This window comes from Cucurbita pepo, chromosome 10, assembly GCF_057944985.1.
Source record: "Cucurbita pepo subsp. pepo isolate OVF chromosome 10, ASM5794498v1, whole genome shotgun sequence".
NCBI classification, from domain to species: Eukaryota; Viridiplantae; Streptophyta; class Magnoliopsida; order Cucurbitales; family Cucurbitaceae; genus Cucurbita; species Cucurbita pepo.
In genome coordinates, this window is record NC_141807.1 from 18,484,677 (window position 1) to 18,555,581 (window position 70,905).

General features: G+C 37.6%; 5 protein-coding genes across 8 annotated transcripts; 1 reads left to right on the forward strand and 4 right to left on the reverse strand.

Annotated features, from left to right (window-relative positions):
- The first annotated feature begins 8,902 nt into the window (after positions 1–8,902).
- Positions 8,903–14,123, forward strand: LOC111803773 (serine/threonine-protein kinase AGC1-7-like). Its single transcript, XM_087127393.1, has 4 exons — positions 8,903–9,123; positions 9,455–9,502; positions 9,584–10,194; positions 13,104–14,123. Exons 3-4 carry the CDS (start codon positions 9,584–9,586, stop codon positions 13,999–14,001), a joined length of 1,509 nt encoding a protein of 502 aa, XP_086983519.1. The 5' UTR covers positions 8,903–9,123; positions 9,455–9,502; the 3' UTR covers positions 14,002–14,123.
- Positions 14,124–16,515: 2,392 nt separating this feature from the next.
- On the reverse strand, positions 16,516–22,010 carry LOC111803395 (gamma-tubulin complex component 3). 2 transcript variants are annotated; one of them, XR_015422667.1, is made up of 3 exons: positions 19,628–22,010; positions 19,123–19,536; positions 16,516–16,703 (listed from the first exon to the last, which is right to left on the reverse strand). XR_015422667.1 is itself a non-coding variant. In XM_023687770.2 (2 exons), exons 1-2 carry the CDS (start codon positions 21,871–21,873, stop codon positions 19,245–19,247), a joined length of 2,538 nt encoding a protein of 845 aa, XP_023543538.2. In that variant the 5' UTR covers positions 21,874–22,010; the 3' UTR covers positions 18,984–19,244. The 2 variants fall into 2 exon arrangements, 1 of the variants encoding a protein (XP_023543538.2); XM_023687770.2 differs by lacking the exon at positions 16,516–16,703 and having other exon boundaries at positions 18,984–19,536.
- Positions 22,011–22,732: 722 nt separating this feature from the next.
- On the reverse strand, positions 22,733–26,782 carry LOC111803422 (E3 ubiquitin-protein ligase SINAT2). 3 transcript variants are annotated; one of them, XM_023687817.2, is made up of 4 exons: positions 26,528–26,782; positions 24,215–24,517; positions 23,502–23,888; positions 22,733–23,242 (listed from the first exon to the last, which is right to left on the reverse strand). In XM_023687817.2, exons 2-4 carry the CDS (start codon positions 24,434–24,436, stop codon positions 22,922–22,924), a joined length of 930 nt encoding a protein of 309 aa, XP_023543585.2. In that variant the 5' UTR covers positions 24,437–24,517; positions 26,528–26,782; the 3' UTR covers positions 22,733–22,921. The 3 variants fall into 3 exon arrangements, with proteins under 3 accessions (XP_023543585.2, XP_023543586.2, XP_023543587.2); XM_023687818.2 differs by lacking the exon at positions 26,528–26,782 and adding an exon at positions 26,344–26,502; XM_023687819.2 differs by lacking the exon at positions 26,528–26,782 and adding an exon at positions 25,632–25,656.
- Positions 26,783–28,099: 1,317 nt separating this feature from the next.
- LOC111803428 (Rhodanese/Cell cycle control phosphatase superfamily protein) lies at positions 28,100–32,130 on the reverse strand. Its single transcript, XM_023687826.2, has 6 exons — positions 31,976–32,130; positions 30,838–31,091; positions 30,604–30,754; positions 29,219–29,304; positions 28,866–28,970; positions 28,100–28,245 (listed from the first exon to the last, which is right to left on the reverse strand). Exons 1-6 carry the CDS (start codon positions 32,107–32,109, stop codon positions 28,175–28,177), a joined length of 801 nt encoding a protein of 266 aa, XP_023543594.2. The 5' UTR covers positions 32,110–32,130; the 3' UTR covers positions 28,100–28,174.
- A 1,810-nt stretch (positions 32,131–33,940) lies between these two features.
- On the reverse strand, positions 33,941–49,347 carry LOC111803390 (uncharacterized). The gene is made up of 8 exons (XM_087127642.1): positions 48,811–49,347; positions 47,973–48,341; positions 47,628–47,887; positions 44,402–44,543; positions 43,855–44,226; positions 43,499–43,630; positions 36,463–36,591; positions 33,941–36,371 (listed from the first exon to the last, which is right to left on the reverse strand). The coding sequence occupies exons 1-8, from the start codon at positions 48,931–48,933 to the stop codon at positions 34,083–34,085; spliced, it is 3,816 nt and encodes a 1,271-aa protein (XP_086983768.1). The 5' UTR covers positions 48,934–49,347; the 3' UTR covers positions 33,941–34,082.
- Positions 49,348–70,905: the final 21,558 nt, after the last annotated feature.

Sequence of the window (70,905 nt, forward strand, 5' to 3'; positions counted from 1 at the left end):
AGTCCACGGCTTCATTAAAATTAAATGTATAAGTCCACGGCTTCATTTGAAAGGTTTTATTAAAATTTCTACATATATTAATAAAGGCATTCATGCATGTAGTGACGTCTCTGATCTAGGTAAGAAAATTAGGGGCGTTATATCAGTTGTTTACTGACAAAAGGATGAAAATACACTTCGATCTGAGAATGTTTTCTACCATCTATAGCAGTCTCGGTTCTTTTGTCACCTTTTCTATTACTCTTTCACGTAAGGTGCGAGACCTCGAGTTGGAGGTGGTTTGATTAGCTACGTAATTGTAACTTCAATTGACAATTCCCTTGTACTTTGTTGATTCCACTATGTAAAAAGTTGGTATTTCTAACACGAAAATCCAACAATAGCGAAAGAAATCATCCTAATGAACATCAACAATATTTTAAATTTATTCTTTGTTCAAACAAATTAAAATTGGGTTATGTCATTTCAACAACCAATAAGAGATTAGCTTTTGATCTTCATCCATTGGGTGATAATGTTTTATTCAAAGGGAAAATGATTTAGATGTATATGATTGCTTGTAGGGCTACAAATTGAGAGGCTAAGATTGCACGAAGAGGTAGGATTAGGATTCTTATATTGATTTGCAAGCACTCTTAGTGGTTGGTGGTGTGAGCATGATGATGACTCAATTCCTATTTGATTTTTGTTGTCCCAAACCAAAGGAATTGTCATGTTTGCTTTTAAGTGCAAGAAAAAGCTATTTGGTCAAATCAATCACCAAGTTAGGCCGAGTTAGACATTTGAGATAAACTTTAGTAGATATTGTCTGTTTTGGCTCGTTACGCATGACCGTCAATCTCACGATTTTGAAACGCGTCTGGTAGGGACAGATTTCCACACTATTATAAACATTGCTTCATTCTTTTCTCCAACCGATGTGAGATCTCACAATCTACCCCTTGGGACTAGGGTCCTCGTTGGCACACTTCTTAGTGATTAGCTCTGATACCAATTGTAACAATCCAAACCCACCGCTAGGAGATACATTTCGCTTTGCTCATTATGTATTGTCGTCAGCTTCACAGTTTTAAAACGCGTCTACTAGAGTGAGGTTTCCACACCCTTATAAGGAATGTTTCGTTCCCCTCTCCAAACGATGTGAGATCTTATAATCCACCTCTCATGGGGATCCAACGTCCTCATTGACACACCACACCACCCAATGTGTGGCTCTGGTACCATTTGTAACAGCCCAAGCCCACTATATTTTCTACTTTGACTCGTTACTTATCATCATCAACCTCATATTTTAAAACACGCCTAGTAGGGAGAGGTTTTACACCCTTATACAAAATATTTCGTTCTGCTCTTCAACCGACGTGGGATCTCACAATTTTAATCTTAATAAGTTGAAGTATAACAACTCGTCTTTTAAAAAGATAATGAAATAGTGGTCGTGATTGGGTAAAAAAACTTTACACGGAAGGCAAACCATTGTTTAAAAAAATATTAATATTTAGTTTTGATGATCAACTCAAAATATTGTCATAGTTAATGGTTTTAGATTCTATTCAAAAAATTAAAAACTATCCATGTAGTTTAGGAAAGATCAACCTTCAAAACATTCATAAAACTATTCATATGAAAGACAAATGAAAAAGGTGGGAACATAGACTACTCGATGTAGCGGAATGCCACAACCAAAATGTTCTGATACCTAATTGTTTTAACGAAAGTGGAAGCAAAATCGATCGCGCTCACACAAACATATATTAAACAAAGAGACACAAAAATTTATGTAGCTCAGAGAGAAAAAAATTCTCTACATCTACAGGTACAGGTGGTATCCAATCACTATAACAAAAGTATTTACAAATGTATCTCTCACACTCTCACACTATAAAATCTCTCCACAAAAGTTCCTCCCAATTACCTGTTTAGGCAAATACAAAATAACAATGACTTCACTTGACTCCACACCTCAAAATAATGCTAGAGAAGTCTTTATTTAGTTAAAGAAATACTAATTCTCATAAATGATAATATTAATCAAAATGGTTATCAACTAAAGAGGACATAATGTTATCAAAATGGTTATAACTAAATAAAATTTAATAACCAAAATAAATGAAATTATGATCATTCATCTTCATGACAATTTACAATATTCCGTTCACTTAACGTGCGCTAGAGTATAGTAAAAAAGAGTAAAAAATCATATTCAAGCCAGCGACCAACACATTCCAACGATTGCAACTAAGGTATTCAATTATGGAAGAGGCATTTCAAAGCCATTTACTAGGCTTTCACATTCTCGATCCTTTATATAACTTTTATGATTAAAAATTGATTTTTTTCCCACATTTTTTTCAATAGGATAGGGATACCATATGGTGGGTACATTTACTTTAGTCCCACAACCGTACCTGCAGGCTGCGTCGTTTTGCACATTTGATAATGTGGCTTATATCTACAACAACATGCCACAAAGATATGTACGGCCACCGCCCACCATGCCACTAAATCAAGGGCCAATATCGCCCCGCCGGCGCCGACCCACTATTTCTACCATCTTATCTCCTCTTTTTGCCTCCATTCCTTTTCTATATTAATAATGGGCTAAAATATGATAATGATATTCATTTGAATGTTATTCACTTACCCATCATGTACTTAAGTTTGAATTGGAATCATAAATCTATTGATCTACTACTAAATGTAGTAGTAAAATTATTGAAAACATTCATAAACGTACATAATCAATGAAAAGTAATAATAGCGTAGTTGAAAACTGGGAAAATATCGCCTCCCATCAAAGTTTCGAAATAAAATGTTCTTGTTCTACTCCAACATTGAGTTTACAACTTAAACGTGGAATCAAATCTGGGTTCTCTAGCCTCCTGAGCTGACATCGTCATCAGTATATTGGACCTTTTTCTTTATTTGAAGTGACTACACTGTTAGGGTTGAAAAATGCAATCGCATGGAATATGATTCATGGTGAGATTTATTTTTTGTGACTAATCATTGGATTTTACTCTTTTTTTTTTTTTTTTTTTTCTTTTTGCTAGTTAGGGTTAGATTCATGGTACTTCTATGCATATGGTTAATGCACCATGAACCCACTAGGGGGCTCGTATACGTGTCCCTAAGCCTGACTATGAGCTAGCGTCTACTCAAGCTACTGGAAACCAAAGGAAAGAAAAGTGTGTGTGTCATATCATGGTGTATCCATCCATATAAAAAAGTATTGGAGAAGTATCTCATGCTCGTGACAACCACTACATGCATGACATGACTATTATGAGCGGAAGAATTGTTAAAGCATTTCAAAAAGATGTCATGGACTTATACGTTCATTTAAACTAACATTACTAACAATATAGCAACAAATGATTAACATGATTTCAAAAGCAAAGCATACAACCCTTAACTACCTGCAGACTACTCAAGTAAAATAAGGAATGCTACTATCCTAACTTCGCTATCATAGTGGTCGCAACAACGTTATCATTCATGCGTAGGGGTCATGCTAATCTTCTATGTATCTTCCATGTAATTTGTAATTGGACTGATATGGTTCACTTCGATTCAATATCTAGCACTTTTTAAATATGTTTTGCTTCACGTTTGATTTTAATTTTAAGTATGATTTTAGGGCTTTGATTGTTGCTTTCATAAATTATAAAGGAAAGAAACATGATATTTCCACATTCTGAAGTTTCTTTTAAGGTAAGTAGTTAATTGAAGAAGTTTATAAGCCATAATCTATCAGATTATGAAAGAGAATGAAATGCTATACCATGACACATGAATTACTATGTATGGTATTAAATCCTAGTCTATATGTTGTTTATGCATGAACAAAAGCATGACACAAGAAACTTAGTTGGCTTTACATTGTTCTAGCTTGTACATCTAGACCAATTAAGTTTAAGAAATATGAATTTTATGTTTCATAAGTATGTAGTTCAGGGCTAGTAAGTGTTGAGTAACAAAAGCTCATTGTAACAACTCTAAATTTTCTACTTAACCTAGGGTCGCTATTGTATACATATCATGAGCATAGATCACTAATGAAATTCACAAATTGTGAGATCCCCACATTGATTGGAGAGGGGAATGAAGCATTCTTTATAAGGGTGTGGAAACCTCCCCTAGTTGATGCATTTTAAAAACCTTGAGGAGAAGCTCGAAAGGGAAAGCCTAAAGAGCACAATATCTGCTAGCGGTGAGCTTGGGCTGTTACAAATGGTATTAGAGCTAGATACTGAATGGTGTGCCAGCGAGGACACTGAGTTTCGAAAGGGGTGGACATCAAGCGGTGTGCCAACGAGGGCGCTGAGCCCCAATAGGGGGTGGATTGTGAGATCCCACATCGATTAGAGAGATGAACGAGTGCCAACAAGAACGCTGGCCCCGAAGGCGGGTGAATTGTGAGATCTCACATCGATTGGAGAGAGGGAAAGCCCGAAAGTGAAAGCCTAAAATCGTATTCTTGGGGTTAAGAAATGCAAACACATGCAACATGAATGAGACCTATCATTTAAAATCGTATTCTCTTGAGGGGTCTCCCAATCTAGGCAAGTTCGATGTGCAATGTTTCTCTACACACGACCCACACGTACGAGCATGGGCCCACCTAGCGAGCTCGCATACCCCCTCTGCCTGCTGATTGAGCTAGCTTCTCTAGGTTGTTGTCAGACACCTGAACGAAATAACAACAGTTGTAGCATCATGATAAACATGATGAACATTTCAAGTCTCATAGTATACGCGTGCGTACTCATCATAAAGGGGGGAGTATTCCAATGCACGTGAACATGCAATTATGCATGAGGTCCCGATATTTTCTATGGTAATAAATCATGCAAGACAAACTCCATTATTTCCTTACAAATTACACTCGATAATATGCATTCATAAACTTTCATAAATCATTTCATTTGTAGCATAACTTTTAAATCATAATTTAGGGGTTGTGCATCGTAAAAAATTCGTCATTTCAATACATATCGTAGCATGTCATAATGTGTCATGGCCAAGCATATTCATATCGTAGTACATTATGGCATCTCATAATATAACATAATTTGGCATTTCATTTATAACACAATGTTATTTGGCATATCTTGGCATATCGCAAAACAACACATATCACACATACGACATGTATAGGGCCATTGGACATGTGTCATCATACATAAAAAAATTCTTTTGTGACGACCCTAAATTTTCTACTTAACCTAATTTTGCTACTGTATACATATCATGCATATTTAATGCAGAAATACTTTATTGATAACTTTATAATAAAACCTAACCTTGTTCTTACGTGTTGTGGCTTTTAAAATAAAACAATGCATATTGAAATAACAGGAGATAACCTAAAGCAAAAATGTGTTATACTAACTAATATGCTACTAAATGAAAATACAACTAACCTATACTAACCTATAGTCTAATAATTAAAATTACAAAATTTCTATAAGTATGTGCCACGATTTCTTAGTTGCAATGTCACTGTTAGTCGAATAGGTGAGTCTTGCCTTTACTTGAAAAGTAAGAGTAGCACATAACTTAAGTATTTTAAGAAATATTCATTAAGAGACCCCCTATCGAGGTTAAATGACACATATACAATTTCATGAATGAGACCTATCATAACAATCTATTTTCCTACCACTCCTATCCTAAATGCGCAATTAGATGTGTACTTAATTTCCCTACACACGGTTCACATGTACAAGTATAGACCCACTAGTCAATTCGCACACCTCCTCGATACCTTTCTGGTCAGGCGAGCATTCTCAAGTAGCTGTTGATGTTGGACAACCATTAGAAATAGCAACCGTCACAACAACGTTATGGTAAAAAAAATGATCGTTTCTTTGCCTCGTAGCCAACACGTTTGTACTATCGTGAAGGAGAAAGGGTATCGCCCGATGCATGAGAACACAATAATGCATGAAGTCCCGACATTTTTCTATTTTCATTATCATATAATACAACCCGCTATCATGTTACTTCATATCATATCATTTTGTTATATCATTATCACATCATTGATCATATCATTTATCATATCTTCCATGCGTGTGTCGGGGTTGTATTTCATGCTAGTTCATCGTTTTGCATGTCAATCATATCATATCATTCATGTCACACAATATCATATCATAACGTTTTTATGCTTTTAGACATAATAATCCACATCATGCACATATCATATCATATCGTAACAGTCATATAACATATCCCGAGCATGTCTTCAACTTATTATATCCTAACATATCATATCATAATCATATCAATTCATCAAATACAACAAAACATGCACATAATATTTCAAAACAATTTGCATATACCGGCATATGGCACGTACGGAGCCACAAGCACGTGTCATCATACAATACACAATTATAACCAAACGATGGTAGGGTCACTTACTTGGTTGGCCTTAGTCGACGTTTTTCTTAATTCGAGTACGTAGGCTCTCCTTCCTCGAAATTGCTCCAAATTATCGTTGGTTGTCATTTTCTATTAGAATATCCATCTCATTTCATTAGTAATCTAATAATTCTGAACTCAATTGGACTTAAATGGAGAAATTGAACCTCATATTAACCTTATTTGCCTTAAACGAGGTCAAATTCAGCTTCGAGGTGGTCAGAACAATTAAAATTGGTTATTTTCTCTTTATCGAGTCGAAGGAGTGAGTTTTGAGCTGCGGATCTGAGCTAAACATTTAAGCGAGATCCAGGTCCGTCAGATCTTAATGTCTAGTAATTTCTCTCTCTTCTGGAATGGCACTCTCATGACCATTTCTCATGGCCTTTCCTTCTATATGTCTCGGTTGACCCTTTTTCTTTTGGAGTCTTAGTCATTGTGGGACTTTCATTCAACACCTCCCTCGAACAAAGTACGCTTCCCATTAATGAGGCTTACAATACTTTTGTTCAACATTTGAGGATTCTATTGACATGGCTAAGTTTAAGGTATGGGTTTGATACCATGTTAGATGAACACGACTTGGTATGATATAGTCCACTTTGAGCATAAGCTCTCATGTCTTTGCTTTGGTTTCGCCAGGAGGCCTCACACTACTGGAGATAGTATTCGATTATAAACATCTTTCCCTAAATTAGCCCAAACTTTCATCCAACCGTTACATCTTCCCACCATCTAATAGTAGAACCACTTACCTGTTGACCTATGCCATGGTTACTAATTATTCTTTGTACTCACCTAAATTTTCTCCTCAAGTTCTCATTCAACCTCTCATTCATCATCTCAATGATATCAATTAAAACAAAATGACAATAAAGATCATTCATCTTGTAGTCCAATTATTGAGCTTAAAGAAATATTTCGACATATATACTCTATCTTTTTTTTCTTTTCTTTTCTTTTTCTTTTTCTTTTCCAAATCAATTGTTTTGTATTTAAAATTTTTTAAATTAAAAATAATGTAAAGTTCATAATTATTGATTATTCTAGAAAACTAAGTTCATAATTCATTTAAGTATTTAATAATTTTTAATCTTTCAATTGATTTGGTTGAAATATAAATATGTTTAATAAATATAATGTCTGCTGACATATTATTAGATACTAAAATTTCATAATATATTTGAGAATTACTCGTCATGTATTGTTATAATCTTATCTAGACAATTTAATACCTACCGTATCTTCTTTTTTTTTCATCGTATTTATCCTTACACATCTTTCCTTTTCTTTTATCTCTATGTTTAAGTGGTTTCCAAATTATTTTTGGTCAATTTTAATCGATTCTTAACATTTTTGTTTTAAATGGACGTCTATGGTGACTTGATTCTAAACTCAGAATATTTTTGGCATTTAATTTCGAAATCAAAGCTAAATAATTGCAACAAAATTAATATCACGATAAAGAAAAGAAAAATGAAGAAGTAAAATATGACTTATTATGAGACCTCTTCTGATATAAACCAAAAGACATCAATCATATCATATACTTCAATGAAGTTATGAAGAAAATATTGTTGAAATTATCAAAAGATATTCAATTCATGCCACATTGGAGAAGAATGAAGTTTCATGTTATAAATTTTGGGTGGCTTACAATTTAGAGTAATTTAGAGTTAAATATGAATGTTACAACTCTTGTAATGCTTTGATTTTGAGGCTATATAAAGCAGTATGTTGTATTTCTAAGTAGACTTGGAAAATGTAGTAAAAGAAGCATTTGTGCTTTTCTTTATCGAATGACTAAGTTTCTTTGCAATTCTATGTAGTTTAGGTTGCATGTAGAATCATTCAAGCTTGACATGATCGATCTTGCTTGTGGAGTGATTCAAATCTCAAACAATGTTCTTGCCTTGAGATATTCGGTCAACAAGGTAATCCAAATCTTACTCCCTTTGTAGTGATTTCCACATATCATCTTCGAATGACATCATTATTTCTGAGTAGAACTAGATTTGCGTAAATTTGAGGGTTTTTTTTTTTTTTTTTTTTTTTTTTTTTTTTTTTTTACAATGAGTGTGAGATCCCACATCGGTTGGAGAGAAGAACGAAACATTATTTATAAGGGTATGAAAACCTCTATGTAGCAGGCACATTTTAAAAACCCGAAAGAGAATCCAAGAAGAAAAAACCTAAATAGAACTAAATTTGCATTTTAAACCATATGTATCAATATTTTTATTGATATTTTTATACCATTGATACGTGGAGATTAACAATTTGATCCCAAATTAAGAGTACCCATCATAACCTAATGGCTATTTTTTGCGTAGAAATATTGTTAAATCAACTATTTTGATCGATATTTGGGTATAGCGTTTTTATGGTCAAATCATTTCTTAAACTTTCTCGATCGAGACCTAATTTGAAAGCGAGCGGTGAGGCTCTTGTCAAACTCTAAATTCCACAAACAAAAGAAAGGCTAAACCATTCACCAACATTTTTACTATTCTTTTAAACCACACAATTTCTCGTTAAACAAAGTTCTTCGTGTTTTCTCTTCTCTTCCCATTCTCATCAACATCAACATCAACATTTTCACCTCGTTCGTCCTCCCCCACCCGAAAAGCCATGAAGTTTACATAAAAAGACTCGATTGTCGTTCATTCGTATTCCAATCAAGAAACCCTGGTTCGTTTCTATTTGCATTACGATTACGTTCAATGATTTAAATACACCCAACCCATTGAACTTAAACTTCTAGAACGTCTCGAGGGACATTCGAGATTCGAACATTCAAACCCATTTCATGTTCGAGTTAGGTTAATAGAATCTTGGTTATATATATATATCATGATTTTATTTGAATTTGAGTTTGGTTCAAACTTCCATTATATTAGGTAAAAAAGCTTGAAGATTATGATCTTCTTATATTTATATTTCAAATCAAAAACATGTTGCCCATTAACAATCCCTTTTTATTCCTCGCCGGAATCTGATCGGAGATCGTGATTTCTTGCAGCCATTGTTTATCCGGTCAAATTCCGATCATAAATCCGACGGATCTGAGGTAATTGCATTGTAAATTCAATCAATATTCTGATTTTTTGTTTTTTTTTTTTTTTTTTTAATTTGATTTGACGATTTTCAGATGTTTAATAACTCATCAAAAGGGGAAATCGATTCACACGGCGGAGGAATGAACGTAAACGCATCAAATTTCGTAAAACACCCACCGGATTACCTGAGAAGAATCGATCAAATAGCAAAAACCGCCGCGAATTCCGGCAACCAGACGGCGACAGCAAACTCCGAGGGTTATTCAAAAACCCACTTCCGGTGCGACAGTTTGGAGGCGCCGGGAATGGTGATTAAGCCGCACACCGGCGGCGATGTGCGGTGGGACGCCATTAATATGGTGTCGAAAGGGGCGGCGTTGAATTTGAGCCATTTTCAGCTGTTGAAGAGGCTTGGTTATGGGGATATTGGGAGTGTTTATTTGGTGGAATTGAGAGGAACTGATACGTTCTTTGCTATGAAAGTGATGGATAAGGTGTCTTTGGCTAGCCGGAATAAGGTGTTGAGGGCGCAAACGGAGAGGGAGATTTTGGGGCTTTTGGATCATCCTTTTTTGCCCACACTTTATTCTTATTTTGAAACTGATAAGTTTTATTGTTTGGTTATGGAGTTTTGTAGCGGTGGGAATCTTCATTCTCTTCGTCAAAAGCAACCTTACAAGTATTTTACTGAAGAAGCTGCCAGGTTATTGTTCTCTTTGCCTCTCTCGCTTTTCGTTTCGGTTTTCTTCTCTCTACTTCTTCGTTCGCCTTTCGTTAAATCTAATTCTCTCTATGGCTTGGAACCGTCTTTTTTATTAACCTGGTCTTTCCAGTTAGTTGGGTTCGTGATTTCAGTAACTCGAACAACCTAAATAGGGTTCACAACCTAACCTTTCCTAACCCTCTTGTTTTTTTTTTTTTTTTTTTTTTTTTTTGGCCCGAGTAACCCGAATAGAGTTTGCAACCTAACCTTACATGACCCTGTTGTTTTTTGTGACCCGAGCAACATGAATAGAGTTTGCAACCTAATCTTACATAACCCTCTTGTTTTTTTTTTTTTTTTTGTGACCTGATCAACTTGAATAGCATTTGCAATCTAACCTTACATAACCCACTTGTTTTCTTTTGTAAATCGAATAGAGTTTGCAACCTAACCTTACTTAACCCTTTTATTTTCTGTGCCTCGAGCAATCCGAATAGAGTTTGCAACCTAACCTTACATGACCCTGTTGTTTTTTGTGACCCGAGCAACATGAATAGAGTTTGCAACCTAATCTTACATAACCCTCTTGTTTTTTTTTTTTTTGTGACCTGATCAACTTGAATAGCATTTGCAACCTAACCTTACATAACCCACTTGTTTTCTTTTGTAAATCGAATAGAGTTTGCAACCTAACCTTACTTAACCCTTTTATTTTCTGTGCCTCGAGCAATCCGAATAGAGTTTGCAACCTAACCTTACATGACCCTGTTGTTTTTTGTGACCCGAGCAACATGAATAGAGTTTGCAACCTAATCTTACATAACCCTCTTGTTTTTTTTTTTTTTTTTTGTGACCTGATGAACTTGAATAGCATTTGCAACCTAACCTTACATAACCCACTTGTTTTCTTTTGTAAATCGAATAGAGTTTGCAACCTAACCTTACTTAACCCTTTTATTTTCTGTGCCTCGAGCAATCCGAATAGAGTTTGCAACCTAACCTTACATGACCCTGTTGTTTTTTGTGACCCGAGCAACATGAATAGAGTTTGCAACCTAATCTTACATAACCCTCTTGTTTTTTTTTTTTTTGTGACCTGATCAACTTGAATAGCATTTGCAATCTAACCTTACATAACCCACTTGTTTTCTTTTGTAAATCGAATAGAGTTTGCAACCTAACCTTACTTAACCCTTTTATTTTCTGTGCCTCGAGCAATCCGAATAGAGTTTGCAACCTAACCTTACATGACCCTGTTGTTTTTTGTGACCCGAGCAACATGAATAGAGTTTGCAACCTAATCTTACATAACCCTCTTGTTTTTTTTTTTTTTTGTGACCTGATCAACTTGAATAGCATTTGCAATCTAACCTTACATAACCCACTTGTTTTCTTTTGTAAATCGAATAGAGTTTGCAACCTAACCTTACTTAACCCTTTTATTTTCTGTGCCTCGAGCAATCCGAATAGAGTTTGCAACCTAACCTTACCTAACCCTGTTGTTTTTTGTGACCCAAGCAAACCGAATAGACTTCGCAATCTAACCTTACCTAACCCTCTTGTTTTTTGTGACGGGAGAAATCCGAATAGAGTTCGCAATCTAACATTACCTAACCCTTTTGTTTTATTGTGACTTGAGTAACCTGAATAGAGTTCACAACCTAACCTTACCTAACCATCTTATTTTTTTGTGACTCGAGCAACTCGAATAGAGTTCACAACCTAACCTTATATAACCCTCTCTTCTTCTTTTTTTGTGACAAGCAACCTGAATAGAGTTCACATCCTAACGTTCCCTAACCCTCTTATTTTTTGTGACTTGAGCAACCCGAATAGAGTTTAAAACCTAACCCTCTCGTTTCTTCTGACCTGAGCAACCCGAATAGAGTTCACAACCTAACCTTATCTAACCCCCTTGTTTTTTGTGACCCGAGCAACCCGAATAGAGCTCACAACCTAACCTTACTTAACCCTCTTGTTTTTTGTAACCCGAGCAACTCGAATAGAGTTCACAACCTAACCTTACCTTACCTAACCCTCTTGTTTTTTTGTGTTTGGTTGATTTGAGTTTCTTTTTTTTTTTTTTTAATTATTTTTACAAATTACATTAATAACTAAAATTTCATAAAATTCAAATATCAAACATTCACAAGTCACAACATATTACTAACATAGGTTACAAACATCAAATGTTATTAATTTTCATAATAGTCTTTAAATTTGGATAGTGTAGGGTTGAAACCCGGTAAAAATGTCAGCCCACAAACATATTTGAATTTTTGGATTTCTAAGATTTCAACCCAACCTAAACCGGAAAAAAGAAAATCTAACCTAAACTAACGTTTATGGTTTGAGTTAGATAGTTTGGATTAGTTGGATTCTCGTTGTTTACCTTCACATAGAATAATAATAATAAATAATAAACTAAATATATATATATAATAATACAACAAGACTAGGGTTTTGATTATTTTATTTATCATTTATTCTCCTCCCCACTCTTGAAAATTAAACTGCAATTTCTCGAGTTGAGTTGCATTCGTTATTTAATAAGAATTGTTTGGGTTGAATGTCTTTACCTGATCCATGAATACCCTAGTAAACACTTAATTTGATCCACGAATGCTCTAATGAACACTTAACTTGATCCACGAACACCCTAATGAACATTTAACCTAATCCACGAACACCCTAATAAACACTTAACCTCCCTAATGAACACTTAACCTAATCCTCGAACACCTTAATGAACCCTTAACTTGATCCTCGAACACCCCATAACGAACACGATTTCAAGCTATATAAGAATATTAGTGTTAAGATTGTTTTTTTATATTTCTTTGCATTAACATGTCCCATAATCAGTTGAATTTGCTGTGTGTATGTGTTTTTGAATATGATATCCACAGGTTCTATGCATCAGAGGTTCTATTAGCATTGGAATACCTTCACATGTTAGGCATAGTCTACAGAGATTTGAAACCCGAAAACCTCCTAATCCGAGACGAAGGCCACATCATGCTCTCCGATTTCGACCTCTCCCTCCGCTGCTCCGTCAGCCCGACCCTCGTCAAATCCTCCTCCGTCAACGTCAACGGCAGCTCCAACACCGGCAGCAACGGCAGCAATGGCGGAGGCAGCGGTGGCATTCTCGACGACGAATCCGCTGTCCATGGCTGCATGCAACCTTCCAATTTCCTCCCACGCATTCTCCCTTCCAAGAAGAATCGAAAGTCGAAATCCGACTTCGGCCTCTTCGTCGGCGGCTCCCTCCCCGAACTCATGGCCGAACCAACCAACGTTCGGTCCATGTCCTTCGTCGGTACACACGAGTATCTCGCACCGGAGATCATACAAGGGGAAGGTCACGGCAGCGCCGTCGACTGGTGGACCTTTGGGATCTTCCTCTACGAGCTTCTTCATGGGACCACACCCTTCAAAGGGTCTGGAAATAGGGCCACGCTTTTCAACGTGGTGGAGCAGCCGCTTAGGTTCCCGGAGGCGCCGCAGGCCAGCCTAGCCGCTAGGGATCTCATCAGAGGGCTTCTGGTCAAGGAGCCGCAAAAGAGGATCGCTTATAGAAGAGGCGCCACTGAGATCAAGCAGCATCCCTTCTTTGATGGAGTGAATTGGGCGTTGGTGAGAAGCGCAATGCCGCCGCACGTGCCGGAGCCGGTGGATTTCAGCCAGTTTGCCAGAAAGAAGGGCGGCGGCGGAGTGCAGGAAGAGAAGAAGCCGGTGGCTGCTGGGAATTCTTCGCCGTCTACTGGTGGCGATCCCAATTATGTGGATTTTGAGTACTTCTAATTAATTTTTCCCTATTTTTTTCAGAATTGAAGAGAGGTTTGGTTGTGTATGATTCCCTCTAATCCATTCTTTGTGTAATTATTTTCATCAATTATATATATTAAAACATACCATTCGTCAAATTTCACGAGCGTTTAACGTTATGTCTTGATATGATCTCGTGGGGAAATATAGGTTAAAGTGAACGATAAGGAGCACCTCGAATCAGCTTTAGGATTATTGAGTGACTTCCGCTCATGCCAACCAAGTAAGTGACTCTAGTTTGGTTGGAAGAGTTGTCTTATGTATGATAACGTGTGCCCCATGACCTCTGCATGTGTCATATGCTTGAATGTTATGTTATGTTATGCTATGCTATGTGATGTTATGTATGCTATTTTTTGTGATACTAGGCTACGATAAGTTATGCTCGATAATGATATGTTACGCTATGTACTGAGATGTTATGTTATGTCATGTTACACCACAACAGGCTATGTTATACTATGATAAGTTGTGTTATGATATGATCATGTCGTTATGTACAAAAGTGATATGATAATTGGACGCTATGATGCGTAAACCTCCATAGAAAATGTCATGGAAGCTAAGCTAGGTAATGTCATGACTATAAGATATGGGGATCTCATGCATTTTTTTGTGACACGTGCATTGGGATACTTCCCAACTATGTTGTATACGGATGCGTACAATATGATATAGGATTTATGACATATGTTTCCCATGATGTATTGACGGCTCTTTCCCTCTGTGGTGTTCGGTAAAGAGCCCATTAACGAGTGTTGGTCCGACAAGCCAGACATAAGGGGTGTGCGAGCCTGCCTAGTGGACTCATACTCGCACACGTGGGTCATGTGTAAGAAGTACTACACATCGGTTAGTATAGGACATTGTTTTATTTACTAGTTTTCATTCATTGCTCTAATTTTCGTTTTTTAAATATTGTCAGCTTGATTTAAGAATTTTATTTTTAACTCATGGCATCGTTTATAAACTATTTAAAATGAATATTTTTGCATAAAAAGAGCACGTTATGCATATAGTAGCGGCTCTATTTCAATAAAAAGTAAGATCGGATCATCGTTACCTTGTGAAAAAACCAAAGGTGAGCTAGACCAACTAAGAAAGAGATGTCGTGATCGCAATTTCATGCCAATTGTACTAAAATAGAATATACGAAAAAGTTTTGGTTAAATCAACCTATTTTTTCAAGGCTTCGAATCACGAACCGCTATGTGAACTTAAAGGTGACGTAAAGTACATGAAAACTCCTACAATCAGTTTTTTCTTACATTTTTTTTATATAATTTACTCTTTTTTTTTGTAGTAGGGTGTCACAATCGTACTCTTTTGATACTGGGATAATGATTATGCAACAATGGTTCTAACCGACATATGGAAATTGAATTTTGCGAACAACCTTGCCCTAAGGTCAAGCATTGGGTCAAGTTTGGAAAAAATGTTTTAAAAAACATGAGCGAGGAAATGCGTTAAAAAATATTTGAAAAAAAAAATCAATATTCCAAGCTATAAGTGAATAAGCAACCATCGTAGTTTTGATAGCATATAATACAAATAGGAAGAATTGACAACTAGCCACATCCTTTATATCCTCTATAGTACATTTTAGACCTAACTATACAAGAAACCAAGTCAAAGGGTTTGAAACGTGGATTCAGTTATAGACATTTTAGACCTAACTATACAAGAAACCAAGTCAAAGGGTTTGAAACGTGGATTCAGTTATAGACAACACATCCTGAACAAGCATGATCGAGTCATCTGTCACGCAGCCACAGACCATACGGCTTATACAAACATGACCATGACATAGGGCACTCAAGTCGAGCCCTTGCAACCAGGACCTCTCCTTGAGTGTATTTTTTTCTTACATTTATAAGGGTGTTCTCTAAGCTACTCCTAACCCACATTCCCAAAGATTGAGCTCCACAATTTGTAGGCAAGGATTGAAATCCACACCGAAGAAGAATGAAGTTTGATTTTTTAAATTTTGGGTGGATTTTAAGATTTTTTATTTACTTTACGTTACAATTACTTATTTACTTTACGTTACCATTACATAATGGTTAATTATAGTCCTTAAGTATGAAATGCCTTTAATAGTTTCATTTTGAGGTATACAGTCATGTATGTTGTATTTGTAAGTAGACTTGAAAAATATAATAAAAGAAGTCTTTGTGCTTTTCTCTAGTCAATGGCTAAGTTTCTTTGTAATTCTATGTAGTTTAGGTTGCATGTAGAATCATTTAAGTTCGACATGATCAATTTTGCTTGTGGAGTGATTCGAATCTCAATCAAATGTTCTTGCATTGAGATATTTGATCAACAAGAATCATTCAAGCTAGACATCATCGATCTTGCTTGTAGAGTGATTCAAATCTCAAACAATGTTCTTGTCTTGAAATATTCGATCAACAAAGTAATCTGAATCTTACTTCCCTTGCAGTGATTCCTTTATCATATCACAATCCCTCCCACGGGAGAGAAAATACAAAAGAAAAGACCCAAAAAAGAGAGCAATGTAGTAATAGTAATCCTAATACTTCCTCTTGTTGATCAACTACTTTACTACCAACAAAAGCATACCCTCCCATAGATCGTATGATCTAATATACTCGGCCAGTCGCAGCATGTCGACTTCGCTACTTCCTCCATGGTTGCATCATGGCTACAAACAGCCCCTGGGTTAACTAACAATCCCGAGTTCATTCACTCGCTTATAAATATATAAAATCAAGCAGCATCTTCAATCAAAGACAAGCAAATGACGTGCCATATAGAAGCTTTGAACTGAAGAAAGCAGCCATAGAAAGAACTCTCATATATGAACTGCTGGTAAACAAAGCCAGTTCCAAATTTCAAGCCAACATCAGAGTCAATAACATCGATAAAATGAATACAAGAACCAATTTGTTTTGAATATATTGCCTCTGTACAATCAACTCAGGTGCCAGTTAACAAAACTATAATTATAGAATGACAAAGTGTTAGTACCAATATAAAATAGCCAAAAAAACATCGAACTTATTCCATATATCAATTGGATATAATAAACCATCGTGAATATAAGACCCTCCAATTAAATCCATATGGTAATGTTGGTCATTGCTACAGCTACCTACCCTTTTCAGCAATGTCAAATCCTATATGGGTTCACGTGAGATTCCGCGTTGGTTGGAGAGGAGAACGAAACATTTCTTATAAGGGTGTTGAAACCTCTCCCTAGTATACAACACTAAGAGGAAGCCCAGAAGGGAAAGCCTAAAGAGGACAATATCTCGCAGTGGGTTTAGACTGTTACAAATGGTATCAGATCCAGACACCAGGCGGTGTGCCAACGAGGACACTGGGCCCCCAGAGGGGTGGATTGTAAGATCCCACCTTGGTTGAAGAGGGGAACAAACCATTCCTTATAAGGGTGTGAAAACCTCTCCCTAGTAGACGTATTTTAAAACCTTGAGGGAAAGCCCGAAAGGGAAAGCCCAAAAAGAACAATAGCTGCTAGCGGTGGATCTGGGCCGTTACAGAACTTATCACAAGTCAGTACATGAGATTCCTATGACATGGTAAGTGTTATTGATTTATCGCTACTCAGTAGGCCTTTGAATAGATTTCATTAAATATTCAATAAATGATTTTAAAATCATCCAGCAACAAACCCTTATACCTTATAGAACTGCCTGCAAACAAGAACTTTTTCCTGTCTGCAGCCTAAATAAAACACATCCTAGAGTATGATATAAAAGGAACCTAGGCAATACATAAAGCCTGCACGAACCATAAACTATTTTTGACAACGAACTTCGACTTTCATAAGAGATAAGAGTGCACGCATAAATAAAAAGCATGCCCTATGTCACGGTCATGCTCATCCAGGGCGTGTTGTCTGTGGTTGCATGCCCATGCCATGCTGAACCCTTTATTTAATTTCATGTTGTATTATCTTACTATTTTATTTTCCGTTTGTACGACTACTCGGCGAAATCATGTCTAGGCCTATCAAACCTAAATCGCCCCAAAATGTACTATAGGAGGGTGTGACTATTGTCAACTCCTCTCCATGATTTTTGTATGATCATTTGGCAAAATCACGTCTAGGCCTGCCAGACATGAATCGCCTCAAACTGTACTACAGGGGATGCGACTAGTTGTCAAGTTCTCCCTACCCGAAAAGTTATATGCTATTTAAGTTGTTGTGTTGTCTTGTGTTTGTATGTCATATAACATTGCTTTCGATCTCTCTCAATCTTGCTTTCAAACTCTCTCTCAAAATCTCTTTGTCCCCATTTTCTAAAACCTTCTTCTCAAATTGGGGCCAGGGGCTTAAGCATACGTTGCCCGGCCATAGGCGACACGAATACAAATTGGCTTGACTCACTTGGTGTTGGAAAGTGAGTGTTGCACAATCGCAAACACCGCTGTCAATAAAAAAGTGCAATTGTGACACCCTGCTATAAGCATATCAACAAAAAAAAATCCACTACCCTTAAGCTCCCTATCATCTAAAAGTGCTAAAGTAAAAGAGCCTAGAGCATAGCATTAAACTGTATAAAAAAGTCCATACCTCTGAACACTGCCTAAGAACTTTTTTTCATTCTCTATAACTAGGTATCGTAGGCTCGTTCCACGTTAGGCTCATGATCCACCTTTGGGAGCCTTGTCCAACTCAAGACCATCTCGAAAAGACAAGACAATGATTATCATAGCTAAATTTTATTCTTAGTATTATCCTCTGACTGATACTCATGTTCAGCCAAAATCTTCTCACGTTGGCTCCACCAAAGCTCCATAGAGGTTCATATCATCTGTCAATATTAGAAACCGCATAAAAAAAATCCATGGCTATAGTACTAATGTGGACTTGTTAGCTCCTCAACCAATTTTTCACAAAAACACTAACATAATCCAAATCAAGACAGCAAAAACAACATTAAAGTGAACGGTAGACTCACGGCTAAACGTAACGAGCAAACAACATTTCTATTCATAAATGATAAAGATGGTCAAGCCCTTGTAAAGCATTTTACACAAGCTCAGATCAGCACATAAATGTAACAACAATCTCTGCAGAAAACTATAAACAAATGAACAACTGCATACCTAAAATTACATGCCAGACAGTTTCAATGGTTGATCCCTGTGGCTGCCATGAAAAAATTGTTAGGAGCAACCCGAATTTTGACTAACCTGAAAGGCCATATGATATACATCTGACATCCACTCTACACACGAGGCTGTAACTGGCTGTAAAATTCAGTGAAGTCAAGGCGGAATAGGAGAAACTTCAAATCAACATGCTGTTGCAAAGGCAGCTGAGAAATGAATCCCTCAAGTAATGAAGAATACTCTTTAGCTAATGCAGCTAGATCTTGTTCAACATTCCGAAGAAATTCACGAGCACGTTGCGTTAGAGCCTTCTTGCCATCAGCTAACCATGATGCTGTTTCTAAAGATTTTTCTGTTGAACGGATATTTGTACTCTTGCCTCTGGAGGGTAAAGATGATTCTATTGTTCTACATAACAACAAGAGACATACTAAATCCAAGAAGAAAGGAATAGCACACAGAGAAGCATTAAGATAAATAAATCAAAATATAATATTACCTGCATTGTAATTCATGTATTCCCTCGTACAACCTGTCCGCATTACTTCGAAATCGCAATATTAGATCAAACAAAACAAAAAGTGACTTGCAAAGTGGCTGAGATTGTTCTCCAAGAAGAGATTTCTCAAATATTGAATGAAGATACTTTTCATGAGCCACAAGTAAATCATCCAAATCCATTGCCGCTTCCATTTCGTTTGAGAAATCCGACCACGATACCTCCAAGACTTCAAACATTATGTAGTATTGCAAGTTCGAGACAAAATGATTCATCTCAACCCAAAGGACCTGACATCGCCTCAATGTTGAGAGTAATTGCAGCTTAACCCCATGGTGCAGCTTAGTCAATGAACAGGACGTGATGCAGTTTGGTTTCATCGTCTTCCAAGTACCTATAAGTGCATGCTCAACACGTCTAAGCTTCCAAAGGAAATTAAAGATCCTTAAATACTTCGACATGACAGACTCTGTAAATACAGTATCTAGTGGAACTCTTGCCTCATATTCCAAAGAGAATACATCCCAACCCCTATCTCCAGTTCCATGAGGCATCATCTTAACCTTTAATCTATCCAAGATGTCGGGATCGTCATACTGAGCATTAGAGGAGCGAATTGCAGTTTCGAGGAGACCAGATAACTTAAACAAGCTAATAGAATTAGCAGGTTCAGAAAGCTCAGGCCCAACAATATCCATCAAATATTGGACAAAATCTCCTTGTCCTAATAGTAAATAGCGCTTGATTGCTAGACAGTGGTCTTTGAACTTATACCGCTTGTGCATTACGTCCAACAAGTGTTTGTCTATTCTTTTTGCTGCTCCATCAACCAAAGATTCAAGGGCGTCGGTTTCACCGTATCCAAGACTTCCCCTTTTGGTTGTAGTCCCAGCCGCTACTGCTGCTTCTGTTGCAGCATCAGCCCATCCCATGTCCTCACAACAAACACGAAGGAAATTAATCGATTTCCCAGTCCTCAAAATACGTTGGGCTAGAGACTGCGAAATAAACGATGGAAGCATGCCAGAATGAAGCCTATAACCTTCCCTCCAGAGAGATTCAGCTTTCACTTGTTGACCAACAACAAAAAACTCAGAAAAAATGTCTTCCAGCTCCCCTTCTAATACCCAGCTCCTTACCATCTCAAAAAGTGGAGAGCATACACGCCGCAACAAACGCCTCATGAATTCAAGCACCAAGGGGTCACCATGCTGAGCATGTAAATGAATGGCCCCAGCCATTGCCCCACCCTTCAGGACCCGACACTTGTCCACCAATACAGCCATCAACCTCATTTTCACCATTGGCTCTGCGAACCAGACTGCCAATCTCCTTAGAGACAGATAGTTTCCTGAACTTGCTGCCTCCGAAACCAAAGGTATCGGATTCATCGACTGAGCTTCGACAACTGCCAACAGTTTATAGTATTCTGAAAGCTCATCCTGTAATGCAGCACAAAAGGCATGTCCAACAGTTCCAACATCTTCGGCTGGAAAACGTTCCATATTCTCTGAGATATAACCTTTAACCTTCCTAAACAGCCACCCAATTTCACAGAGCTTGCGAACCATTGTCCTAGTTGCCCTGGGAGCCTTAACGATATTGGATAAAACATACCCATCAGCATTGTTGTCAAATTTCACATACTTTCCATCAATTCCTTGACAAGCATACAACACATCCCTCACCAAAACCTCTTCAGACACTTCATTTTCCTCCTTTAACAAATTAGCAAACTCCTTAAAAGCAACATCGCGAAGATTCTCAGGGTCTTTCGCAACAAGCAAAACCCCCTTCTGCCACTCCTTCTCCGCCCCACTAGATTTCTTTCCCAACACAGGATCACTCGCCACTAAATTAGGCAAAAGCACTGAAGATTCAAACTGGGTCTGTCTACATTTCCGATCCTCCGCCACAATTTTGAGCAAATAAAGCACAGCCCACTTATTATTCACACTCCCAGGGCCAGTTTTAGACGCAAATTTAGTGTAAAGATCAGCAAAAGTGAGTGCCTGAGAAGACTTACCCTCAGTGGCGAGGCGGCGCTTGATGGACTCAGCAATGGCGGCAGCATCAGGAGCAATGGAGGGAGTCATTCGACTAGTAAGAATGCGAATCGCATAGCGAAGGGACTTTTGGAAATCGGAAGAGGTAGGGCTGGAATTGGAGGTGGGATTGTGGGAAAGAAGACGAAGAACAAGATCCTTGATGAGATCAAGAACCTTACTGGGGTCGTCTTCTTCCATTTTAGAGGGAGAAATGGAGAGGGTGTGGGAGAAAACGAGAGATTCAGAGAAGAAGAGAGGGGAAAGGCATGTGTAATAATCGAAGATCAATCAAATGAGTGTATGTATGGGTCTTTTTGATTTTGTTCGTGGGCGCGGATTTCAGCTCTCCCGTTTTTCTTCACACGGAGATTATTTTAAATCTAAAATGCATTACTTTCACTTTTTTTCTTTTTTTTTTTTTAATTAATAAAAAGATTATTTCTAATTTTTTTAAAAAATTAATAAATTATTAACAATTTATTTTTAAAATAAATTATAAGTCGTCCTCCCTCCTGGGTGCAACTGATACTAACTCAATAACGAACCCACTATGGGTGACTACTGAGACTTATGTACTAAACAGATCCTAACCTCTTTTTGTTAGTTCACGAATAAAGGTTGCACCCCGTAATCATTCCTACAAGGTACCTAGTCGATGATGCTGTACAATGTTCTAGATTACATACATTGAAATGGAACTTATTGGAAAAGAACCCAAGAAAGCAAATGGAACCTACAACTATGATATGATATCATATTACGTAAGACAGTGGTTCATAAGATAAAACCACCATAACAGACACTCTAGAGTACATAGCCGGAACAAAATCAACCTAGGCATGTTATGAAACTCATAAACATGTTAAGACTACCAAAACTCTCAAACATGCAAGTGGAAGCTATCATGATAATTGGTCGATTAGGCTTTTAAATATGGTTTCGATTAGACTTTTAAATATGGTTTCGAATCATATGTCACACGTCTTAACTTAATTTAATCCTCATAATTTAAACACGGTTGATGGAATTGAAGCTAAGCTCAAACTACACGACACTGGATTGAAACGTATCTCGAACTATAAATACATAAAAGCTTTTTTGATTCATTTTGTAGGTTACATTTTTTATATTAGCTTGGAAGTTTCTCCTAAGAGCTTTTTCATCACTTGGAGAACTTGTTTTACCTGTACAATGATACATTTACCTAAACACCACAAGAGCTTAGCTTAGGCCCTTGCTCCTGCTCTCATTCTTCTTTCCATATTCGACCCGTGATTCTCAGTTTCAGCTCTCGTCTTTCTCCCCCCGAAAAATACAGTGCCAGGTTTCTTTGAATGATGAGACCGTCTTGACTGTCACGAACTTTTCGGTGACTGTCACGGATGCCTCTCGGAATTCCTTGCCATATCAGTTTACGCCCGTTGTGACCCACCTCCAAACTGTAGCTGAACTTCTTTGCTTCGTTATCTTCGCCCATGAATCGTAAGAACGCCATGTAAACAGGCGCTGTTCCTAGCTGGAACGCCTCGAAATGCAAGCAGAACTGTCTTCCAAAGCAGTTGAAAACCTGCCATTGCAAACTACTATAAGATATTCCAATGCTCAAAGATGGAAGACAACCCGGTTTTTCAGACCTTTAGCTAGAAATTATCATCGTACAGATTACACGGTTTATCGAAATATATATTTATATATACTCACGGGACGACCTTTTAACTATACATTTGATTTTCAAGAAAACTTGTATATATGGCTTACATAGTTAAGTTATGTGAAGCGAAGCATGGTGAGAAAGTATACTAATACTATATAGAGCAAGCACCTACCGTTAGCATCCATGTGGCGTTTTCAACTTCGTGTGGATTTGATTTCACATAGCGATGATTGAAGGTACACCCGTCGTGCATGTCAACCTTGTGATCATCTTTGAGATGTGCAACAAGAGACGGGATGTCGCCCGTGACCGAGCACTCGGATCCAGCATAAGGGCAGTTGTAAGGACGGAATCGACAGTGTTGCTCATGCTTAAGCTTACTGTAGTAAGGAAAAATATCTTGGCAACCCAAATTCTGGTATCTGCAGGGGATTTCCAGCGACTCAGCTACCTTCTCCAATGCCAAGCACCTTATGTTTCCGAGTTCATGACGACAGGTCGGGCAGCAGTTGCTAACTCTGATCTTGCAGTTTGAGCACAACGTGTGGCCATTCGGGCACTAAAGTTCAAAAGCCAGTCAAGAAAGTCCGAAACAAAGCAGAAGCGGAAAAATATATAACACCTCCACGACGTAAAGATTCAAGAATAAAGAGATGTTCTAAGTCTTCAATACAACCTTAATATTAAGAAAAGAACTAAAGAACCAGTAATATGGAGAATTCGCCACAGTACAGAGTCCAAATCAACCTTCGAATCAAGAATTAAGCAATTAAGCCATACAGAAAAAGTACTTTTTTCGACGCTGAAAGCACTCCGAACACTCCCAAGCATAGCTTAAATTATAATGAGAAGTACAAGAGAAAAAACAGGATATGAAGTACATACCTGGTAAATTGGAGGGTACATCAGATTTGTGCAGACAGGGCACTCGAGCAGTTCTTGCACGCCATTGGTTGAATAAACTCCAAGCTTCCCACTCGAACCAAGTAGGACTTTTGAAGATGTAGAATTATTCTCTGATTTAGACATTGCTATGTCTTGCCCTGAAACTGAAGGATGAGAATCAACTACTTCTTTGCAGGTACTGCTTCCTGGAGCCATGGCCATTTAAACTTTAATGGAGTTCTTTAAGCTATTATTGGAAATGCTTCACCATATGGCAGCCATCACTCATCAATGAGTTCAATCCTATTAAACCAGACAAAAAAAAAGAAAAGGGCATGTCAGTGAACATATTAGACGAAAGGTTTCGTGTTGTTCGGAGATTTGTTGGTATAATTTGAACGAAAGTCGGGTGATAACGAAAACTAAACATGATCAACAATGCTTAATAACATACAGGACTTAGCAACACCCTCATTTTCTTATAATCTGAACTGGAACAACACATATATGCTTACTGGCCATTTGCTAGATTCTTTAGTAACCGATATTGGTCGCTAGCTCATGGTTAGATTTATATAACATTGAGTTAACAGAATTCGAGCGTATGTTTGGTACTTGAAGTTTCGTATTCCAAGCTATAAGTTCGCTAATCCTACAAACTACACAAACTCAAGGTTTAAAACCCACCTTTTCTACTACATGTGAAGTTTGTATATTATTAATCTTAAACAAACATATATTACACAAACCTCGAGATTTTACAAACCGTTCCATTGAATAGTCCAAGCATGTAAACTCGTACTACCGAACCTAAACCTAACAAGGCTAGCTTAAAGTTGGATTGTACCAAGGCATGTGCACGTCCAGGCATTCATTGACAAAGAAGCTTCAAAATACTGAAAGATCAACTTCAAAATTTATTTAGTTTGATGAACTCTTTACTTGAAAAACCTTGATGAAATAAATATAAAGCAATCTAGATTCCTTCCAAACCCAAAGCAATAGTGAAATCCCAAATAACACGGTGCTCGCTCAATGCTACGGTTTGTCGAATATCAACTTGGAAATCATCTCTGGGGACCTAAGTTATTCTTTATGCTTTCTCCATACCCAAATAAATGTAAACAAGATTTTTCTCTTCTGTCCCTCTATCCCCAAACTGCCACCATCACCAGAATCATTAATTTTCTGAATAAGCCAAGACAAAGGAGGGGCAATCTTAAATTCAAAATTTTATTAAGAAAAGATTTCAACCTTTTCCACTCATTTTCCCCTCTTTAATTTTTAGAATTGAGAGAGTGTACATTAACAAAAGAGGAAATCGACTCTATCTAATAAGGGCGTATTAGAGCGCGTTAGCGCTTTTGAAAGATTGCAGGGTATTGAAGCTTGACTAAGAATCTCGAAAGGTCTCAACCTAGGTTAGGGGCAGGAGTGCCAGCTTTTCTTTCTTTGAAGCCAACTAAAAAATGGATGCGCGCTAGTAGCGCGGCTCGCTTCCCTTTTGTTAGGAGTAGGTGCTTCCCCTTAGTTGGGTTGGGGGAAGGAAGAGGGCATTTGCTATCGCGAAGGATTCAATCCAATCCTTCCACAGGTTGCATACACAACCCGTTATAATCAAAGTTTAGCAAAAGATGTCTAATCATGAACACAAAACGAAACATCCTACACTAACTTAACTCGATTATTTTGTTTTGGAAGAGAAATAGAAAAGGAAAAGTAACAAAGCATGAACGCTAACATAGTCTTACAAAAAAGCTTCAGTTCATATCAAATGCTTTAAAATTGTGGAGATAAATCACTTAATGAAATCATAGGCTCATTTGAATCCATCAGAACAACCCTATTTCAGTCAAATTTCAAAAACCATGTGATTAAATCAAACTTCATCCACCGAAAGCCCTAAAAAATGGACTGAAATCGCAGCACGAATGCAAAACCCTGTTCTTCCTCTTTTACAAATTACAAATTGATAAACCATTTCTGAATTAGAAAATCAATATTCAACAACGAAACAACATTTGCACGAAACCTAAGGAACGGAACAAAACAAGACCTCATTCACAAGTCTCCAGAAAGAAAAACAGAACCCCACAAAAACCAAGAACAATAACAGAAGAAAATCTTACAAAAAAAACAAAAAAAATCCATATCCCTAGTTGAGAATTCCGAGTCAAATTGCAGAAACAGACGATCAATTCAAATGATAAATTCCGGGGGTGACTCAAAAGTGGCAAAATCAATACGAACGTTAAAAACAAATCCAGAAATGGAATTGAAGAAATGGATTAAAAGAAAAGAAAACTAACCAACCTCAATCCGACGGGGACCAGAACTGGGATTAGCCCATACCTCATCGGCTTTGGAATTCGAACAAAAAGTTAAAACGATTAATGATTGATTATCGATGAATCGTTGGAATTGTGCAATTGCTTTCACCACCGCTGCGGGACCGCCATTATAATTTTCTCCTCTCTCTCTCGCTTTAATTTCTCTTTGGCTTTTTACTTATTTTTTCTTTTGTTTCTTTTGGAGATAAACTCTGTTGCTCAAAACGAGGGAGGGAAGCGACAGCTTTCGAACAGACAAGGAAAATATGAGAAATGATGAACCGAAACCAACGAGTAAGGTTTTATAAATTGGGTTGAAATTAAGGGAGTTTCTCCGTCGGTCTTAGGGTCGACTTATAACACTTTTAGACCTAATTTAATTGTTCGGGTTCTAAATTTTTTAGATTAGTGAAACTAATCATGCCTTTACGCGTGTTTGGAAACATACGCCGACTGTTGAGCCACTCTGGCTCAGCCACACCACTTGAGGAGCGAGTCATACACTTTTAGACCTAATTTAATTGTTCGGGTCGTAAATCTTTTAGATTAGTGAAACTAATCATGCCTTTACACGTGTCTAGAAACATACGCCGACTGCTGAGCCACTCTGGCTCAGCCACACCACCCGAGGTGCAAGCCACACACTTTTATACCTAATTTAATTGTTCGGGTTGTAAATTTTTTAGATTAGTGAAATTAATCATACCTTTACGCGTGTTTGGAAACATAGGCTGACTGCTAAGCCACTCTGGCTCAGTGGCACTACCCAAGGTGCTAGCCACACACTTTTAGACTTAATTTAATTGTTCCAGTCGTAAATTTTTTAGATAAGTGAAACTAAACTAATCATGTCCTTACGCGTGTCTAGAAACATGGGCAAATTGCTAAGTCCCTCTAAACTAATCATGTCCTTACGCGTGTCTAGAAACATGGGCAAACTGCTAAGTCCCTCTAGCTCAACCGCACCACTCAAGGTGCGAGCCACTCTAGAAACAAACTATTACAACGAGTGGCTGGAGCGGTAGGAAGTCGAAGACCAAAATTATATTAATCCAAACCACTTTTATTTCATAACCAAATTCAACCTGACCCAATTATAAATTTATAAGTTTTTTTTTTATTTGGTTGGTTCAAGTCCTTTATTCAAATTCTTAATATTAGAAAATATCTATTTATTTATTTTCAAACGGGTAATATTCATTAAAAAATATATATATATATATATATATCAAGGGCACTTTTTTTTTTACTATTTTTAAAAAATAATAAATATTAATTAAAATTTAAAATTTAAAGATATTTTTTAAATACTTTAAAATTAACTATAATTTTAAAATAGAGAGAGTATTTTTATTAATTTAGCCTTTAAATTCATAGATTTAAAGTCTTCAAAATTCATTATTTTAATTACGTAGGTAATTTAAATTTATGATTCGTAAGTAGAGATATCGATATCTGACCAATAGAGCTAACCGACATTACGTTAATAAAATAGTCGAGACACGTTTATAAAGTAGTCGAGATAGGGAAGAGGAGAGGACGGTATGGAAAAATATGGTGTTAAAAAGAGAAATTAATTATAATAAATAAACAAAAATTAAAATTAAAGGGTTTATGTTTGGACAATGGTTTAACTTGATGGTACCATTTGAAGCAGCTTCTCAGCCTGATCTGGAAACAGGGTTATGAACAAATATGCACCTACCAAATTCATTCAAATAACTGTTAGTATGCATACCACGTAACCGTTCCCAAGCTTTCAATTTTGTGTCTAATAAAAACATGCTTAATTGATCATTAACGTTTTAATTTAGTGTCGACTAAATCTAGAGGTGTACACGAGGTGCATTAAGGAAATTTTTTGGACCAGCTCGAAATTTCAGATTGGTTAGTTTGGTGACTTGAGCAACTCGAATACCGTGCACAACTCAACCTGCCCATTTAGGTGGGTTGGATTGTCAGTTTTATAATACATCTTACATTAACAAGTCACGACGCATTACTAACATCGGTTACAAACGTCAAATATTCTTAATCTTCATAATAATCTTAAAGGTACGATAGGGTTAGATTGGGTTGTAATCCCATTTTCGAGATCCGTCAACCCACAAACTGATCTAAATTTTTGGTTTTTTTTTTAAATTCAACCCAACCCAATCCAAATCGGAAGAAAATCTAACCCAACCTAACTTTTATGGTCTAGATTGAGTAGTCTAGGTTAGTCGGATTCTCAGATCATATGAACACCTTAGCTAAATCGAAAAAACACCCAAACATAGAGACTTAAAAAAAGAGGATGGTATAGAGTTGAGAAAGCTTACAGATAAGAACAGTTCCTAGTACAGCTGAAATCTTGCCTTGGATTTGCACCAAACCAGCTTTGCCAGCATCTTGTAACTCACCCGAACCAACCGACTCAAATGTGCCTATCGTAGCGTACAAAAGAACAAAAAACGTGAATTCTATCAAAATTTGATGAGTTGATCTGCCTACACGTCTTTACTTTTATTGAGATTTACTCCTCGTATTGTTTAACATAAAACAATTCTTTGTCGAGTCATTTTCATGACTCAATAGATCATTTAATAAGTCAACGGTTTTTTTCGGTGTTCTATAATACGACTAACGAACATGAAAACTAATCGATTACGATAAATTAGATGAAAAATTTAACCTGGTTTTACTGATTGGAGTCCTGATGTTATACAAGCTATGTTTTCAAAACCAGCTTTCTCTAACTTGTCAGCAGCAGCAGCGGACCTATTTACCAATCAAAACAAACACATTATAACTATTGTCATTCTCAAACACGTCACTATCTATTCACGACGTTTAAAAGTATAGAGATTAAAATGAAACGAGCCCGATCAAAATAATACTTTAACCGTTTTCTTTCTTTCCTTTCTTCTTGACAATTCAAACGCTTCTTCGGCCGCTCCAAATCCACAAGAAAACTTTAATTTTATTATGTTTACAATAAAGAAATTTGAACTCATGACACCAGAAGATATGTAACGGCCCAAGCCCACCGCTAGCAGATATTGTCCTCTTTGGACTTTCCCTTCCGGGCTTCCCCTCAAGGTTTTAAAACACGTCTGTTAGGGAGAGGTTTCCACACCCTTATAAAAAATGTTTCGTTCTCCTCCCTAACCGATGTGGGATCTTACAATCCACCCTCTTCAGGGCCCAGCGTCCTCGCTGGCACTCGTTCCCTTCTCCAATCGATGTGGTACCCCCCAATCCACTCCCTTTGGGGCCAGCGTCCTTGCTAGCACATCGCCTTGTGTCCATTCCCTTCTGAACTCAGTCTCCTCGCTGACACATCGTCCGGTGTTTGGCTCTGATACCATTTGTAATGGCTCAAGCCCACCGCTAGCAGATATTGTCCTCTTTCGACTTTCCCTTCCAGGCTTTCCCTCAAGGTTTTAAAACACGTCTGCTAGGGAGAGATTTCCACACTCTTATAAAAATATTTAGTTCTCCTCCCTAACCAAAGTAGGATCTTACAATCCACCCTCTTCAGGGCTCAGCGTCCTCGCTGACACTCGTTCCCTTCTCCAATCGATGTGGGACCCCCCAATGCACCCCCTTTGGGGCTAGCATCCTTGCTAGCACATCGCCTCGTGTCCACTCCCTTCCGAACTCAGCCTCCTCGCTGACACATCGTCCGGGGTCTGGCTCTGATACCATTTGTAATGGCCCAAGCCCATCGCTAGCAGATATTGTCCTCTTTCAGCTTTCCCTTCCGAGATTCCCCTCAAGGTTTTAAAACGCGTCTCCTAGCGAGAGGTTTCCACACTCTTATAAAGAATGTTTCATTCTCCTTCCCAACCGATGTGGGATCTCACAAGATATCTATAAATATCCGAAGTACTTTTATGCTAAACCGTAAACCGTACCTTGGTGTTTGAGAAATCTTTAATGGATCGATTGTTCTAAAAAGTAATTTAGTGTTGATTTGAACCTAACTTAATTGATCAACATATCACTTAACAAAATCACTCTCATTCCACATTAACCATACCATAACTCAACATTATACTAACAAAGAAAGCTTACCTTAATCCTTCCTGACAAACTAGCAATAGCTTGGTTTGAGGAGAAAACTGGGCTTTAACAGACTGCACAAACTCAGGGTTGGGTTTTGTAAATGGCAATCCAAAGAAGAGACCAGAAAAATTGTTGTGCACTGTTCTTTTGATAATAGTTCCTGCACAGCACAGAATTCAAATCTCATACATTCAAAGTAAACACATCTAATAACAAAATATGTAGGGAAGCAGAAGGTTTTACCAAGATCATTGTCTTCGTTTTGAATGAAAAGCGGGACATGGTAACACGATTTAATGTGAGCTCGATCGAACTGTGATTTGTCCCGAACATCAACGATTACATATCCATCATCTGCAGTTAGTTTTTTGGCTTCTTCAACATTGACAAAATTTATTTCAGCTCTAATTCCAAGTTTTCTCTGAAGAACTTGTTTCCCTGGATAGGTTCTTCTATGAGGAACAGTCCTTATGGAAAGCCAGGACGTCCTTAGTTTGCTGGAGGAAACATAGACTTAATCCCTTTATTTCATATGAACAAAAAAGAGTGTAAATTGTTTTCATTTGACATAAAAGAATCATCTTAGCATTCAAAACAGCCGAGGTTAGAATATATCATCACAACAAGAATTGTAATAGCTTAAGCCCACCGCTAGTAGATATTGTCCGCTTTATCCTGTTACGTATCGCCCTTAGCCTCACGGTTTGAAAACGAATCTACTAGGGAGAGGTTTCCACATCCATATAAGAAATGTTTCGTTTCCCTCTCCAACCGAAGTGGTGTTTTACAATCCACTCCCACTTGGGGTCCCAGCGTCCTCACCGGCACACCGCCTGGTGTCTGATTCTGATACCATTTGTAATAGCTCAAACCCACCACTAACGGATATTGTCTGCTTTGGCCAGTTACGTATCGCTGTTAGCCTCACGGCTTCAAATCCCGTCTACTAGGGAGAGGTTTCCACACCCTTGTAAGGAATATTTCGTTTCCCTCTCCAATTTGGCACCAAGACACAAAGTTCAAAAGTTAGTAGTACTTAAACTCATCATTCAAAACTTTTTGATAGTCAAAGTGCTGCCAAAAGCACTCAGACGAACTAGACATAGCCCTCATCCTAATCTTATTATGTAACTAAAACAGTAAATGCTTGAACAAATTGGCAGTGGACTTCCATTTTCTTCCAATAAAACAACCAAAGTCATACAAACAGAGAAACCCTGGAAATCAGAATGGTAAGAACAAATGAAAATGATGTCTCACAGACTGTCTCAAATCTGGTTTTCAAGAGGCCAAATCGAATGGAGATTATAACGAAGAAAAGGGCAAATCTAAGTTGGAACAATGTTGGATTAAAGGGTTCAGAAGAGGAAGAAAAGTTCACCTTCTTGCAGGAAGCGTTGAACAGCAAGGCCCAATGGCTGCCATTGTATGAGATAGCGACGATGAATTAATCACTTGCTTCAGCCTTCTCTGTCTCTCTCGATTCTCATTTAATCGCTTCTTTCTGCTTCTCATAATTTTGGATCAATAGCTTAGATTCCGGTTGCTTGCGATTTTCTCCGCTGCAATGGGTTTTTGACACGTGTCAATGAGCTGGACGGATAGTATCCCAATCTCCAGGGATTGATGCCATGTGGGATTCTTGGACACGTGGGATTATTATTTCAAATTATTAATTTAACTACTTAATTTTAATTTCATTTTCATTTATAAGATAATAATAAATTTATATAAACTTTTAATTGTAAATAATTAGTAAATAATTAAAATAAAGGATTAATATAATTCAAAAATCAAATATTATGTACGGTGAAATAAATTGTTGTAAATGGGATAATCTTATAAATGTTATGTAATTATATAAATTATTAATAAAACAAAAAAACACTTATATAACAGGTATAATATAATTATTGAATGTTTAATTATTTTTAATTAATTATAGTTTTTTATTATTAATTATAAATCTAATTTAAAATTTAAAATTATGATATATTATTTATGAATGAGCTAAACAAAATTATTCGCAATAAATAATTTATTGATTAAATAATTAGTTATAATTATTGAAGACCAATTTTTTACTAATGCAAGTTAACTAATCATAATTAGCTAATTAATTACACTTAAGATGTATCTTAGCTAACTAATTAGTAATTTTAGTAAATAAGTAACTTTATTAATTTAATAAACATTTTGGAATCACTATGGCATGTATGTCATAACTACTATATGCGAAACTTCGTAAAAACAATTTGTTTTACATCATATCATAATACAAGAAATAACATGTAGATAAGCAACATAGTACGTGTTAGTCATCATACAATTCGTTTAACTTGGAACCCCTTCTCTTTTCTTTATTTCTTTGTTCTTCATATTCTCCAAATTAGTGCGGGCTAGGGAAAGTATGATATCGAGATAGAGAAATAAGATGTATCAGTTGAAATGATGAAAATTGAGGATTACAGGAAAAATGAGAACAAAATCGGGAGAAAATGAAAAACTTTTTCTTTTTTGTTGCAATATATACATCTAAAGGAAATCTTTGTGCCCCGAAGTACCATATACTTGGAATAACTCGTAGTACTTCTCCATCAACTCGTAGTACCCTTTAATTTTTTTTCTATAGCTCATCACGGATCATTACATTATATTTTTGTCTCGCATCATTTTGGTTAAGGATTAACATGACACTTTTGACTGTAAATACACAATTAAAACCGGCATATTTACCATCTACTCCTGCACATTAATTTTACTAATCACTATCACATAAATAGTCAGGGTATTTACTTTTTTCAATTAAATATTTGTTTCAATCAAATTAAATGAGACAAATTACCAACCTGGATTGATCACTTATACAAATTACCACAAATTAAATGAGACAAATCTCCACAAAACAACAAGTATAGATTGATCACTTACCATATTCGTCTTTCTCTTTCTGCTATATCTTCTTCCAGCTCATGCCAAAACATCTAAACAAACCACATATGAAGAACACAAGCTTTTTCAGAAACCCTTTCCTATGAATATGAATGTCTCCCCAAAATAAGGGTCAAAATAGTTGAAGGGTCACAACCCAAAGATTTGTATGCACGCCAAGTTCAAGTCAAAAGTACAAAAACGAACGACAGATTCAAGCAAATGATAGGCAGCAAAACCTTCATATCAACAAATTTTGTGTCGATAGAAAAACTCGACTCGTTTCGGGAACCTGCAAACACGATACCACGCACTCTTTCATCCTTCTTTTGTTTTTTGTTTTTCTTTTGTTTTTGTGTTCACTTCTACAGCAGGAGAAATAATGAGTAGACTAAATTTGAGAGCAATCATCAACTACTGAAAAACTTATAAGTAAAATTGAGATTTCAAGAAAACTTATTATGTAGCAAGTACTGTAAAATTCCATTAAAAAGAATTAATATGAAGATAGGGACGAGTAAATCGAAAACAGCCACCTCGTATCTTCTTGTTCCGATTCAGAAGAATGAGAACCTCATGCCATTGCTTGCTGCAAACAAGTTGTATTCTTCAATGGCAGTTTCCTTCTTATTGAAACCATGACCATTTCCAACAACTTCCACCTCATTATTGTCTTCCTTAGAGGGCATGAGATTTAATTTACCTCCCGTTGAAAGTGCAACAGGCCCTCCAAAATGAAATAATGAAAAGCTTGAGCTATCCTTTTGCAGTTTGGAAGAAGTATCGTTTTGCTTACAATCTCCGCTTGGTGGTGAACTGAGTGCGTACGGGAGTCCACTGGTAACGACGACGTCTGGATTAGCTACAGAACTTTCTGTTATTGCACCTGATTTAGAGACCTGAGTTCTGTCTTCAACAAAGATACCATTGCTAGCTTTGGTAGCTGGCTGATAAATAGGAACGGGACTCGGGTTGAAGACGGGATTACCAAGATGATGCAAATGGCCATATCGCATGCAGAAGCGCGGGTTACCATTTAAACCATACCCAAGAGGATTGGCATATAGACAGTGATTTGAATAGGAGAAAGGCATTATTCCATTGGCATGGACAGCTGCTGGCCATGAAACTGAGTTTTGGTGGTAATAGCCCATTGATGGAGGAACCTGAAACACTGGAAAGTGAACATTTTGGTTTTGAACCGAAGGAAGTGTCACATGACATGGGGAATCCAGATTAACAGCAGAGAATCCCGCTTCGAAGTTTTGAGGAACATTTTTCGGTGCATTTCCTTGAACTTTACATCCCTCGTTATCTTGCGAAAGACCGGAACAGTTCGTGCTCCCCATGGCATCACCTCCAATTGCTTTATCCATCCTTATCTCATGATGCTCAGAAAAGCCATACTGAATGGATGCTGAAGATTCCTTTCCTTCTGATTGATGGCTAGCATATTCTGAGTCTGATGTGGACGACGATTCTAAATTTCCATGGTTCGAGCAGATAGTATTACTGTCTCCTTCGCTCGGGCATGATGAGCAGTTATCAGAATTTAGAGAGCTAGTTCCTGCTTGGTTACTGGTCCCACTGGATGTCATTTTCATGTCTACTGTTGAATTTACAGAACACGGTGTTACCTCCTCACATGCGTCTTCTTCAACGTTTTTATGATCCTTCAATTCAATAGGAAGTCCATTTTGGAAGACTTCATCTGATTCGATAACAGAAGTAGATTCAGTTGAATTACTCTCCTCTTGATCAACGGTGCCAGAAGCTACGCTAACTTCACCACTGCAGCATTCATGCCTGGACTTCACAAGGTCATAATCAGCTTCCACACCAAACTTGAAAGTTGAAGACTTCAATGCAACATTTGAGTCAGAGTTACTTCTAGGATATTTCTTCTGTGATTCCATGGGCTCCCAAACTTTCTTTGAATAAACAAAATCTTTACCAGGAGAATTATTTAACAAAGCAGCTTTGTTTTTCAGTCTTCCGCTATCACGAGAATAATCTCCATAGCTGAACTTGTTAGAACGATAACTTTGCTTGGACATATCAAATAAAGATTCTGACTTGCTCGCAGATTTGACATCTCGGTTAACTCTAACTGAAGAAACAAATGGCTCTGCCTTTTTGTTAAATTCATTATTTTGGTTACAGACACAGGAACGGTAATCGTACGATACCCAGTTGTTGGAAGAGTGCATCTTTTCATTAAACTTAGAGACATGTCGACCATAGGCCTTTAATGAATTTGCTCTTAATTTCCTGTTTGATGCATTCATACTCCTGGAAGGATTTTCCAAACTATCGGCATAATATCTTTGCTCAGATCTGTTAACCAGCGCCCCATTTTCTGAAACCATAGATCGGCGCCTCTCAGACCACTTGAAAGAATGATCTTGAACTTCCTTTGGAAATTTTAATCTCCAGCGAGAAACTTTAGATTGATCACCTATGAAAGACTCATTTCCATCATTTCCATCATTTCCATCGCCAAGTTTCCCATCAAAGCTATCATCATATGAATTTTGCCCTTCTGAAATGATGGATTCATTTAAAAACAGCTCATTGAAAGTATCGGAAGACTCGGGCACGCTGGCATCACATACTTCACCGACTGCATCGGAATTTGGCTCCAAATCACATGGGGACAAGTCCTCCAAGACATCAGAATGAGCACATGCTTCAGCTGATTCAGAACTTATCTTATCTTTATCCTTTTCCTTTCCTTTTAATCTTTCTTTTCTCCGGAGTTTCTTCTCTCTTTCTTTTGTCCTTTTCCGCTCTTTGCGTTCTTTTTCTTCACGCTTTTCCTTCTCTTCTTCTTCAAGAAGTTTCATCTGCAGAAAAATTCACAAAGGTTAGCAGTCAAGAGAGATCTTAAACTAGGTAAATAAACTTCTATGAGTAATGATATAGCTCGCAATGAACCTGCTTTTCCAGAGTAATGATTTCTTTGCATGCTATGTGAACTCGTTCTTCCAGTAATTTTAGTGCAAGACACACAAAGATGCTATGTGCATTTTGGCGTGCTGTTCCTTCTCTGAAGGCTTTTTCAACCTGGAAAAGACAACAAGTTATAAGAATATAAACAATCTATAATACCACGAAAAACTTAGATCGATTCCAGTATCGAATTTCCAGTCAAAGAAGCAAGAAGATGAGATATCAATAAAAAATTCAATGGATTAACTGGAAAGTGGGAATAAAAGAAAGACACTACGACTTTGAACTTTCAATCCAACGAGCAAAACGTTCAAGAGAAATTTCTTTGAAATAAGAGAAGTATCAATCCTTAAGGAAAAGATAGGATAATATTGACTTGTTTTATGCCAAGCAACAATTGGATATAATTTTTCTACTCAAAACAAAGAAATCGTAATCTGATATAAACAAATTTAAGTTGAACATCACTCAAACTTTCATCAAGAGTCGAGGATATACAGAAAAAGGAAGATGAGACATCCCACAAGCGAAGGTGATCAGTAGATTTAGATGAATGACGTCAACGGTCATTATCAACCCAGCATCCATCTTGAACAAAAGAAAATTCTTTCCACTTTTTTTTTCTGTCAAGAAACAACTTCTCATTGATATAATAAAAAGGAAAATGTTCAAAGGATACAAACTCCCAAAGGGAGTAAAAAAGAAAAGAAAATAGAACTAGAAAACAGACAAGAACTTAAAACAATTTCGAACAAAAGAGAACGACCAAGAAATAAAAACGACCCATCAAACAAAAGCTCAGCTCCAAAGCAAATTCAAACAGCAACCACAACAGCTAAAGATAAGAATCAATAAGATCCAAAAACATGAAAATACTGACTAAAAATCCTCCTCCAGAAAGATCTAACACACCAACTAAGAAACTCCAGAACATAATCTCCAAAACTTCGAACTTCCAAAAGAGAATGTAAAGATGAAAAAAAAAAACATTCCCCGGAAGCTTGATACAAAAACTAGTCCTTATGAAGTTGAAGAAGGAAGTTCCTGTAATTCAAGACCACAAACTTCAATAAGACATGCAAATTTTCTAGGCACCGAAGAAGGGCAAGGGAGAATCTCCATATCATTTCCAAAATATAGAAACTCAAAAGCATTGAAAAGGGAGTCTTCAATCTCCATATCATCAAAGTGATTAACCATTGGCTGCCCAAGAGATTTCACACTGCTTAGGTAACTTTAGATTCAACATCGAATTCACCACACCGAGAGGGAGAAAGATGAACTATAAGGACTTTTTCAAGTGAATCATCTCATGGATAAAAAAATATACCCATTAAGAGAAGAAAACTTTAAGGCTACTTGAAGGGATTAAAGGGCTTGATGTAGATAATATTGATAAGTTCCAATTATCCCTAGTCTTACGAAGGAGACCAAGAGACGTGAACAATTTTTTTCAATTAAATCAAGATCCACAGTATATCTCAATGGGTGATTGAGAATAAATGATAGGTTCACTTCACCGAGTATAGTACAAGGGGTATGCAATAATATAACAATTTTTAACCTCTTTCACAATCAAGGGCATTGAGGACTCGAGAACTTTAATGGAGGTCTCCAAAAGGGATACATGAATCTCAGAAGGCAATGCAAAGGGATAAAGGTCGTTAAAATAGTAGGGAGCTCACAAAAATCCCCAAGAACTTGTTGAATTAAAACAAATGGTTGACGCTCATTCAAAGTAGACCCATTAAAAACACTCATCCCTGTTTCAGTGACTATAATCTCTCTATTCTCTGGAACTAAAGTTGGTGATTAATTACATCATCATTCACGTTAAAAGTTCCTTCACCTTCCATGACTTGATGTAAAAGATGTAAGTCCAGAGAATTGGAGAGGTCTTTCAAGGAGAGAACTCTCTATTAACGATATTTGGATGATTAATTACAACATCACTAAATCTAATAAAAATATTCCCTCCTTTCTTATCCTATGATTTCTATCATGGCGGGAAGAAAACCACACAAATTCCTCTTAACTTCTATAAGAGCCCCATGCAATCTAACATATTAAGATTGGGGGAAGAAATACTCTCAAGGCCACCAAAGTAATGGCCGCTAGTTCAAATGTGCTTATGACCCCATTAGGTTAGAGGCAAGTTCTTGATGGAGATCCATCCAGCATAACGTTCAATAAAATTAAGATGACTGCTTTTCACGATACCATTTTTTCAATAAACAAATGCAAATCAACGTAGAATCTCCATATACCTTCATAATCAAAAGCCTAGAACAAGACATCAAAATTAAAATATAGTTATGTCAGGTCTATCAGGAACAAATTAATTGAAACAATGCCCTTATAATGATAGTCCTAAGGCATATTTAATCTCCTTCCTATTGTTGTGAGAAAACAACCTAGAAACAACTATTAGCTCGCTAAAATTCAATTTCATCACTTTTTGGTCCTTTTTAACCAATTGAGAATAAGAAAAGGCAACTCTTCAACAATACTTAAAATAATCTTTTGAGATCTCATTCACTTGAAATCCAATCCCCTGCTTTCCATTCAAGTAATTTGCCTCTTCCCACACATTACAACTGAAAGAAGAATTTTTCTCCAAAGAAATTTTAGCTAAATCCTTTAAAACATGAAAGTTGCCATCATAATTCTTGAGTAAGTCTTTTAGCATTCCTAAACAAAATACCAAGCATTTATTAAGAAACCCATAGATACTTGAATCAGCTTTCTTCCTCCAAAAGGTAGCCAAACAATGCAATGGATGAACCAAAAAATATTCATTTTGATAAATGAATTTGTAATATTCCAAGAACAATATATATTAAAATAATAGAAAATTGTGCTCGGTTGTATGATGACCATATGGTGAAGCCAATGGATGGATAATCGGTAATACAAGCATATTTTCTTCAATTTCCTCTCATTTTTAGCTTATGGTAAGGTTCTAGGCAGGACTCTCAATCACAAAATAAAATCTTACAATAGAAATCATTTGGAATTTTCATCGATACAAACAAAAGTTCCTCAATGACATTGAGGATCTAGATTCCCTCGAGGAAGCCATAAATCCTATCCAGGATGGTTTTGAGATTAAAGATTCTTTAAAAATTTATCTACATGACCTTACTTTAAAATAGAGAGCAACTGAATTGTCCCCATGGCAATTACTCATTTCCTAATTCTTGTAGACGAATAAAGGGATAATTTGTAATGATGCAATTGCTCTCTGTTTTGCTTGTGGACTAACCTAATAACACTCTGCTCAATCGTTAAAAGCTAGTTTATATATTTTCAGAAGATGGGCATTGCTAATTGTAGTATCAATATCAATTGATGCAGGATTTTTTTATTGTTTCTTGATGAGATGCCAAACAGAGATATGAACAAACGAACAAATGTACCTAGCATAAAAATAACAATAAAACCAACAAGAGGAACCCAAAGAACTATAATAAAGGGCCCCAATCCTAGGGAATAAAACCTTTTTCCTAATCAATAGTTACAAAAGATCTTGCCACCAAGGCCCAAACAAGGTATTAAACCTAATGACCTCCCACACCTCCTATACAAAACTCTGATTCCCTCTAAAGCTTTTATTATTTCTCTCGAGCCAAATCCCATAAGAGAACTGCAAAGAAGCAAGCCTGCCATAGAAAATTACTCACTCCCTAAAAGGATGAAAAGGCAAAACCTCCTCCATCATAGCCCTACAATCCTTGCTCCATGCCAAACAAACTCCAAAACCCCACAAAGAAGGGTCTAAATTGAAAGGACAAACAGGATCTCCAAATAATATGGTTAGATTTTCCACTGGAGCAGCATCCAAGGAATTTTTATTCACTTCAGTTTCTAAGACTCTCTTGAAAGGAATCTTGTTATGACAATGATGTTCCTAATTTTTCTTTCTTATTCACTATTCACTCCAATTATCTTTCTTTCACGTTTTTAAATGTTATATAAAGAAAAATGTTAAAGTAAAAGTAAGTCCAACTTTGATGGTTGTCTATTTAGTTCCTAAATTTCAAAAAGTTCCACTGGTCTCTCTCTCTCTCTCTCTCTCTCTCTCTCTATATATATATATATATATATATATATTATTTTATTTATTATTATTTTTTTATTCGAATAAGTCAGTGTTCCAAATATTTTTACCTAATTGTTGATGTCTCATGTTTTTTGAAGTAACAAGTGATGGTTTAACTGTTAAAATATGTCGAAGAATCAAAAGCATGTTTTAACTAGGATATCTCCTTTAATGTACAATTTGGGACAAGGTTTTTGGAGTTTAATTGGCTTGTAATAGGATGTGTTGGTCGCAAGAGGGGGATTTTAATGATATGGTGAGGTCTTGGACAAGAGGAACATGTTCATGTGAAGAGACATCAAACTTCTTCGGTAAGTTCAAGAGAAAACATATTGCAAACAAATTCTAACCAAAGTAACTTTTAAATCAAGCTTCACTACCTTACTTGACTTGTTTTATTCTAACATCGTTATTTTTCTTATATTACAATGTATTTTATTTATTATACTAAACGACCATTTGACACATGCCTAACAAGTGTCAGACTCCTTTGGGGCATGATCCTAGGAGCTTTACACTCTAGACCTAGGCATTGGTAAGGTTTGAATAGGCTTTCATCCTAGAGAAAGAGCTTTTTTACGAAGGGTGGAGGCCTTACCCTTATACAATCGGTCCTGAGTGACATTCCTATTCATCTATTGCCCCTGGTTAAAATCCCTAGTGTGATTAGTAAGACCATTGAGAAATTGATGAGGGATTTCCTCTAAGAGAATGTTGAGGAGGGAAAATGATCTCATCTTGTGAGGTGGAAAGACACCACTGGACCTAGGTGGCTTAGGCTTGAGAAATCTAAGGGCAAGGAATAAAGTCCTTTGGGCTAAATGGTTTCGACGATTCCATCATGATTCTGTCATCTTATGGCACATGGTTATTGTTAGCAAGCACGGTCCTCGTCCTTTTGAATAGACAGTTAGTGGGGCTAAAGCATACCAGAAACCCGTGGAAAGATTTTTCAGCTAAACTTAATTTCTTTTCCGATTTTGTTCATAATGTGGTGAATGATGGGAAAGATACATTTGATTGGTTGGTTGTTGGACCCATCTGCATCTTACATCACTGGTTATATAAGCTGTAAGTATCATTTGGTTCGTTCGATTATTTCACATTCTAAGAACCTGCCTTCTCCTTCTCTAGGTTTTTGTAGGGAAATGTCGAACATTATTTTTGTTGGGGGACTTCTAATCCTGATAAGAGGGATGTTCGCTTTTGAAGTCTCGAACTGTCCAAAGGCTTTCTTCTGTAATTCTCTCTTTTTGTGTTTGGTCCGTCCCCCTTTCTTGTCAAGCATTTTCATTTTTTTCTAGGTGGAAGGTCAATTATTTCAAGAAAGTCAAGTTCTTTGTTTGGTACGTTTTACATGGAAGAGTTCACACCTTGGGTCGGATATTGGCTAGAGGGTCCATGGTGGTTAGCCCATTCAGTTGTATTATGTGCAAGATATTTCAGTAACTACAGCACATATCCATGTATAAATCTTACAAATCAAATAAAACAAACCAAATATTTAAAGACATTCAAATGCGTAAAAAGAGTGGTGGATTCCTAACTCTCGAAGTCTCATCCTCATCAGAAACCTGAAAGATGAAGAGATTGATGGCCTTTCATCCTCAAAACAGAAAAGATAGATGGAATGGGCTTTGGACAATAGCTTCACAGTGCATTCCTTATATGCTTCTTTGCTAGATAAAGGTTCATCTCCCCTCTAATTGACAATCTGGGAAAGCTTCTGTCAAAAAAAGGTCAAATTCTTCCAATGCTAGCTAACTAACGGGGAGATAACACTCGTAATTTGATTGAAAGGAAGGCTCCTTACTATTCTCTCTCTCTCTCTCCCCAGCTAGTACCATATTTGCCAGATTATCAGTCTCAAGCCCACGTATTCATCCACTATTCCACTGTCCATAGCTTCTGGACCTTTATGCACATCAATTTCAAATGGGCCACGGCCTTGCCTACATCCATCTATAACCTCTTATCAGGTGTCCTACTATGGCACCCCTGCCAGAACGAGCAATAAACCCTTTGGCTGTGCCAGGTGAAAGACTTCTTTTCAAACCTGAGGCTAGAAAGAAATAGTAAACTTCTTGAAGGGACTGAAGCTTCTTTTTATTCCTTAATGGATGATCTCCTAAGGGCTAAATCTTGGTGTGAACGTTCTCTCTTCTTTTTCTTATTATAGTGATACTACGCTTCTGGCCAAGTGGAACTCCTTTTTGTCATTCAATTTTGGGATCTTGAATATTTCTTCTCAAAAAAAAAAAAAAAAAAAAAAAAGAAGGCTACCTAACAACACTGAAAGTATGGATTCTCAAGCATCTGGATTCAGATTCCCATCAAACAGACTGACCTATTAGTAAACTGCAGTAATTAGACCAACATTGAAATTAGTTTAATATTTTGAGAATTTCTCCTCCTATTTTTCTTCTCCCTAATTCTTTCCAATTTTCCCTCATCTTATATTATCTCATTTCTAGCATCCACTCCTAGCCTAAATGGGTAAAACCGGAACTATTTGGACTGACATAGTCATCACTAATTTCTTGAAGTCTTGGGAGAAATTACAGGAGGAAGTTGTAGCCACCTTGGTTAGATATTAGACCTCTTTTCTACATCTTATTAAATAATAACTAAAAAATTGGAAGAAAAAAACAAAAGAAAGAAAAATATAGACATATAGAACCAAGAATCGCATGTGAAAATAAAGCCCAACACTTTCACTAGATTCCATAGATATAGTAATTTTAACTTTTAATTGGTTTTTCCTTGTCCCAATGAGCCTAACTGGTAATTATATCCCTGGTGCTTAATAAAATTTCTTAAAACAAGAGATTTTAACATGTGATTGTCTTCAAGAAAGAATAGTATCACACAGGCCAACTAGCAAGAAAGCACAAGCCAAAAAGGTTGCAGATAACATGCCTGTTCTTTAAAAATGACAGTTGCAGCATCCAAAAGAAACTCCCGAGCAAGTTCGGGACTCTTTGCATGCTTTTGAGGACGAGAACAATCTCCATCCAAACCATTTGCATCTTTATCCATAGAATCATCCTCCTAAAAGCACATAATTCAGAGAAGCAATTAGAGTTATCAAGATTTAGAAGATGAAAACATTTGTCACCCACAAGAATTTCAAGTTCTAGTAATATAATGCTGCAGATATTTTTTTTCATTGCAGAAACAAAAAAAAACCCATTCATTATTGAAATATGACTCACGTACAAAAGTTTATGATAGGAAAAAACCTAGAGAGACAAAATTACAAGAAAGAGAACAACCTCCTCCTCCTCGGCCTCTTCAGCATGCTCAAAAAACCTCCTAATACTTTCCCCTCTTGTGATTGTAACAAATCCATCACCAACTGTAAGCCTGCGATGAACACATTGTTGACCTTTCAACGCATGAGCTTTCACTGAGAGCTCAGTGCAGCGTCCATCCAATTTCCAAGCTCTGAGGGTAATAAAGCATGAATTCAAACCACCAAGATCAAGGCCATTCATTTTGACACTTCCATTCATGCCAACATTTTCAAACTCCAGAATATCAGATTTTCCTTCTCCTGTTCCAACAGCCCATTCAAAATAATGATATGTCTCCACAGAGTCAGCAAAAGTTTGATGCCAATCGGCCTGGATTGTGTCATCTGATACCTGAGACAACAGCATTATAAATTCTTTCATGCTGATTGCAAAAAGCTCACAATCTAGAGAAATCTTAAGAATCTACATAGTCGTTATAATTATTAATCATATTAATTGTGAAATTTACATTATAACCATGATCGTAGAAGAGCACTTAAAGTTGAAGAGAAGTGCAAGGATGCACCTCGTAATTAAATGCCATATCTGCAACACAAAACCAACTAGTGCAGCAAGGCTCTCTTCTTATGCGCTTCAGCTCCTTTAGTTCCTTGAACTCACGGATCACATTTCTTCTGCAATCTCTACAAAACCTCTTGCTGTCAAACCTGTGAGACAATCAACATACTGTAAGAAGAAATTAATAATAATAATAATAATAATTACAAGGCAAGAAAATGCAGGAGAGAAAACTGGTTAATCATTTATTAGGCCTTTGCACGAAAAGTTGCTGGTGGTTAAGAAACATTTAAAGCATTGGTCAGCTTGGTTTGTTTAGCCTCATTTGAGGGTCTCTTCTTGGTGTGCACTCACCAACCTCTTTTCTGGACACTCTATCCAAGATTCATGTCTCATTTGGCATGACTGTATTTTTCCATTGTAATCTTTTTATCTTTTTATTATTCACTCCCTTGTGGAGTTTGTAACTTTTGAGCATTATTCTCTTTTCATTTCATCAATGAAAAGTTCCATTTCTTTGTCATAAAAAAGGATAAATACACCAATGATTGCTCGCCATATTAAAATAAACAAGGCTAGTTTCCTATATTCCTCATTAACTATAAGAATCTTAAATACTATTGGAATTTGTGCAAATAAGTGTCAGCAGAATATGCAAAAACCTAACAAGTAGAACCAATTTTTCAAAACACTTCTGAGGCTTACACCTTGAGGCACACTTCAAGATCAGGCTCAAATTTTTAGGCTAAAGTCTCAGGCCTCTTTGGATCAAAAGAGGCTTACAACTCTTAAAGAAAATATTTATGGCCCCATGTGATGCACCGAACAGGTGTAAAGGCTAAAATGACTAGAAAAATAATATTAGTCTGTTACATTCTTCAAAAATATTAAAGTACAGTTACGTGTTTGTTTTATGCAAACAACTTCCATTGAGAATAAATGGAAGAGTACATAGGTATACAAAAAATCAAGCCCTCAAAAGGACACTCTATCAGAGAAAATGGCTAGTTCCTATCAAATAGTTACAAAAGATCTTCGAAATTGAAATCCAAAGAAAAGCATGAAATCTAACAAGGAACCAAATATCACTTACCTATTTCATATCAATAGAATACAAGACGATAACTCAGCCAATTACTACCTCTACCAAGGCTTTTAAAAAACATTAATGACAAAAGAAGTGTAGAGTAAGTTTTGTTCTTTATAGAATTGATCTTTCATTGAGAATAAATGAAAGGCTACAAAAAGGGCATACAAAAACAACACCCAAAAAATGTAGCCAAGACAGCACCTAAAACACCTAAAAACATAACAATATTAAAAAATAATAATAATAACCACAATAATAATAATAATAATATATAAATAAATAACTCGAGTCCAAAGTAACAAGACTGAGATGGAAGTAACAAAAGTCTCTCGAGCAGACACCTGACGAGAGGTATTAAACTTGGAAATAATCCACACCTCTTTTCATGATATCTCAGACCCTCTAAACACTCTATCATCCTTCTCTAACTGAATGGTCCATAAATTAAATTTAAAAAAAAAAAAAAGGGTTGCCACAATGTTAAGCCCTTATCTTGAGATGGGGATGGAATAAAACCTCTTCCATCATGAAACGATAACAATAGATACACGACACACTCACACCAAACATCTCCAAAAACGCATCCAAATGAGCAAACTTGCGTCACCAAAGGATACGATTAGATCTTCAACCGCTTCCCTACAAGAAGTACCCCACTGCGCTTAAGTAAAAAAGAAAAGTGTCTTTGAATGCGATCTATGGTGTGGATTTTCCCAAATAAAACTTGTCATGCAAGGAACTTAACCTTCTTGGAAATATTTTATCTTCCACGAGGAAAACAAAGAGTTTGTAAGAAAACTTTCTGCACCCAAGAAGGAGAAAAGAATGACAAGAAAACCCTTTAGAGGGATTAGACGAAGATGGACCTCTCCTAATAGAGTAAGGAGAGAGGCACATCCAAGGTTTCCCTGTCCAACAAGGGATGTTAGACGCCAAAGTTAAGCAAATGCCAATTACTTGAATAAGAAATGACCAGAGCCATAGGACTAAACCTCAAAGAGGAAAGCTAGTACAAATGAGAAAACAAGTTATGAATAGAAGTATCACGCTACCATCAATCTTCCTAGAAATAAGAGTTTGAATCATCTCGAATAGAACCATGAATGAAATTAGAGAATAAGGAACAACTAAAAGCAATGTACTTCCAAGAGTTTCTAAATGCGCCTTTCAAGACCATAGCCACAATGCATTTGAAAAGGTGAGGGGCATACTTGCTCACTATGACCTTGTGCCATAGAGTATTCAGCTCATCTAGAAACAAACCACCAAAACCCTTTCCAAACACACCATGTCTGCCAACAAAAACCAGAAACTCCTGCAATTTCATCCCTAAAATCCTCTTTAATTTTAGGTCAAAAGTATGAGCTCCACATTAATACTTCATAATAGTTCTCAAAAGTCAATGCCACAATAATTCAAAGAGAAAAAACACCTCCAATGCCTCCAAAACATTTATTATCTACTCATCTCAGTTTAGGCCAAATAGTATGAGATCTCCATAAATATTTCATAAAACTTCCCACAAGTCGACTCTACAATAATTGAAAGAGAAAAGGCACCTTCCAATGCTTCCAATACATTTATTATCTACTCATCCCAAGGATTAGAAGCTGCCCCCTATTTGTACATTGTCATTTCAATATGTTTGTAAGTCGCCCAAATTTTTACACTTAAAAGGAGCATACCATCTTACGTATATACAATCATCGGAAGACTAATTATACAAGAATTTTCTTGGCTTGTAAACTAGAATCTACTTAAGTTATAGGTTTCATAACTAAAATTATATATATACAATAAATCAAGACAGCAGTAATTCTACACTTTCTTTTTTATAGAAATCACGCTTTCAGGGAGAAAAATGAAAATATATACATACAAGGGAAGTATTCTAGACTAGCTTAAATCTTCAAGATGCATTAAAAAAATAAATTAAAAATAAATAAATAAACAGGTTTATTTCTTATTAAGAAGTCAAGCTTCTATTTATTCATGTTAGTTTTACTCTAAATGTGTCTATGATACTTCGTATCCCTAAAGATTATATTATATACTAAAGTCCCCATCGAGCATCGACTATCACATTTTCCATCCATTAATTTAAATAAATGCATGAAACAAAGGATGAGCATTAGCTAGACACCTGTACATTAGCCTCTCAATAAAATCTTCTTCTTTCATCCTTAGAAGAGATAGTCGAGTCTCTTCTCCTAATGCTGACCAAAAATCAACCAATGTATCACAAGAAAGCCGAGCAGTGTGCAAGGCACATGTTTCCCTTGTTCCATGTCCCCTGCCATAACTTGCTGTTCCTTGACTAATCCAACCACGACCTCCCCCACCACAGGCATCTGGATAAAGCAATTCTCGTTCTCGCTCCCTAGCACGTGCACTATCAAAGACCTGCTTCAAGGAAAACCTTAGTGATTACAAGGATGCGCTGATTTGGAGTGCTTAGTAGCAAAGAAAACTAAAAATAAGCACTTACATTTTGGAGATCCAGGAAAGACTTTGAACACAAATAGCAATCTAAAAGTGTCAGCAACCCATCACGTGTTGTAGTCAAACCACCCCAAGGATGGACGGATGGATCTTGAATTTCATCTTCAAACCCATTACCCGTCAACGCTCCATCACCTGCTTGATTTTTTGAAACCCCTAATCTGTTGCATGCATGATTCACACGTGTTTTTCCTTGTTGTAAAGACTTCCCATATAAGACAATCTGCAAAAATCCTTCAAGCAGCAAACCATTACATCTAGAGCAATACATATTCTTACGAGCTTGCTCAAAGAGGGTTTGCTTGTCAATTCTCAGGAGTTTTTGCCTGGCTTGGGGCAGCAGCTCAATCCAAAACTACATTGAGAGTATACACAACTTATTAGTTGATGATGAGTTCACCACATCAGTTCCAAGTAATGCTGGAATTAGATCATACTTATCCCAATTAACGATTTAAGGCATAATTAAACAATGTGATACTTTAGTTGCGTACAAATAATATTTTCTGTTCATAAAGAGATACATGCAGAGGAAACATGAAGTTTCAGTAACTCAATTTCGAGTAAAGAAATGAAACGCCTACAGTGTCGAACACCCACATCTAAAATGCTAGACACTCCTCCGGTAGATGACATCGGTGGCACTAATGAATCCAGGCTTTTATGAAGTACTAATTCAGGGAAAAAATATAGAGCAGGAATGTGACAAGAATCCAGCGCAGGAAAGTGATCTAATCTAGTAGCAATTATTCGGAAAAAAAAAAGGAACAAATGAAGCAATAAAAACTCCAATTAAATCGTCTGGCAACGAGAGAAATGAATACCTTCTGGAGCTGATTGTAGCTAACATCGTCGCGATGCTGGGACCAAAATCCATTGGCCGAGAGCGAGTATATAGCCGATGACCCACAATTTAAATGGTAATTCTTTTGTGTTAACCCAGGCATCTTTCAAGCCCTTATAGTTACATTTCTCAATTCTTCCATTGCCTCACAACCTGAAATGAACCCAATCTGATCGAGAGCCAAAAAGCGAGCCAAAACGAATAGTAGCTAAGAATTACAATCGCAATAGGTAATTAGAACAATATAACAGATCGTGGGCGGATTGAAATAACTCCGTCCCGAAGCAAATCTGATCAAGACTACGAAAAGATGGATTATATCGAATTGGATTCGATTGGACTAGATTTGAATAGCATAACATAAACGGAATCGATGGGGCATGAAAAAGAAGATTGAAAAAGAGAGAAAACCGATGTAGGGGTTTCTGGTCGATGACAATGAGATTGGCTGCTGCTACGTTTACATTGCCCGCTAGAGAGATAAAGAGAGAGAGCAGACGAAGAGAGGAGAAATGAAATTACAATTACAATTACAATTAACCGAAAAGAAATGAGGCTGTTATATCTCTAATCAACCAATCACTATTTTTATTTTTCTCACCTTATATTTTTGTTAAATTACCAATTTTTCTCTCAAAATTTATATTTTAAATTGTGACACATTCATACTTAGTAATTTTATATTAATTAAACGTGAAGAGGACTGTCCAGACCAACACGACTCTCCACAATAGTATAATATTGTCCCGAACTTTCATCATCCAACACCTCCCCTCGAACAAAGTATGCCTCCCCTTAATTGAGACTCGACCCCTTTTTCTTTTGGAGTCTTAGTCATTTTTTACTATGTCTTCGAGGAGGCTTGAACACCTCCCCTCGAACAAAGTATGCCTCCCCTTAATTGAGACTCGACCCCTTTTTTTTGGAGTCTTAGTCATTTTTTACTATGTCTTCGAGGAGGCTTGACTCCTTTTATTTTGGAGTCCTTTGTTCTACATTTGAGGATTTATCAATACTGTCCAGACCAACACGACTCTCCACAATAGTATGATATTGTTCCGGACTTTCATCATCCAACACCTTCCCTCGAACAAAGTATGCCTCCCCTTAATCGAGACTCGACTCCTTTCTCTTTTGGAGTCTTAGTCATTTTTTACTATGCCTTCGAGGAGGCTCAACTCCTTTTCTTTTGGAGTCCTTTGTTCGACATTTGAGGATTTACCAATCTATTGGCACGACTAAGTTTTAGGACATGGCTCTGATATCATATTAGATGAACACGACTCTCCACAATAGTATGATATTGTCCCAGACTTTCATCATTCAACACCTCCCCTCGAACAAAGTACGCCTCCCCTTAATCGAGCCTCAACTCCTTTGGAGTCTTAGTCATTTTTTACTATGCCTTCGAGGAGGCTCGACTCCTTTTTTTTTTTTTTTTTTTTTTTTTTAGTTCTTTGTTCGACATTTGAGGATTTACCAATCTATTGGCACAATTAAGTTTTAGGGCATGGCTCTGATACTGTGTTAGATGAACACGACTCTCCACAATGGTATGATATTGTCCACTTTGACCATGAGCTCTCATGGCTTTGTTTTGGGCTTCCCCAAAATGTCTCGTACGAATGGAGAGAGTATTCTTTGATTATAAACCCATGAACATCCCTAAATTAGCCGATGTGGGACTTTCATCATCCAACACAAATTACAACTCGATAAACTAAGTTACAATCCATGTCACATTATAGAACAATCAAGCTTAATTTATTCTTGAATGGTTACAAATTTTTGGTGGATGATAATCTAGAGTTGTAATGTAAGATCTCACATCAGTTGGAGAGAGGAACGAAGGATTCCTTACAAGCGTGTGGAAATCTCTCCCTAACAGACGCGTTTTAAAAACCGTGAGACTGACGACGATATGTAACAGGCTAAAGTGGACAATGTCTGCTAACGATGGGTTTGGACTGTTATAAATGATATCAAAATCAGTCACCGGACGGTTTGCCAACAAGGAAGCTGGCCCCTAAAAGGGGTGGATTCGATTGGAGAGGTGAACACGAAACATTCCTTATAAGGGTGTGGAAACATCTCCCTAACATACGCATTTTGAAAATCGTGAGGCTGACGAGGTTGTTACATACGATGTTTCATTAATGTATTTTAAGTGTTTTTGTTTACTTTATGGTTACATTCACGTGGTGACTAATTATGGTCATAAAGTATGAATGTTACGACTCTTAAAATACTTCATAGTCAAGAGTTTCATTTTGAGTTTAGGTTGCACGGTTAGAATCATTCGAGCTTAACACGATCAATCTTGGTTGTGGAATGATTCAAATCTCAAACAAGTGTTCTTAACTGAGATACTCGATCAACAAGGTAATTCTAATCTTACTTTTCTTGGAGTAATCCTGTTAGATCAAATTTCCAAGAGTTTAAATCATTAGGAATGATATTAATTAAATTGATTTGGGGTCGGGTTTCCATATCCAAAGCATTTACGGGGTTCTTGAATTCAAATGGCTAGGGTTACCATGTCATATTATATGGGTGGCCTAGCTTCATAGGACTCGAGGGCAGGTCATATTATTGGGTTAGCCAATTCTCTCTCTTTTTGTCGACTCTTTTTCTACTTCCCTAAGTCTTTTTGTTCTCGACTTTGCACGTCTCTCTCTTTGTTGCACGAAGCACCAAACCATCGTTTCGTTGAATGTGCATCTCTACCTTAGATCCTTGATCGATAATCTCCCATGCATGGTTGTTGACATGGTAGCTAGATCCATCGTAACACCGCCAAACACGAACGCCACAATAAGGAAGCTCAGTTTTCACCAAATCTCACACGTGAAGAATGAGAGGTTCAACACATTTCCAACTAGTTCAATATATTTAGACCTCGGCTCAATTGGTTCAATCTGGTTTAATATGATTTATTCTAATTTAGGTTACATGCATACGAAAGTGGGGCATATAGACACCCCGAACATATGAGTGATTTCAAAAGTGGTGCGTGTATCCTACAACTACAAACCTAATTCATCACTACCTAACTCGATCTAAGTAATTCGACTCGATTATTGCCCTCCAACTCGGTTCTCGTTGTCCTTTGTTTAATTATACTGCCCTTTTGACCAGTTTTGCTCTCCTTTGGCCTATTCAACCCTTTTTACCTCAATTCCGACCCAATCAACCTCGATTTAGGTCATTATTCTCTCCAAGTGAAGCAGCTACATAATAGATTTCAATTATTTTCGTCGATTAATGGCACTTAGGCATGCTTAAATAGAAAACTAATAGTAATGGGATGGTCTTGTGTATTTCCATGACAATTCTGGATATTTTAGAACACCGTTGAAGTACACGAGAAACCCAGATAGCTTCAAATCAAGGTTTAAACCAAAATACACGGTATATTTCTAACATGAATTGTAATGTGCATGATATGTGTTATGACCCTAAGATCTCCAGTAGAATTGTGACGTTAATGATGTACGTAAATCATGTCATGATATGGTAATCTGAAGTCAACTATAACGTTAGATATGCTAGTTATAGACGAAATTATAGTATTAAATGAATAGTCATAATGATTATATCATGAGTTGTATTATACATTCTTATTTAATGGGACCTCATGCATATGTATGTTCTTGAGAAATGAAATTTAGAAAACTTTGCAATGTGGCCATGAGGGAGAGTGGCGATATGACTTCCCGTCGTTTTAATGACGATATGATTACAGTTATGATTTGTAAACTTGCCAATCTTGCTACGAGGAAGAGTGATAATATGATCCGGTGTTAAGCGATGATATGGTCACATTATGGCAATATGGCCAATAAAGGAAGGTTATGATGTCCAAGACTTTTTTATATTCAAGTAAGGACAAGGGAAAATAGCGGATGACGACGTCTTTCGTGGAGCCATGATGGTTTGATTATGTTTAGTTTTCGTCGGTCTTCTTTCATTTTATATGTTTTTTTTACTAAGGTTTATATTTGTAACTGCCAGATCCACCGCTAACAGATATTATTCTCTTTGAGCTTTCCCTTTCGGGCTTCCCCTCAAGGCTTTAAAACGCGTCTGCTAGGGGAAGGTTTCCACATCGGGTGGTTTGTTCTCCTTCCCAACCAATGTGGGACATCACAATCCACCCCCCTTCAGGGCCCAGTGTCCTCGCTGGCACTCTTTCCTTCCTTCAATCGACGTGGGATCGCCCCCCAAATCCACCCCCCTTTGGGGCTCGCGTCCTTACTGGCACATCCTCGTGTCTACCCCCCTTCAAGGAACAGCGAGAAGGCTGGCACATCGTTTGATGTCTGGCTCTGATACCATTTGTAATGACCAAGGCCCGCCGCTAGCAGATATTGGCCTCTTTGGGCTTGCTTCCCCTCAAGGCTTTAAAACAGGTCTGCTAGGAGAAGGTTTCCACACTCAAGTTGTTCTCCTCCCCAACCAATGTGGGACATCACAATATTTTTCTTTTGAAGAGCTTATCTTGTAAAACATTGAATAAAATGAAATTTTTATCTACAGAAACATTATGAACTAATTTAATTTTATTAAAAATAAAAAATATATATTTAATATTGTAGCAAGAACTCTACCTTTGTAAAAACCGTAGCTTACATGGTCTTTTGGTGTATTCCAAAAACATAATACCATTAAATTAACTTGTGCGAGCCATTTAAAAGAATTGAAAATTTTCAACTAATAAATTGCGTGGACTTACTCGAGGATTTTCATCCAATAATATATTTAATATTTAATATATTAGGATATAATACATCAATCATACTCATATTTATATATTTATATTTGGTAAATTATCTCATTCAAATTTTAAATTTATATATTCGAATTTTTATTTTTCTTTAATGTAATTAATATATATTAATTATTTTAATATTTAATATATTAAATATAATAAATAAAGTTTTCTATTTTTCGATTAATATATTAAATATTAATTTGAATACTTCAAAATAAATATATTTTTTTCTTTTTATATTTAATATATATAATATCTTAAATAATAATTTAAATACTTAAATTAAATATATTTTTCTCGTTTTCTATTATAATATGATCTTTTTAATGTTAATTCGAACTATCAAGAAAAAATTTTGGACCGATAGATTATAAGCTCCAATCATAAAAAATAAATAATTAATTAATTTTTCACTCCGTTATAAACCTATATAGTTGAATTCTTATACATATTTATTGTCGGCAAGCAGATCCTTCACTAGTTGTTCGTAGTTATTACTGAGTCAAAAGTCCATGTAATTACATCTTGATTCAACCATAAACCAAGTCTCTCTCGGGCAAACGAGAGGGTGGACCCCATTGTTTAAGTACCAAAATCAACACGTAAGGAACTACTCATCTACTTATCCTATATGGAAAGGAGAAAATTTCATCTGTGTCATTGTGTTCTTAGTGACACAATCGCACTTTCGAAGGCAGCGGACTAGTGATTGAGCGGCACTCACTTTCCAACGACAAGTGAGCTAAGCCAATTTGTTCTTGCATCGCCTACGGCCAAGCGACGTATGATCGAGTCTCTAGCCTCGATTTTAAAAGAAGGTTTTAGAAAACGAGGAGAGAAAGAGATTTTAGAAAGAGAGATTTTGGAAAGAGACGTTATATAAGCAAGCAAGAGAAAGATAACAACGGCTTAGCATATATAACCTTGGGTAGGGAGAAGTTGACAACTAGTCATATCCCCTATAGTACATTCTGAGCCATTTTATGTCTGGCAGACCTAGACATGATATTTTTGAGGCGTCATACGCTCTAGAACTACAAAAGGAAAAACACTAGAATGAAAAGACATGACAAGGGTTTGGCTTGTCATGGGCATGCGGCCATGGGCAACACGCCCTGGACGAGCATGACCGTGACATCCTCCCCCACCTAATTGGTTGACGTCCCTGTCAACAGACTACTTTCAAACCTTGCGATGTGGGTGGCGGCGGAGTTCAGATCTTCGGCGCGTTCCCAGCTGGTTTCCTCTGTAGGGAGATTCTTCCATTTGACAAGGAATTCACGAATCGTCCGTACAGGTCTTCCTATCTTCCTAACCCTTTCGGCTAGGATCTCCTCTACTTCTTTTGTTTCTTTTTGCTTCAGATCGATACTCGGTCTTGTGATTGCATTTCGTTGGTCGTCGTCTGGGTCAGGGTGGTAGGGCTTCAAGTTGCTCACATGAATTACTGGGTGGATTTTCATCCATGCGGGTAGTGCAACTCGGTAGGAGGTAGCCCTGATCTTTTTAAGGACTTCAACCGGGCCTTCATATTTTCGAACTAGTCTCTGGTCCTTTCGGCTGTGAAATCTGATCTGTTCTGGTCTCAGCTTGATGAGAACTTGATCTCCTGCTCGGAATTGAAGGGGGCGACGCTTCTTGTCCGCCCACTTTTTCATATGCTTGGAAGCCTTCTCTAAATATGTTCGGGCTATATCTGTCGTCTGCTTCCATTCTCTTGTAAAGTTGTGAGCTTGAGGGTTTTTTCCTGCATAAGGATGATCAATAATATGGGGTAAGGCCGGTTGTCGTCCACTTACAATTTCGAAGGGACTCTTTCCTGTAGACGAGCTTGTTTGGCAATTGAAGCAAAATTGGGCGACATCTAGCAGTTGTATCCAGTTCTTCTAGCGAGCGTCGACGAAGTGACGTAAGTATTCTTCGAGCAAGCAATTGAACCGTTCTATCTGTCCATCGGTTTGAGGGTGATAACTCGAGGAGATGTTTAAGGTTGTTCCCAAGAAGGCGAATAACTCAGTCCATAATGTCCCAATGAATCTGCCATCCCTATCACTAATGATGCTCGACGAAATGCCCCATAACTTTACAACGTGTTTGAAAAATAGTTGGGCTGTGAGTTCCGCCGAGCATAATTTGGGAGTGGGGATGAATGTCGCATATTTTGAGAATCGGTCTACGATGACCAAGATGGCGTCATATTCCCCGACTTTTGGGAGGCGTGTAATGAAGTCCAGAGATACACTTTCCCAGGGTCTTGTTGGCATAGGTAGAGGTTCCAAGAGTCCTGAGACTTTGGCTTTCTCGACTTTGTCCTGTTGACAGATGAGGTACGTCTTGGTGTATTGCATGATGTTCTCTCGCATGTTTGGCCAGAAGTACCCCTTCTTTATTAGGGCGTATGTTCTTTGCCACCTAGGGTGTCCGGCTCATAAGGTATCATGACATTCCTGAATGAGCTTCTTCCTCAGTTCCCCCGTTCTTGGGACATACAATCTGTTTCCTTTGGTCATTAGAAGGTCTCCCTCAACCCAAAACTGTCGTGTTTTTCCAGCTTTAGCTAGTTCGACGACGGCTTTGGCCGATGGGTCTTTATGTAAATGTTCCTTGATGCTGTCGCGCATCGATCCATCGATATTACTTGAATGAATATGGGCTAACATGCACAGGGCTGCATGTTCTCCCTTCCGACTCAGTGCGTCAGCTGCTTGATTACTCTTTCCTGCTTTGTGTTCGAACTTGAAGTCGAATTCGGCCAACGACTCCTACCACCGGGCTTGTTTTGCCGTTAATTTTGGTTGATCAAAGAAGTGGCAAATGGCGCTGTTATCCGTCTTCACTACGAACTATGATCTCAAGAGATACTGTCTCCAGACTAGAAGACAGTGGACTACAGCCAGCATTTCTTTCTCGGAGACTGTATCTCCGTTCGGCATCGTTGAGCTTTCGACTTTCGTAAGCGATGGGGTGGCCTTCCTGAATAAGGATCCCACCTAGAGAAAAGTCGGAAGCATCTGTTTCTATTTCAAATGGCTTTGTAACATCTACCAACCCGAGGACAGGACCCCTCGTCATGGTTGTTTGTAGATTTTTAAAGGCCATTTGACAATCATTCGACCATGACCAAGGGTGGTCTTTCTTCAACAACTCTGTCAATGGGGCGGCTCGTCGTGAAAACCCTTCGACGAACCGCCTATAGTAGTTGGCTAATCCTAAGAAGGACCGCACCTCGGATACAGAAGTAGGAACTTTCCATTCTTGGATAGCTTTTATCTTGTCGCTATCCATACTAATTTGTCAACATTTGACGACATGTCCAAGGAAGTTGATGCATGTTTGTGCGAATGCACATTTCTCTTTCTTCACATACAGTTGGTTCTGCCGTAGCTTGTCAAACACCAGCTTCAAGTGCACTTTGTGTTCCTCTAGGATTGTGCTGTAAACAACGATGTCGTCGAGGTATACTATGACGAACTGATCCAAGTATTCGTAGAAAACTTGGTTCATCAACGTGCAGAAAGTAGCTGGGGCGTTTGTCAAGCCAAAGGGCGTTACTAGGAATTTGAAGGCCCCATATCTTGTTACGCACGTCGTCTTGGGTTCGTCCCCTTTGGCAATACGTACTTGGTAATACCTGATCGGAAGTCCAACTTCGTGAAGTACTTGGCCCCGTGAAGTTGGTTGAACAAGTCGGATATTATCAGCAGCGGATATTTGTTGCGTACCGTCACCTTGTTTAAGGCTCTATAGTCTATGCACAGATGCAACGTCTCATCCTTCTTCTTCTGGAACAGTACGGGGGCTCCGTAAGGTGCCTTTGCCGGGCGAATGAATCCCGCCTTCAGCAACTCATCCAGTTGTTTCCTCAAATCGGCTAGTTCGGGCGGAGCCATCCGGTATGTGTTCTTCGCTGGCGGTTTAACCCCGGGGAGGAGTTTGATTTCATGGTCAATGCCTCGATGAGGTGGTAGTGTTTGGGGTAGGCTCTCTGGCATTATGTCGGCATAGCTGTTTAGTACTTCCTTGATTTCTTCTGGGACAGTTTTTTCAGTGGTCGCTTCTTCCATCAGTGGTATGGCCATGAATGTAGGTTCCTCTCGTGCGAGTCCCCTTTTCAGTTGTATGGCCGATATCATTCGAAGATTACCTGGTTGCTTGATGCTTGCAGGTATTACTGTGGGGTTGCGGTCGGTGATCACCAAGCATTTCGCCAGTGGCATTGCAATGACTTTTTGTTCTAGGAGGAACTCAATCCCAAGTACCACGTCGAAGTCGTCCATGCGAACCACGACAAGGTCTAGCTCTCCTGTCCAATCCCCTATTTTGAAGGGGACTCCTTTGGAAACTCCCACAATAGGCAAGGCCTCGGAGTTGACAACTTTTATTTTTCCCGGGTCCTTTCCTATGGTGAGTCCTAATCTTCGGGCTTCCTGATCGGCAATGAAGTTGTGGGTCGCTCCTGAGTCTATCAGAGTGCTCTTGCTCGGTCGAGAATTTATTGTCGCATCTACGAACATGAGCCCTTTCTCTATTATCTCATTCAGTTCGACTTTCCATTGGAGGGCTGACAAGAATTTAAGTGCGCCCATTCGGGGGTTGTCGTGATCTTCCTTCTTGTCTAGCATAGTCTCGACCCTTGCGTCATTGCTCTCTTGAATGGACACTTGGAGCGCAGTGAGAGAGGCCCGATGAGGATAGTAGGATACTTTGTGGGGACCTTTACACAGCATGCATTGTAAAGGTATCGTCGGGTGGTTCCTTTGATGGTAAGGTTCTCGAGATGTCCCCGCTTGATTGTTCTGAGGAGGTCTATCCGTCCATCCGCTTAGTCTGTCGTTACCTCCGTTCGATCGATTGGAGCTTCCATTTCGATGCCCTGGTGGCTTGTATGTTTTGCCTCCAGTGTTTGGGGCCGGTGTCATTCTTCTTTGGGATCCCGCTTCGTTCCCACAGTCTAGGAGTCTCTCGGTGCAGGCCATTGCGGTAGCTAGGGTTTGGACCTTATTCTCATGTAACTTTGTTTTGGCCCACGGCTGTAACCCATTTATAAAGAAGAACACCTTGTCCTTCTCTGCTGTGCCTCTGATATCCAGCATCAGGGTTGAGAACTGTCTGACATAGTCTCGTATGTTTCCAGTATGTTTCAGGACTACTATTTTCTCCATTGCTATATGTCCTGCGTTTTCGGGGAGGAATTGTTCCCTCAACTCTTTCTTGAGGTCCTCCTATGAGTCGATGGTGCACAATCCTTCCTCGATGTCTTGCACCTTCGTACGCCACCACAGCTTGGCGTCGTCTATGAGATACATCGAGGCTACAGTCACCTTCTTGTCGTCAGTACAAGCCGTTGTCGCTTTGAAGTACTGTTCGACATCAAAGATGAAATTTTCCAACTCCTTGGCGTCCCGTTTCCCTTTAAAGGCTCTAGGGTCTGGGAACCTTAGTTTGTTGGATCCTCCATTAGTTTGCCCAGCCGTGACGCCCTCCACGGCTTTCATGGACACTTCAATTCGAGTGCTCATGGAGGCCATCCTTTCTTGGATGTCGTCGATTGTTCTTCTGAATTCATCATCTAATCCATTGAACAAACTCATCATTGTATTTTGTAGCACGTCGAACTCTTCGCCACGTCCCTCTTTGTGTGCGACAGAGCTATCCGGACTACCAGACGATTTTGGGCTTCTCGTAGGAGCAACTCTTTTTTCAAGCGAGGTCACTCGAAACATCAGTTCTGCGATTGGCAACCCATCTAGGCGGTTGCCCATTGCGTCAATTTCTACGACTTTTCCACTCAATTCGGTCACCCGTGCTTCCAGGAAGCGGAGGGTGTCAGGGACTTCCTTGAGGAACAGCATTTCCTCCTCTATTAGAGTAAGCCGGTCGGCTTGTGCTTTGGGTGTCGTCTTTGTCGCCGACATGATTTCGATCTTTACGATGTTACGGAGCTAACAAAGCTCTGATACCACTTGACACAATTGCACTTTCGAAGGCAGCGGACTAGCGATTGTGCGGCACTCACTTTCCAACGACAAGTGAGCTAAGCCAATTTGTTCTTGCGTCGCCTACGGCCAAGCGACGTATGATCGAGCCTCTAGCCTCGGTTTTAAAAGAAGGTTTTAGAAAACGAGGAGAGAGAGAGAGATTTTAGGAAGAGAGATTTTGGAAAGAGACGTTATATAAGCAAGCAAGAGAAAGATAACAACGACTTAGCATATATAACCTTGGGTAGGGAGAAGTTGGCAACTAGTCATATCCCCTATAGTACATTCTGAGTCATTTTATGTCTGGCAGGCCTAGACATGATATTTTTGAGGCGTCATACGCCCTAGAACTACAAAAGGAAAAACACTAGAATGAAAAGAGATGACAAGGGTTTGGTTTGTCATGGGCATGCGGCCATGGGCAACACGCCCTGGACGAGCATGACCGTGACACTTAGCTCCCTGTTTGGTCAAATCCTAAAAATAGTAGGTACATTGAATTGGCTACCAGAGTCATTCTCACCTATGGAGAAATTCATAACTCGCTCAAGATTAAGATCAAGTCATAGATGATCATCCTATGAAATATTAATTTTCTCGATTAAGAGATTTTGAAGGAGAGATTTAAATATTTTGTGGTTCAATCTTATACAAATTCATAATATAGGATACACAGACTCACATATATTCACATGAACGATTTTGATAAAATAATTTGTAACAATTACAAAGTGGGCCGTATCAATCATGTTACTCGGATAAGGCATTCAACAGATTACACTCATAACTTTGGATTTCTATACAATAAATAATATTAAAATAAAATAATCAAAACTATTATTAAAAATGTAATTAATTAATTACGACAGCTTAGGGTATAAAGCCTAACAGATATTATGTTATGTTCTCTTTTAAATGTGTTGTTTTCTTCTAGATCTCGAACAAAATACTTAAATAAATTCTTTCCTTGCACGTAATAGATGGTTTAGCATGTGTAGCATGGTACTGCAATAAATAAAATTTTCAAAAAGTTAAGTTTACCTTCCATCAGAAATAATGTTTGATAACTCTCGAAAAGTAGAGTAATATCAAGTTTTTTTTTTTTTTTTTTTTTTTTTTTTTTTTTTGCAGTTAATTTTGCATTTTTACTCACCATTTTTTCATTAATTGCTCTATTTATTCTAATTAGTATAAATGAAATAGTCAATTGTGGTTTAATATTTAAAGAAGATCAATTTGCATAAATCGAGCTTAATTGTACATTTAATTGAGTTATTTGGTAAAATTTCGGAACATGTATGTTGAACTATGATGTTGTAGCAAATCTGGAAACAACACTACTTGCAATCTGGAAATAAATTACTGACCCTAATGCTAGAGCAATTCGGAAAGCAAACTTTTCGGGGATGACATGGAAATTTTAATCCACATCATCAATCCATGTGGGTCATTGACTACCAAATTAGACACATCCTAGGTGGACGATTTTATACTTTCTCTGTCATAAACGAAGAAACAAACATTATAAAAGAAAAGGGATACCTAAAGAAGAGGAAGAGCCACACTTTAGAAAGCATATTTTCGAATTAGACAGTAGTAGCCTCTGCTGCAGTGCTGTGAAATCAGAGAAAAAGAAGAAAACTCTAATCTAAAAGTTGCTGCAATGCTATGAAATCAGAGAAAAAGAAGAACACTCTAATCCAAAAGTTGTTGACAACAAAAGGAAAAGAAGACCAAGAAAGATTGATTAGAGAAAAGAGGTGGGTGTGAGAGCTCAAGGGAAAGGAACTTGCTCACAATGCATCTCAGAGGACCTAAGAATTACGTTGGCCACAATACATCTCATGGACGATGCAAAACTATGGTGGCGCTAGAAGGTCAATGATATCCAAAATGAATCATGCACCATAAACTCATGAGAAGATCGTTGATGGAATCGATGCAATTGACCCTCCCCGGGATGGGTTGCCAATCAAAGAACTGATGTTTGGGGTTGAAGACATTTCTTCATCAATTCCTCCACCCCCTATCACAACAAGGCACAGTTAACCCAACATTCTACTGCAAAAGCCAACCCATTCGATGAAGCAACCTTGGACCCTCTTGGTTACGCTGTGCTTGGATGTACTTGTATTCCACACGCCGGCGATGAGATTCAAACCGCCCCCATTCAGTGGTTCCCGTGCCAATGACATGGCATCGAAAGAGTGACCGAAACCTGTCCCTGACCAGCTCGTGAGTAGCATCCCGGGTCGGCACAACGTAGCGTCAAAGCAAGTATTTCCTTAGAAGAAAAAGCCACACGATCGAAGAGCTCGGAACGTTGAGGTAGCTCTGAGAGCTCTATCATACACATGGAAGGACGTGTCGAAGAGTTAGACATTACACAAAAGACCATGCTGAAACTCTTTAGCGATCTGACTAAAGACTCCAAGACAACAACACCAAAAATCCATTGTTGTCCAGCGATTAGGATATCTGGCTTTCACCCAGGAGGCTTGGGTTCAATTCCCGACAATCGAATTTTATTCTCTTATTTCTAAGTGTTTTATAGTTCCAAAGGCACTATAATGGACTAGTTCAATAGTATCTTAGAACTTTTATGAACTTTGTACTTTTGTTCATGTTATGTTATAGATATTTGGTTCAAGCTCAACAACTGGGGTTGAGGTGATTCAAATGGTTAATGTGATAATCCAGTTGAATAGTTACCGGTCGTTTCCAAGGTCTCTCTTATTGAACGTCATCATGGCTGAGATGAGCACCCGAGTGATTTTGACAATGAGGGTCATAGAGAACCACACCCCAAGTCAAGCTCATGTTGGACTTAACAAACTGAAAAATCCAAGAACCCAAAGCCTTCAATGGAAACCGGGATGCCAAAGAATTAGAAAACTTTGTTTTTGACGTAGAACAATAGTTCAATGCTACCATGTTAGGTTATGGAGTTTGCTACTTATTTATAGCTTGATCAAAGGTTATACATAGTAAAGCTATATCCTATATATCTATATATATATATATATATATGATAAATAGCTATATATAGTAGACGGTTAAATCTGGTAAAGTTATATATAGTAAACGGAACCATATATATATCCACTCAGGTAGAACCAATGCTACAGTGTTAGGTTATGGAGCTTTCTTTTTCTCTGTATTCTCTCTTACATATACTCATCAATACAAATTCTTTAGCCAGAGTTCTCCTTGTATTCTCTCTCTCCTATTTCTTTGTGTTCATCTAGATCAAGTGTGTGTTGTTGTGCGATCCTAACAACTGGTATCAAAGCTAGGCGAAATTCACCAGGATCTGTGAAGATGGAAAGTTCAAAGATTGGAATTGAGAAGTTCGATGGATTCAATTTCGGTTTCTGGAAGATGCAAATTGAAGATTATCTGTACCAGAAAGTTCTTCATGTACCCCTGTTGGGGGTGAAGTCGGATACCATAACCACGGAACAGTGGAAGCTCAAGAACCGACAAGCCTTAGGGCTGATCCGGTTGACGCTATCCAGAAACGTGGCGTTCAACATCATCAAGAAGAAGACAACGTCAGGTCTGTTGAAGACGCTGTCGAATATGTACGAAAAACCGTCGGCTATGAACAAGGTGTATTTGATGCAAAGATTGTTCAATCTATAGATGTCTGAAGTTGGATCTGTTGTTGATCATATTAATGAATTCAATATGATTGTAAGTCAACTGAGTTTGGTGGAAATTAATTTCGAGGATAAAATTAAAGCATTGATTTTGATGTCATCTTTACCCGAGTCGTGGGATACTGTTGTTGCCGCAATCAGTAGTTCTCGAGGATCTGATAAATTGAAGTTTGATGAAATTCGAGATGTAGTTCTCAGCGAAAGTATTCGCAAACGAGAAATTGAAAGTTAATCTGGCAGTGCTCTGAGTGTTGACCAACGGGGAAGAAGTAAACTAAAGGGCCCAAACATATGACTATCAAAATCTCCAAATAGACCAAAAGTAACGTGTTGGAATTGTGGAAAAAACGGTCACTAACGGATAGATTGTACAAGACCAAAGAGGAAGCAGAATCACAAATCTAGAGATGATGATTCTATAAAATTCAGCAGAAGATATTGGGGATGTCTAATCCTCAGCGTGGACAGTTCGATTGAATTTTGGATTTTGGATTCAGGTGCATCTTTTCATTCGTTTCCAAATAAACAGTTGTTCCGGAATTTCAAGTCTAGAAAATTTGAGAAGGTGTATCTTGCCGACAACAAAGATTTGGAGATTAAAGGAAAAGGAGATGTCTGCATAAAAACTTCGGTAGGAAATCAGTGAACATTACAAGATGTCAGATACATTCCTGGTCTCAAGAAGAACCTGATGTCTATTGGTCAGTTGGATAGCATAGGCTATGCAGCAGAGTTTGGAAAGAGTTCGTGGAAGATTGTGAAGGGTGTCATGGTTGTTGCACGTGACACAAAATTCGGAACCTTATACACTACTGCAGAGTGTATAAACATTGTTGCTGCTGCTGAGAGTGCTTCCAATTCAAGTCTATGGCACAATAAACTGAGACACATGAGCGTTAAAGTAATGAAGATGTTGACTGCGAAAGGAGCTTTAGAAGGCTTAAAATCTGTTGATATGGGTCTTTGTGAGAGCTGTGTTATGAGCAAACAGAAACGCCTTAGTTTCACAAAGGCTGCCAAAGAACCGAAGAAAGTGCGGTTGGAAATGGTCCATACAGACGTTTAGGGACCATCTCCAGTTTCATCACTTGGTGGATCAAGGTTCTACGTCACCTTCATCGATGACTTCAGCAGGAAGGTATGGGTTTACTTTTTGAAACACAAGTCAAATGTGTTTGCCACCTTTAAGAAGTGAAAAGCTGAAGTTGAAAATCAGACGAGCTTGAAGATCAAATGCCTGAGGTCTGACAATGGAGGAGAGTACAACAACTTAGAGTTTAAAACATTTTATGCAGTTGATGGAATTAGATTAATAAGAACAATTCCCGGTAAGGCAAGATAAAATGGTATTGCAGAAAGAATGAACAGAACATTGAATAAGCGAGCAAGAAGCATGAGGATTCATTCTGGACTACCAAAGACATTCTAGTCTGATGCTGTGAACACAACAACATATTTGATTAATAGAGGGTCGTTAGTACCCTTAAAGTTCAAATTGCCCGAAGAAGTATGGGCAAGAAAAGAACTCAAGTACTTTCACTTGAGAACTTTTGGTTGTACTGCGTATGTTCATGTTGATCCAGAAAAGAGAGATAAGCTTGATGCTAAGGCTGTGAAATGCTACTTCGTAGGCTATGACTCTAACATGTTCGGGTACATGTTTTGGGATGTTAAGAATAGAAAAATCCTAAGACACTGCGATGTGACCTTTGATGAAAATGTCCTGTACAAGAACAAAAAGAAGATAAACTCTGAGACTACGAAGCAAGTGAGAGTTGAGCTTGAGTGGCAGAAAAATTCACCCAGTGATGTAGAAGAAGCTCAAGACACTCATGATCCTATTGCTGAAGAACTAGACGTGGAACAAGTTACACCTGAGCAGGTGTTGAGGAGATCATCTAGAACTATCAAAACACCAAATAGATATTCACCCTCATAACATTACTTGTTGCTGACTGACGAAAGAGAACCAGAGTCCTTTGATGAGGCCGTACAAGTGAAAGATTCAACTAAGTGGGAGCAATCCATGGATGATGAGATGAGCTCACTTGAAATGAATAATACATGAGTGCTGACTGAGTTACCTACAGGAAAGAGAGCTCTGTTGAACAAATAGGTGTTCAAAATCAAGACTGAACCAAATGGCAGAAGAAGGTTTAAGGCTCGGTTAGTTGTTAAAGGATATTCACAAAGAAAAGACATTGATTATGCTGAGATCTTTTCTCCTGTTGTGAAATTAACTACTATCTGAATTCTGCTGAAGATTGTTGCATCGGAGAATTTGCACCTTGAGCAAATGGATGTAACAATGACGTTTTTACATGGAGATTTAGATAAGGAGATCTATATGCAACAACCAGAACGGTTTGCAGCTCCAGGCAAGGAGCACATGGTGTGTAAGCTCAATAAGAGCTTGTATGGACTGAAACAAGCACCGAGACAATGATACAAGAAGTTTGACTCCTTCATGTGCAAGAGTGGTTTCCACAGGAGTGAAAATGATCAATGTTGTTACCTCAAGAAATACATTGATTCTTATGTGTTTCTACTCTTGTATGTGGATGATATACTGATGGTTGGATCAAGTATGAGGGAGATAAACCACCTAAAGGCAAGCTTGTTTTCAGTATTTGAGATGAAAGATTTTGGTGCAGCGAAGCAGATTCTTGGGATGAGAATTTCTCAAGATAGATCTGCTGGCACATTAAATCTATCCCAAGAGCAGTACATTGAGAAGGTGTTGTCCAAATTCAAGATGAATTATGCTAAACCTAGAATTACCCACTTGGCAAATCGTATTAAATTGTCAAAGAGGCAATCTCCCAAGACAGTTGAGGAACGTGAGCACATGGCATCAGTTTCGTACGCTTCTGCAATTGAGAGTTTGATGTATGTTATGGTGTGCACTAGACCTGATATAACACATGCAGTGGGTGTTGTTAGCAAGTACATGGCAAATCCAGGGAAAGAACATTGAGAAGTTGTGAAGTGGCTTCTGGATATCTGAGAGGTACATCCAATACTTCACTCTGTTATGGCAATGACAAAGTAGTTCTGCAAGGTTTGGTGGATGTTGATCTGAGTGGAGATGTAGACTCTAGCAAGAGCACATCTGAATATATCTACACTATAGATGGAACAGCAGTGAGTTGGATGTCCAAGCTTCAGAAATGCGTTGCTCTCTCATCTACTGAAGCTGAGTACGGGGCAATAGCTGAAGCTAGAAAGGAGATGATAAGGATGATAGACTATCTAGAAGAATTAAGCATGAAATAGTGCAAGAAGATTCTTTATACAGATAGTCAGAGTGCTATATAGTTGTTGAAAAACTCAGTCTACCATTCAAGGACAAAACACATTAGAAGGCGATACCATTTCACTCGCAGGTTAGTGGAAGAAGGTGATGATGGTGTTAATATAACACATGCAGAAAAAATTTGGATCTTAGGCACTTTTAGAACATCAATTATAGTAAATAACTAGCATGTTCATAAGTATTAAAAGTTAATGAGTTTGAATACTAACCTTTTGTAGTTCAAACTTCTTTTTCCTCACGAACCGGTTTCTAACCACCACTGGTGTCTTCTCCACTATTCTCCGGCCTTCGAACGGGATTGTGGAATCCGGTGAGTCACTTTTGTAGTTCAAACTTCTTTTTCCTCACGAACCGGTTTCAAACCACCACTAGTGTCTTCTCCACTATCCTCCGCCTTAGAACGGGATTGTGGAATCCGGTGAGTCACTTTTGTAGTTCAAACTTCTTTTTCCTCACGAACCGGTTTCGAACCACCACTAGTGTCTTCTCCACTATCCTCCGACCTTAGAACGGATGGAATCCGGTGAGTGACTAAATTTGGGAGGGATTTTGTATATATGAAGAGAGTGTTTGTGAGAGGTTTTTCTCAAGGTTTTTCACCAAGAAGAAGAAGACCTTCCATGTACCATGATCACTCTATTTAAAGAGTCATGTTTGCATGTTCATGCAAATTTGAGATCACCAAATTTTGACACTTAAAATTCCACTCAAATGTTTGAGATTATGTGGCAAGCATGCTTGAGTTAACCAAATTTTGACACTCAAAATTCCACTCAAACTTGTGGGGTTTATTTGGCAAACATGCAAGTTTGGTTAAACCAAATTTTTACACCTCAAAATTCCACTAACATGGATTTTTCCATGAGATGAAGTCAACATTTTGACTTTCTTCATTTTAATTCAACAATTAATTTGAATAATGAATTTCAAATTAAAGTAACATTAAATGATTAATTAAACTATTTAATTAATATTTAATATTAATTCAAATGTCAATCCCAATCAATTCCGATACATAATTGATTAAGATATTTAAATCTTATTTAAATATCTCAGATTCTCTCATTTTATTTAATTCGTAAATAAAACAAAAATGCGGTTAAATATATCGTATATATGTAGCGCAAATTCCCTAATTTGCATTCGAACACTTCGAACTTACTCGTCACACTATTCTATGGTATAGTCCGATATGAGCTAGCAGAGGGACCTAATGGACCTATAGATCATGGGCTCCAACGATCCAAGATTAACCGGCTAAACTCATTAACCTTGTTAACCAACATTCGTTAACTACTAGGACACTCCACTATAGCCTAGTAATTGCACTCCCCTCACTATAGATATATTTCTGTCCATTTGATATAACCATGATTAGTAAGTCGATCCTTCACAGGTTGTTCGTAACTAGAGCTGGGTCAATTTACCGTTTTACCCCTAAAGTTACTTCTTGTTCCTTATGTCTCACTGATCCTCTAATGAACAATTGGTTTGTGGTCCAACCAGTAAACCGAATCCCTCTCAAGCCAATGAGAGGGTGGGGCCCCTTGTTCAAGACCTGGAGTCAGTGCTTAAGGGAACTACCTCTCTTCTATCCCTAAAAGTGGGTAGGAGTGAATTCCATCTTGCACCCCACGTCCCCAGCCATTCACCCAGTCTTACCCCTGAAATGAGAGGCCTATTGAGTCGACGAACTAGAGCAACTCTCACCCATGCAAATCTAAGGATAATTCCGAATAAACAGGAGTTCATGGTTAGCTCAGGATTAAAACCGAGTTACCTAGGTTATCGAATGAAAAGAAAATCAGTCTCAATAGTAAACGACATTATAAAGTGAGAGTGGTTTTCTTCATGGTCCGATCTTATGCAATACTCATTGCATAGGACGCCCCCACTCACATGTCTCCACATGTACAATTTAGTGATCACATTGTTTATATCATATACAAAAGTGGGCCGCATCCATAGTGTCCCCAGAATAAGGTACTCAGCCTTATTCTTATACTATAGATCATTTTGACTATATACTTGAACTTGATCCACTCTTATGTCTCTACATATAGTTCAAGTAATCATACTATAGCCAGAGTGTTCTTAGTTTATTGGATTCAGATTAATGATCGTAAATTTCACTTTATTCAATAACAATCTTTACTGAATAAACAACAATAATAACTTGATTGAAAATAGAATATGTTTTTGTTTACAAACTATGAGTTTTAGGACATAAAACCCAACAGGTGATATGTGTTTAGAGAAGATAGAGGCTGCAAAGAATCCGGCAGACATGTTGACAAAATGTGTTGATGTTGAAAATTAAGGTTATGAAAAGCCTTAATTGGTATGGTGCAGTGATCGTTTGAGAATGAAATTCTTGGTTGATTGGATCAATCTCCAATTGGGAGAATTGTTAGGTTATAGAGCGTGCTACTTATTTATAGCTTGGTCAACGGTTATACATAGTAAAGCTATATCCGATAAAACTATATCCGGTAAACCTATATATATATAAATAGTTATATATAGTAGATGATTAAATTTGGTAAAGCTGTATATAATAAACGGAACTATATATATATCCCCTAGGTAGAGCTTTGAAAATGTACTCTGTATTCTCTCCCATACATACTCATCAATACAAATCCTTTAGTCAGAGTTCCCCTCGCATTCTCTCTCTCCTATTTCTTTGTGTTCATGTAGATCGAGTGTGTGTGTTGTTATGCGATCCTAACATATAGGAACTTGCTCAGAGGACCTGAGAGTTACGTTGGCCAAAATGCATCTCATGGATGATGCAAAACTATGATGGCGCTAGAAGGTGAATGATATCCAAAATGGATCATGCACCATAAACTCATGGGAAGACCGTTCATGGAATCGATGCAAGTGACCCTCCCGGGGATGGGTTGCCAATCAAAGAACTGAAGTTTGGGGTTGACTCCTTAGAAGAAAGAGTCACACGATCAAACAGCTCGGAACGTGGAGGTAGCTCTGAGAGCTCTATCACACACATGGAAGGATGTGCCGAAGAGTTAGACACTACACAAACGACCATGTTGAAACTCTTCAGCGATTGGAGTAAAGACTCCAAGACAACTACACCAAAAATCCATTGTTGTCCAATGATTAGGATATCTGGCTTTCACCCAAGAGACCTGGGTTTGATTCCCGACAATGGAATTTTATTTTTTTATTTTTTTTGTTCTATAGTTCGAGAGGCACTATAATGGACTAGTTCAATAGTATCTTAAATTGAAACGAATTTTATGAACTTTGTACTTTTGTTCGTGTTATGTTATAGATATTTGGTTCAAGCTCAACAAGTGCGGTTGAGGTGATTCAAATGGTTAATGTGATAATCCAGTTGAACAGTTATCGGTCGTTTCCAAGGTCTCTGTTGTTGAACGTCATCATGGCTGAGATGAGCACCCGAGTGAGTTTGACAATGAGGGTCGTAAAGAACCACACTACAAGCCAAGCTCATGTCGGGCTTAATAAACTGAAAATCCAAGAATCCAAAGCCTTCAATGGGAATTGGGATGCGTGGGATTGAGGTGATTCAAATGGTTAATGTGATAATCCAGTTGAACAGTTACCAGTCGTTTCCAATGTCTCTCTTGTTCAACGCCATCATGCCTGAGACGAGCACTTGAGAAGAGGCAACCAAGGAGCGAGAAGAACATTATATTTATATAGTTGTGTAATTTTATTTAATCCATAGAGAAAAACAAATAAATTAGAATTAAAATTTAATCCATAAAGAAAAACAAATAATTTAAATTTAAATGGGGAAATAAAAACAGCCGTAGTAGTACATGCAGACGCCCGCCCGCTCAAACCCCAAAATCACTTTCCCACACGTGCGACCACAGAAAACGTTATATACACACGTGCCAACCAGTCCACGTCCCACGTCAAAAACCCACTTCTAACGCTCCCTCCACATGCCCCTTCCTTCACTTGGAAGGCTTAATTTTTTTAATTATTTATTTTCCACCTCAAAATTTTTATATTTCATTTATTTTATAAAATTAAAAAATCAACTCCACTCACACCAATAAAAATATATTTAATTTTTATTAAATAATAAATTAATGAGATAAAACTTAATATTATTTAAAAATTATCTTCTAAATAATAAAAAAATATTTTTAAGAGTTGTTATTAAATAATAAAATTTTATTTTTTTAATAAAAATAAAGTTTTAATTTATAAAATGTCTATTTATTTATTTCTAAAATATTTAGTTAGGTTAAAAATTTATTTGTAAATATGGTAAGAAAAAATATATTTTTTTAAATTAACTCCAAATTTGAGTCGATTCCGTTTCCATATAAACTCAATA

Bases quoted from the DNA above. Each gene is read 5' to 3' on its own strand.
- LOC111803428 (XM_023687826.2), bottom strand. From the start codon at position 32,109: ATGAGAAGCAGAAAGAAGCGATTAAATGAGAATCGAGAGAGACAGAGA. The intron at 30,755-30,837 runs GTAAAACCTTCT...TGTGCTGTGCAG, and splicing joins AAACGAAGACAATGATCTTG to GAACTATTATCAAAAGAACA. The intron at 29,305-30,603 runs GTAAGCTTTCTT...ATTGGTAAATAG, and splicing joins GTTTGTCAGGAAGGATTAAG to GTCCGCTGCTGCTGCTGACA.
- LOC111803395 (XM_023687770.2), bottom strand. From the start codon at position 21,873: ATGGAAGAAGACGACCCCAGTAAGGTTCTTGATCTCATCAAGGATCTT. The intron at 19,537-19,627 runs GTAATATTATAT...GTTGTTATGTAG, and splicing joins ATACATGAATTACAATGCAG to AACAATAGAATCATCTTTAC.
- LOC111803390 (XM_087127642.1), bottom strand. From the start codon at position 48,933: ATGCCTGGGTTAACACAAAAGAATTACCATTTAAATTGTGGGTCATCG. The intron at 47,888-47,972 runs GTAAGTGCTTAT...TCCTTGAAGCAG, and splicing joins CTTTCCTGGATCTCCAAAAT to GTCTTTGATAGTGCACGTGC. The intron at 36,372-36,462 runs GTTCATTGCGAG...ATTTTTCTGCAG, and splicing joins TCATTACTCTGGAAAAGCAG to ATGAAACTTCTTGAAGAAGA.
- LOC111803422 (XM_023687817.2), bottom strand. From the start codon at position 24,436: ATGGCCATGGCTCCAGGAAGCAGTACCTGCAAAGAAGTAGTTGATTCT. The intron at 23,889-24,214 runs GTATGTACTTCA...TTTGAACTTTAG, and splicing joins TGTACCCTCCAATTTACCAG to TGCCCGAATGGCCACACGTT. The intron at 23,243-23,501 runs GTAGGTGCTTGC...TTGCAATGGCAG, and splicing joins ACGCCACATGGATGCTAACG to GTTTTCAACTGCTTTGGAAG.
- LOC111803773 (XM_087127393.1), top strand. From the start codon at position 9,584: ATGTTTAATAACTCATCAAAAGGGGAAATCGATTCACACGGCGGAGGA. The intron at 10,195-13,103 runs GTTATTGTTCTC...TGATATCCACAG, and splicing joins TTTACTGAAGAAGCTGCCAG to GTTCTATGCATCAGAGGTTC.